The sequence below is a fragment of the Crassostrea angulata genome, chromosome 5, assembly GCF_025612915.1.
Source record: "Crassostrea angulata isolate pt1a10 chromosome 5, ASM2561291v2, whole genome shotgun sequence".
NCBI classification, from domain to species: domain Eukaryota; kingdom Metazoa; phylum Mollusca; class Bivalvia; order Ostreida; family Ostreidae; genus Magallana; species Magallana angulata.
In genome coordinates, this window is record NC_069115.1 from 13,531,980 (window position 1) to 13,604,068 (window position 72,089).

The 72,089-nt window shown below is 32.7% G+C and overlaps 2 protein-coding genes across 2 annotated transcripts; one reads left to right on the forward strand and one right to left on the reverse strand.

The window, feature by feature from the left end:
* Positions 1-19,058: 19,058 nt before the first annotated feature.
* Positions 19,059-32,454, reverse strand: LOC128183341 (probable ubiquitin carboxyl-terminal hydrolase MINDY-4). Its single transcript, XM_052852308.1, has 16 exons — positions 32,253-32,454; positions 30,684-30,803; positions 28,627-28,846; positions 27,345-27,538; positions 26,800-27,122; positions 26,200-26,380; positions 25,494-25,610; positions 25,087-25,175; positions 24,440-24,538; positions 23,720-23,786; positions 23,364-23,500; positions 21,923-21,986; positions 21,579-21,743; positions 21,027-21,207; positions 20,798-20,876; positions 19,059-20,660 (listed from the first exon to the last, which is right to left on the reverse strand). Exons 1-16 carry the CDS (start codon positions 32,313-32,315, stop codon positions 20,612-20,614), a joined length of 2,148 nt encoding a protein of 715 aa, XP_052708268.1. The 5' UTR covers positions 32,316-32,454; the 3' UTR covers positions 19,059-20,611.
* Positions 32,455-59,029: 26,575 nt separating this feature from the next.
* LOC128183342 (placenta-specific gene 8 protein-like) lies at positions 59,030-61,883 on the forward strand. Its single transcript, XM_052852309.1, has 4 exons — positions 59,030-59,123; positions 60,146-60,308; positions 60,895-61,034; positions 61,328-61,883. The coding sequence occupies exons 2-4, from the start codon at positions 60,167-60,169 to the stop codon at positions 61,421-61,423; spliced, it is 378 nt and encodes a 125-aa protein (XP_052708269.1). The 5' UTR covers positions 59,030-59,123; positions 60,146-60,166; the 3' UTR covers positions 61,424-61,883.
* Positions 61,884-72,089: the final 10,206 nt, after the last annotated feature.

Below are 72,089 nucleotides of genomic sequence, written 5' to 3' on the forward strand. Positions count from 1 at the left end.
GGAAGACCTCCTCGTTGCTCGCAACGAGATCGTGTCTAGTTATTAAGGTCTTCCGTTTCCAACGGAAGACCTTATAGTGATTGTAAGGTTTTTTATTATTAGGGTCTTCCGTTTTCAACGGAAGACCCTCTTGTTATTCTTCGGTTTCTTTTTATTATTATATTTTTTCTTTTTTTTTCTGACTTCTTTTCGGCTTCATAACTCAAAAAGTTTTTGAGTGATTTTTATGAAACTTTCAGAGATAATGTGAAATGATAATGGCTCAAAGATGTTAAAGTTTCTATAGCAACGTCACTTCCGTTTTTACGTTACGTCATTGTTAAAAATTTCAAAAAGTCATTTTGTCCGCGGCTTTTTTCAAAAACGATTCAAGATAGAAAGTTGAAATTTTTCGAGCTTATATATTGATCGTTTTGCCTCTGTAATAAGGCTGGAAATGAAAATCCGTCACTTCCGGTTGAAACCGGAAGTAAATCAAATTTTTCGAAAATTTGAATTTTTTTATCAAATAAAAAACGTATTTGTATCTTCTTGAGCTAAATAAGCTGAATCTAACACTGAAAACCGTTTTTAAATCGGATGATTCATTACAGAGATATTGGGGTTTAAAAATTGATTTTTCCGGAAATTTTGATTCCACGTTATTGGTTTAAAAAATAGCATAAAGTTAAAAGTTAAATTAACTCGTACCAAAAATAATTGTTAAGTCGTACTTGAACACATTCGAATTTTTTTGTTAAGTCGTTCTTGAAATCGAAAAGTTTTTTGTTAATTCGTACTTAAAATCATTCGGGTTTTGTTAAGTCGTACCAGGAATAATTCGATTTTTTTCATCTTTTTATTTAATTTACTCTTGTTATTTGTTTAAGAACTCTGCTTCTTACAGGAACTTCAAGCTTTGCTTCCTACATTAACGGAAGACCCACTCGTTGCTTTGCAACGAGCTTTGCTCTAGTTATTATTATTTTTTTTCCCCTTTTTTGTCCACAAGTTTTCTCAGAGATGGCTGGATAGATTTTCTTGAAATTTTCAGGACTAATAGAAAGTTGTAATATCTCTAGGCGTTTTTTTCATTTTGTCAAAAATCATTTCCGGTCGTCCGTTTCCTGTCCCGCGTTGAAAAAGCTTGTACATTCGAGATCTCAAAAACGGTAGAGACTTAAACATCCAAACTTTGTGGGATGATAGACCTATAGTTGTAGATGTGTTTAAACTATTTTGTTTTGTTCGTCGTAACTTCCGGTCGTCACCGGAAGTACTTCAAAATTAACAACTTTTACGCATTAAATTCCTTTTCAATAGAATAAATATTTTAGCATAAATATACACAAAAGTAATCTTTGCGATGTTATATCAACAACAAAATTCCACTTCCGGTGAGATATCTCAAATATCTCAGGAAGCTTTTTTGAAACACATTTTGTACACACGAGATATCAGTGACTATAAGAGATCAAAGGACAAGACTTTTATGGATGATAGACATTGGATTGAGGATGTGTTTAACCGGTTTCATTTTGTCTTCCGTCACTTCCGGTCCACACAGGAAGAGTTCAAACAAATCGAGCTGTTTATCAGTTTAACTTTTTGTTTTTGATATCTGTAGTGTGCTCGATGAACAATAAAATGCAAAGGGCAAGTATACAAAAAATAACTAATAAAATTTACATTAAGCACTTCCGTTTGTCCGTTTCCTGTCCCGAGACAAAATACCTTATTTCGATGAGATCTCAAAAACGGTGACAACTTGAACAATCAAACTTTGTGGGATGATAAACCTATGTATGTACATGTGTTTACACTATTTTGTTTTGCTCGGCGTAACTTCCGGTCGTCACCGGAAGCTCTTCAAAAATAACTATTTTTACGCATTAGATTATTTTGCCATAGAATTTATATATAAGTATAAATCTATACATACGTTATCAATGCAATGCTATATCAACAAAAAAATTCTACTTCCGGTGAGATATCTAAAATATCTCAGGTAGCTTTTTTGAAACACATTTTGTACAAACGAGTTCTCAGAAACTATAAGTGATCATAGCGCAAAACGTTCATAGATGATAGACATTTTATTGAAGATATGTTTAACCGGTTTCATTTTGTCTTCCGTCACTTCCGGTCCACACAAGAGGAGTTCAAACAAATCGAACTTTTTATCAGTTTAACTGTTTTTCTTTGATATTTGTAGTGAGCTCGATGAACAATAATGTACAAAAGACAAGTATACAAGAAATCTTTAATACAATTTACATTGAACACTTCCGTTTGTCTGTTTCCTGTCCAGAGACAAACAACTTTATTTCGACGAGATCTCATAAACGATGTCGACTTGAACAATCCAACTTTGTGGGATGATAGACCTATATATGTACATGTTTTTAAACTATTTTATTTTGTTCGGCGTAATTTCCGGTTGTCACCGGAAGCACTACAAATGATATGTTTTTTCTTTATTTATTTCTTTTACATGGAATGAATATATCAGTATACAATCTTAGATGTGTTATCTTTATAATGTTAAATTTTCAAATAACTGTTCCTTCCGGTGAGATATCTCAAATATCTCTATGTAGCTTTCCCTTTTACAAATTTGATGCCCGCAAGATTTTTGTCACTGTAAGTGAATGAGACACAAAGCTTTCATGAATGATAGACATTTGATTGATGATATGTTTAGTGGGTTTTATTTTGTCAACTGCCACTTCCGGTTTTCACCGGAAGGATTAAAAAAAATCATATTTTTAACAACCAAACTTTGTAACCTGTTTTGTTTAGTTCGGCATTACTTCCGGTCGTCACATAAAGTACTTCAAAAATTGATTTATTTTTCAATCTCGTTGTTTTACATGGAAGTAACGTCTGGATATATCATTTACAATACTTATCATATTAACTATTTTCTCTATGTAAGAGAAGCAATGTCTACGGTTAAATTGATTCCTGTATATCAAAACGGAAGACCTTTTTGTTGCTTTTGCAACAAGAGTCTAGTTAAGGTCTTCCGTTTCCAACGGAAGACCTTATTGTTATTGCTTTGTTTCTTTTTCACTATTATTTTTATTGTTTTTTTTTTTCTGTCACGTTTTCTCAAAAATGCTTCAGCCAATTTTCATGAAATTTTCAGATCTTATTTATGACAAAATTTGTAAGAAAAGCACACGGGCTATTTTTGATCGTCACTTTCGGTACCGAGATATTAAAGATTTTACGTTTTTGCTTGTTCACGATTTTTCTCAAAAAGTATTTACGATCAAAACTTCAAATTTTCAGAGAAGGTAGAGAGTGAACGGCCGCAGTGCCCTTCGCATATCCGAACGTTCGCCGTCACTTCCGGTCGTCACCGGAAGGAAATGAAAAACCTTAATTTTTCAAATTTTTAGATTTGAATTTTATTTATGTTTTTATTCGATAGAGACGCTTAAAAAACTTCAGAATATGAAATTCGTGTTAAAATCGATCCAGGCATTCCCGAGATTTTGAGTTCAAAAGTTCTGAAGCGAGAGTCCGCGTAGCTCAGTCGTTAGAGTGTTGGACTTGTGCCCAGGCGACCCGGGTTCCATCCCCGAGTGCCGATTATTTGTTCTTCCCTAATTTTCTTTTGTTTAACGATTTTACCTTTAAAATGATGGTTTTTATTGTTGTCCGTTTTATTTTTATCATAAATAAAAATAATAACAGCTTTTTTAGTACAAATATAGAGCTCGTTTTTGTCAGCAGTTCGCATCGCCGCCATCGAAGACATGCCGCCGAAGCGCCCCTGCAGTACGACCGCATTAGAGTTCACTGGGTCGCTTTGCCGGCATCAAAGAAATGCCGCCATCTCAATGACTGTATGCATACAACATTTAGCAATGCACCAACGTTATTTTACATGACCTTAAAAGGAGGACTGATTAGTATTTGTTCACATATATAGATACACGCTTGCATGTATGCATGCGTTTATTGACATTCGTTGCTGATATACTGATTCCCTAAACACTATAAAAACCTAGAAAATCTCTCTCTCTCTCTCTCTCTCTCTCTCTCTCTCTCTCTCTCTCTCTCTCTCTCTCTAAAGTACTTGTACAGGTAACATGCAGTAAATTGGACAGAGGCTAAATGTACATTGGCGTCCAAAAAGTATACATGTATTTATTTCAAGTTACGGGATAATGTCTATGGATTCAAATAATTTGAAATTCATTGCTTAATGATTGTCTTCATACTGATTGGAAGTCAACGCTAAAATTAAAGATGGTGGACTTTTTCCTTTTTTTGTGCATGTCTATATACTGATACAAATCTGTTGCCTGTCTGGGATTAAGAAAAACCTCCAAAGTTTATACACGTTACTATACAAACGAACGGGTGACTGCGACATGGTTTGAAAACTGACCAGCCGTTTATGAGTGTTTGAGCCTAAGATAAACAGATGTTAAAAAATCAATAGTTACATCTTTCAAACAACGCTTATACATTGTTCTAACATATGTATATTGTTTAGAAATTGTGTGATTTGTGATATTTAGAATTTAATAGTCTACGTTTAATATAGAAGTCACCGACCGACCCCCCCCCCCCCATTCATAAAATCATTTAGTTTTTCTGGCCCGATTTTCCTTGATCTTTGATCTTGGGCCTTTAACTTCAACTAATTACCATTCTAGATTACTGTACTAATTACCAGACCAATTCGTTCATTATTAACAGAGTTATGAAGTTTTTGGCATTTGAGTTTCAATTGTCGTGATTGACATGTACTGTAAAAAAAATCATAACTCCCAAGCCCTTCACTCAATCCTAATGAAAATTCGTGAAAATGAACCTCGGACACCATTCTTATTGTCTGCCAAATATGCAGTGGATTGAACAATCAAGTCGAAATTCCTGAGATTAAACGGCGCTTATTGCCTATACCGGAAAATTAAATTTACACAGTACACGCACCGACCCCCCCCCCCCCTCCTATTCAGAAAATCATTTAGTTTTTCTGGCCTGATTTTACTGGATCTTTCATCTTGAACCTTTATTTTCAATCTAGTTCAATTATAGATTACTGTACTACATGTAATGACTGAATCCGAGATCCACACCTCAAAATTCTATTTTCGATTTATTTACGACGAAAATCAAGCTCAGGTTTTTTCACCCCCCCCCCCTCCAGACACCCCTGCGAATGTTATTGTCATTCAAATTTTAGACCACGTGGTTTTATTTCACCCTTTCAGTTTCGCAGTAAAAATCGTACCTCGTGTATAAAGTCTATTTCACAGTACATGTATCTAGGTTCTTAATATAGTAGTCAAATATAAAAACTAGAGGTTTATTGATTTTAAACTTTATCTTCATTAATTGGTGAATAAAATGTGTTCTAGAAATAAATGTGACTATACAAAAATTAGTTTTTGTTTGCTGTTGCAACAACTAACATGTTTAAAAGAGATCCCTCCTGAGGATTAATTTTTGATCCGCGCCTGACCTAGTAATAACATCAATAGTGAAACAGACTATACCATTTTATGCAGAATGTTCCTTGAAAATGGCTCGATATACTAAGTTTTAATGCAAAACAGACACCCACTATTTTTTTTTAAAACATGGTATTGCACACCACAAGCATCAAACATGGCTATGATTTTATTAAGCAACCCAATGGTTATATTTTCAACCACTCTACACGTGTTTGAACACGAACGATAACTCTGTTCTGAATATTATCGTTTAATATAAATAACTGCTATATGGTAAAATAAGACATACATCTTGAAAGCTTTTCCTGTTTTAACATAAATCATAGTAGGATGTGATATGAAAAACGACCAGTACTTACGTATTTTGAGAATATTATCCGAACACTTATACTTCCGCTCGAAATTTCACAGGAAGTGAACAAATATCGGTGAAGTCTCGTGAAGTTTCATTCGAGCACCTCTGGATTTATTACTTACTTAGCAACGATAAAGGGGTGCAGACACAAACACGCATAAATATTTCAAATGACCTCGCACTGTTACCAAACCTGAATAGTCAGACATCTTACACGTTGTTTTTCATCTCATACAAAAACTCAGCTCTTCTCCCGGGCGGAAACGCCCCAAATTCAAAGACAAATTCGGGAATTATTTCGCGTCAGCCATGTTTTGAGACATCTGCAAAGGCTGTGTGTTCTAATCTCGCCGGAGCCAAGATTTGTTCTTTCTCTCTATTTCTTTCTCTCCTTTTTATTTAATTTCTAACTAAAATATTCAACATAAAAGGGTTGTTGGACTAAAGTTCAAGTTGAAAAACACTCTTCAATTTAGATTCAGACAAAAACAGTCTTTTATTATTAGGGTCTTCCGTCTTCAGCGGAAGACCCTTCTATTCTTATTGTTATTAGGGTCTTCCGTTTACAAAGGAAGACCCTCTTTTTTTTCTTCGGTTTCTTTTTATTACAGGTTATTAGACGTGTTATTAGGTCAAAAGACCTCTTATTTAATATGAAATATATGGGGCTGGTCCTTCAAATTAGGGATCCAACGGGGTGTATAATCCTTCATCCATCGCTCTTTAAGATCACATCTGCATTTCCTGATATGTTTCGTTGATGAAGATAAAAGTCAAGGTCATTTCCTCTTCTAAAAATCGGACGGAAGACCTCCTCGTTGCTTGCAACGAGATCGTGTCTAGTTCTTATTATTATTCTTATTTTTTTCCCCCATTTTCTCAGAGATGACTGGATATATTTCCTTGAAATTTTCAGGAATACTAGGAAATGATAAACGCTAGGGATATTTTTTTCATTTTTTCAAAATTCATATCCGTTCGTCCGTTTCCTGTCCCGCAACAAAAAACCTTGTCACCTCGAGATCTCAAAAATTGTAAAGACTTGAACAACGAAACTTTGTACGATAATAGACCTGTGTATGTAAATGTGTTTAAACACTTTTGTTTTGTTCGTCGTAACTTCCGGTCGTCACCGGAAGCTCTTCAAAAATAGTTATTTCACGCAATAAATTCATTTTCCACAAATTAAATATATAAGTATAAATTTATGCATAGGTTATCTATGCAATGTTAACTCAACAAAAAAATCTACTTCCGGTGAGATATCTCAAATATCTCAGGTAGCTTTTTTGAAACACATTTTGTACAAACGAGATCTCAGAAAGTATAAGTGATCAAAGCACAAAACTTTCATGGATGATAGACATTTGATTGAAGATGTGTTTAACCGGTTTTATTTTGTCTTCCGTCACTTCCGGTCCACACAGGAAGAGTTCACACAAATCGAGCTGTTTATCAGTTTAACTTTTTTCCATTGATATTTGTAGTGTGCTGGATGAGAAATGAAGTACAAAGGGCAAGTATACAAGAAATATTAAATACAATTTAGATTAAGCACTTCCGTTTGCCCGTTTCCTGTCCCGCGATGAAAAAGCTTGTATCAACGAGATCTCAGAAACGGTAAAGACTTGAACATCCAAACTTTGTGGGATGATAGACCCATAGCTGTAGATGTGTTTAAACTATTTTGTTTTGTTTGTCGTTACTTCCGGTCGTCACCGGAAGCTCTTCAAAAATAACTACTTTTTCGGCATAAAATTCCTTTTCCATAAAATAAATATTTAAGTATAAAACTATGCATAGGTTGTCTATGCGATGTTAACTCAACAAAAAAAATTTACTTCCGGTGAGATATCTCAAATATCTCAGGTAGCTTTTTTGAAACACATTTTGTACAAACGAGATCTCAGAAACTATAAGAGATCAAAGCACAAAACTTTCATGGATGATAGACATTTAATTGAAGATATGTTTAACCGGTCTCATTTTGTCTTCCGTCACTTCCGGTCCACACAGAAAAGAGTTCAAACAAATAAAGCTGTTTATCAGTTTAACTGTTTTCCTTTGAAATTTGTAGTGAAGTCGATAAAAAATTAAGTAGAAAGGGCAAGTACAAAAAAAATATTAATTACAATTTACATTGAGCACTTCCGTTTGTCCGTTTCCTGTCCCGAGACAAAAAACCTTGATTCCTGGAGATCTCAAAAACGGTAACGACTTGAACGATCAAACTTTTTGGGATGATAGACCTATGTATGTACATGTGTATACACTATTTTGTTTTGTTCGACGTAACTTCCGGTCGTCACTGGAAGCACTTCAAAAATTTGTTTTATTCATTTTACATAAAATGAAAATAACACTATACAATCTTACACATGTCATCTATATAATGTTAAATTGGCAAATAAATTTTACTTCCGGTGAGATATCTCAAATATCTCTACGTAGCTTTCCTTTTAACAAATTTGATGTCCGCGAGATTTTCGTCATTGTAACTGTTTGAGACACGAATCTTTCATGATTGATAGAATTTGGATTTGGGATGTGTTTAACGGTTTTAATTTTGTCAACTGTCACTTCCGGTTCTTACCGGAAGGGTTCAAACAAATCCTGTTTTTTACAAGTTTAACTGACTTTCTTGGAATTTCATCTAGCCTGATAAACAGTGATGTTCATTAAGCAAATGTACGAGAAATACCAGCTTTTGTTTTTATTAATCACTTTCGTTCGTCCGTTTCGGTCCCGAGACAAAAAATATTGTTTCAAAGAGATCTCAAATTTTGCAGAGACGTGAACAACAAAACTTTGAGGAAAGATTGACATATGATTGTACAAATGGTTAACATTTTTGTTTAGTTCGGCGTTACTTCCGGTCGTCACAGAATGTACCTCAAAAATTGATTTCTTTTTCATTCTCGTTGTTTTACATGTAAGTACCGTCTGGATATATCATTCACAATAATTATCATATCCACTTTTTTTTCTATGTGAGAGAAGCAATGTCTTAAAGTTAAATTGATACATGTATATCAAAACGGAAGACCTTTTTGTTGCTTTTGCAACAAGAGTCTAGTATTATATTTCCTTTTTAAACTGAAAATTGCAATTTGATCTTAGTATGTCAACACTTAATTACTATTTATTTAAATAAATAGTAAGTTTAAACATCGACCAGAATCTTAAGAAGAGGGTAATCATATTTAAGTCATAGGTTGCAATATTTTTAAAACGCTATGACAATTGATTTGACAGATTCGTGATCATAGTAATTCTCCATATTTTACTTAAACAGTAAGATAGATATGTTTTAAACTTTAGACTAGAAAAAAAATGGAAGTATGCATATGTAACTTGGTATGAGAAAAGAAACATATTATTAAATTCATGAGATAACACATTTTGAAAAGAAAAATCATATCACGATATCTTACAAAATAATGCAACCATGCAAACTCGTATTCTGTTTTTCTTGTATCAAAGTAAAGACACCACACAAAGCGCTTAGTCACGTTTGCATATTCATGTGACAAAACTTATGCTAAAATATATCATTAAGCTCTCAAATATATTATGCATTCATCTGATTGTAACCAAATCAGAAAACTGTAGATGTTAAGACGGAAAACGCAAGGTAATATCGCACTCCGTAAGTTTACGACCATCGTAACAATATCTCCTGAGAAATGTAACATTATATATCTCTTTTGTCTGAAGAAAATGAGAGAGAGAGAGAGAGAGAGAGAGAGAGAGAGAGAGAGAGAGAGAGAATGCGCCGAGGAATTTATATCACCACGAATATAAAATATGATCATTGTTGTACTGGCCACGTTTATTGCTAATGGCAGGCTTCCTTTTAAAAGAGCACGGGTATTAATATCGTATGAATTTTGATAAGATTGTATACTCTGAGAAGACGCAACAATGAATTAAGTATTATACCCCTTGCAAACAAAGTTTTGTTTTGTGTTTGTTCATTTTTAAAGGGGTGGTAAATAGGAGTCCCTTTCCGCGTTTCTCCACATGTCCGTTAGTTTGTGAAATCGTATATGTTAATATATTTCTTATAGAGGAACATTAGAATTTCTTACTTCACTTCAAATATTTTTTTTTTTTTTATTAAATTTTTATTGTCATTTTCATAATTATTACAAGGAATTCAAAAAGACAAGCTTTAAATATTGCTTAGAATTAAGGGTGTTCCATGATTTGAATCAATGTCATTTAGGTAAATTCAAGGTCACTAGAAGAAAAATTGCAAAATTCATTCCGGGTTCATATCTTTCTAATGAAAAAAAAACATTGACAGAATTTACTTCAAATAAAGATTGATTATGACACAAGGATGTCTCATAATTTAAAAAAAGTCATTTGGGAAAGTTCAAGGTCATTTCAAAAAGCATATTAATTATCGTGTGTTCTAACGTTTATCTTTCTTACGAAGAAACACTTTGCACCTACGTCTGCATGAAATTAAAAAAAGAAGATGCGCAAAGTCATGGTCACTCGAGCTGTAATCGGCCTAGTTTTAAGGGGAACAGGACTTTGCGGTGTAAAATTATTTGTCAATGATTTTTTTTTTTTGGATTTTTTTTTTTTTTTTTTTTTTGCTTTTTTAACACATCAACATTAAGTTATTCGGATCCTCACAGTGATTATATTATGTAGTAGAATTTATTTACAAATTATATTCATTAGTTTTAAGAATAAATTTCAATATTATTTACAACATTGGCTTTTAGATAGTAATATCATAATTTTATCAAAATATTGCTAAAATCAGCACTTCAGACTTTTAAGTTTTTTTATTCAAAATGGAGCATAGAAAATTCTTAATATTTTTTTTTCTTATTTCATAAACAAACTTAAGCATTTGCTTTATAACTTATACAACTTTTATGGCAACTTTATTGGCATTCAAGGGAGATATTTCAATAAGAATCACCCCTACCCCTTACTCTGGAATTATGACCTTTCGTGAAAATTTTTCTTTTTAACCATCAAAAAAGTAACGCATTCTTTAGATATATTGATTAACATGAACAGAATAATAATCAGAATATATATTTGATTATATGAACTGCTTATGATTTTGTACATTTGCACTTCTAAAATTAAATTATTTTTTTCCCAAACTCATTAATTGTGACGATGAATACTTTAGACCCGTTTAGTTAGGAAAAGGGATCTATCAAATTCTGTTTGACGTCATAAGATAAAGAAAGAAGATGGAAGTGGGGAGATTTACATAGGATCAAATTTAAGTAATAAAAGTAAAGGGGTGCTTCGGTAGAGCAGAAGGCAGCCCTCAAGGAAACCTTTCAATAGTAGGCCTGCCCTCTATTCTACCCTAGCTATCTCTCTTCTTTTTATCGTCTAATATCGTCTAGGCTTGGCTACGTCACTGTAGGTACCAAATCAAATATCATTGAGGGGGATGTGTGGCCATGTTGAACGTTTGAGAATTAAAATTTATTAATTTCTTGAACTGGTTTGATTTTGCTAAAAACTGACCAAAACTGTTGTCAAAAGATAAAATAGCAATAAATATCAGGTTTTCAATGTTGTATTACCACAGGTGCCAGAGGACAGGACCATCCCCCCAAAATGTGTCACAAAATATTATAATTTCCGAATATAATAGATTAAAAAAGCTGTAACCTACGCAGCTGTAGCCTTATTTCACAAGATTTAAAAATCTGAAAATAATCTGAAAATGGTTTATTAGTCTCCTCTTTAAACCATTTGTTGAGAAAAAGGTTTTATCTTGTACAATTATGCTGTAACTTGGCCTCAAAACAGGGTACCCTATTTTTATCAGTTTGCAAGGGATTTTTCAACTAGAAAAAAATCTGTCTATATGATATCTATGGAGGTAAAAAAAACTGTAAGAATAAATGTTTGTGGTTTTTTTGGCCGTTTGAGATTGATAAATTCAGTTACATTGTATTGGAAATGTCTCAAGTGGTGAAAAAGTACCCTTTATTGGCGCTGAAACTTAACATGGAATCGATGACATTTCCGATCATAACATACTATAAAGTTGCATCAATACTTCTTTAAAATTTGAACATAATGACGTAGATATTTATTTATTTTAAAAAATTAAAAACAAAGAAAATAAACCATAGGGGAAGAATGTATAAAATATATTTCGGCTAGTTACATAAGAGTTCAATGTGTACATACATGCACACGATAAGTTAAAGGTAGTTTTAAACGAAGTATATCAAGTGAATTGTGTTGGATAAAGTGTTTCATGTCCCAAATTTCAAAGTTATGAATATAGAGCTTTAGAAATTTGCTAAAAGATAGGGTTATATATAAAAATTATCTAGTTCATGGTTGTTAAGGTGAAGTTGAAAAGTCAGCGACTGTAAGACGAAGCTGTAAGACGAAACTGTAAGACGAAACTGTAAGACGAAATTTATCAAACAATGAAAAGGTATTTTTATGTGGCAGTGATTTAGCACGTAAACACGGTTCTCTTCATAATTTAAATAGGTAACTGAAAACACGCACACTAAAAAATTCAAACTAGGTCGTATATGTAATTGACACAGTTAACCGAAACATCAACAGGTTAAGAATGTAGTAAAGAAAAATTCAAATAAAAACAAATATTTAAACTTAGCAATGCTTTTCTTTTCTAAAAAATGGATGATAATTTATTTTCCTGTTGATTTGATTAACATTTTAATTATTTTATTATTAAAGGGGGTGCAACTTTGGACTTTATTGGAATGCTTATGCGCATGAATAATGCCTATGAAACATAGTAAATGTGGACAAAATCTTATTCTTTTATGTTGTAAACTCTTCGGTTAAATCACTTTAGCAAGACTTTATTTCGTTTTTCTGAATAAGTCAATTTTGGTACTTATTTATAAATGAAAATATGCATATCGAACGGTGCATGTTATATTCCATGATAAACAGTGCATCCTACACTATAGTGGCATACTCCTGTCTCTTGTTAAGGAGGCTTAATGGTCAACAAATTAACTATTAGATCTACCTAAAATTCTAAGATATTAATTGTGAAGCTATACACTATAATTTAGTAATGAAAAAATCCATATAATTTACCTTTTAAATTTGGGTATTTTACCTATATTTTTATGTGGAGCTCTTTATTCAAAGATAATCAGATGCAGTCTTAAAATGGCAACGGCCATCGAGTCCTTTAAAGTTATTTTTATCAAATATGTTAACATGCAAAATAAATACATTGACATGCATTCATAGTTTTATTTTTAATCATAAAGAAATCTAATACCGCCAACATGTGACTTTCAGCATGCAATATACTACTTATGAATATTAATTAGAACTAACTTATATTTAATTTTGAGATAAATATGTTGACTTGCAACTTGTTATCATATACAAAGTAGACATGTAAGCTGCATGTCAACATAGATAAGTTGCAGGTCAATATATTTATCTAGCATGTCGATATAGAGAAGTAGCAATATTGTATATTTAACTCGCATTTTAACATGTCAACATAAATATGTTGCGTGTCGACATAAATAAGTTGCATCATGATCATGTCAACTTATCCATGTTGCATATTTACATCGACGAGTTTATTGTAACAAGAGGCCCAGGGGCCACATCGCTCACCTGAGCAACAATTGCCTTCATTCTGATCAAATTAGCATTACAGTATCAAAATATCTTGACAACTGAGTACAGTAGATCTTGCTAAAAAAAAATTGAAAATCTGCCAATTTTTATCCACCTCTTATTTTTTGGTAAATACCAAGCCCCTTTTGTTGTTGTACCTGTAAGAAGATTTTTCTCTATTCCTATATACCCCCCCCCCCCCCATTTCATGGCCCCAATTTTCTCTAGGGAATCATGGTTTCATCAAACTTAAATCTGCATAACCTGTGCTTTCACACTAAGTACTGAGTTTTGAACCGAAAACTTCCCCAGAATACTTTTAAAGATTTTCTCTTTATATTCCTATGTAAAAATTCAAACCGCTATCACGGTCCCGCCCTACCACTAGGGACTGTGATTTTGCAAACTTGAATTTACACTACCGGAGGATGCCTCTATACAATTTTAAACCTTTTCTGGCCAAATAGTCTTTAAAAAGAAGATTTTTAAAGATTTTCTCTATATATTCCTAAGTAAAAATTCATCCCCCATTGTGGCCTCACCATACCACTGGACTATTATTTAAACAAACTTGAATCTATATGATCTGGGGATGCTTCCACTCAAATTTGGGCTTTCCTGGCCTAATAGTTTTGAGATAAAGACTTTTAAAGATTTTCTCTATCTATAAAAATTTATCCCCCATTGTGACCCCGCCCTACCCCCAGGGACAATGATTTGAACAAACTTGAATCTACACTTCCTAAGGATGGTTACATGCCAATTTGAGCTTTCTTGGCCAAATAGTTTTGAGAAGAAGATTTTTAAAAGATTTCCTCTATATATTCCTATATAAAACCTGATCCCCCAATTGTGGCCCCACCCTACCCCCGGGGACCATGATTTGAACAAACGTGAATCTACACTATCTGAGGATGCTGCCACTCAAATTTGAGCTTTCCTGGCCTAATAGTTTTTGAGAAGAAGATTTTTAAAGATTTTCTCTATATATTCCTATGTAAAACATGACCCCCTATTGTGGCCCCACCCTACCCCCGGGGACCATGATTTGCTCAAACTTGAATCTACACTACCTAATGATGCCTCCACACAAGTTTAAGCTTTCAGGCCGAATAGTTTTTGAGAAGAAGATTTTTAAAAAATACCAACAAATTTTCAATAATTCTCAATTATCTCCCCTTTAAAGAGGGCGTGGCACTTCATTTGAACAAACTTGAATTCCCTTCACCTAGTGGTGCTTTGTGCCAAATTTAGTTGAAATCTGTTTAGTGGTTCTTGAGAAGAAGATGAAAATGTGAAAAGTTTACAACAACGACAACAACGACGACGACGGACAACGGAGAAATTGTGATCAGAAAAGCTCACTTGAGCCTTTGGCTCAGGTGAGCTAGAAAAGGTTAAGTTTACAATACAATAAGTTGTTAAAGTTTGTTTCTGGAAGAACAGACTTTGAAAATTTTCTTAATAAATTTTGACAATTTTTTTTACTTTTTTAATCTTTAGTTTTTAAGATCTGTGTACAAACATAGAATTGTGAGCAAATCTCTGTATCTTGCTTATAATTCGAAGCTTAACACTCAAATATGGTTAGTAAATAGAAATTGTAAACAATTAAACACAAGAAACATGCACTATAACAAATAAAGAACACAATTTATTTTTTCGAAATGAATCATATATAAACATGTACATATACCTACATATTTCCGAACGATATCAAACTCTATTTAAACTGAATAAACTCGAGAAAATGCCAAGCATCTCAACAAAACCTATTGCATTAATCTACCATTACGCAAAAGATAATGCCGAATTACCGATAGAATGAATTGTATTTCAGTACTTTTTTGATACATCAGATTTTGCTTAATTTGCGCAGGTAAACGGTTAACTGTTTGATTTACCGAAGTCTCTGTTTGATTTGATACGTAAAAATCACGAAATAAAGACGATAGTTCCCAGGTTACAAAGCATAAATAATGAAAACGAAACGAAAATCAGAACAAGCTAACACCAATTAACGTCATGTGTGAAAACTGTCAACGCATTGAAATATTTAGCCTCAATTTACTTCACAAAATCGGCACCAATATATTTTGCATGTTTCAAAAATTTCCCTTCATTCGCAAACTGTTGCACAACAAGCAAATTCATCATAGTCAGATCGACCCTTTTTCGTATAATGTCATGGCTGCTTTAAACAAAGAACCTCGTTTTAGAAGTATGGAATACGAGTCTTGGTAAAATGGGTACGCAAACCCGGGCCGTGGCAAAATAAAAGCCGGGGCAGATCGGCAATCGTCAATGCCAAATACGCATTATTTTGCAGCAATATTTACAGCAAATACAAATATACTTGTCCATCAAATATCCTGAAATTTTAATGAGATTGGCAGATTAGTAACTGCCAATCTTTTGTTTTGCCCAGGCCAAGTCTTGTCTACCCATTTTACCGGATGCCGAATCCGAAGCTATTAAACTGATTGAATCACGCCTTTCCTTTATTATTATTTTCGTAATAACTCAGATTTGAAACAGAATTAGACCTTAATTTTTGCAATTAACATTTTCCTTCAAATAAGGATAATTTATGCTAAACTACGTTGAATTGGAATCAGTAGTTCTTGAGAAGAAGATTTTTAAAAATGCACCCCCCTTTTTCTACAGTTTCAAGGTTTTCTCCGCTTTGAATACAGATCGGACTTTTATTTCTGCAATTTATATTCGCCCTCCCACAAGGATGCTTTGTGCCAAATTTGATTGAAATTGGATAAGCGGTTTTAGAGAAGAAGTTCAAAATGTAAAAAGTTTACAGACGGACAGACGGACGGACGGACGGACGGACGGACGACGGACAAAAAGTGATCAGAATAGCTCACTTGAGCTTTCAGCTCAGGTGAGCTAAATATATATATATATATATATATATATATATATATATATATATATATATATATATATATATATATATATATATATATATGTTTTATTTATTTTTTTAGATTTTTTTGGTGGCATACTTCTGTCCCTGTGTGAAAATTATTTTTTCAATCAATTATGTCGACCTCCAAAAGAATGATACTAGCATGCAGGATAACTTTGTTGATATGCAAGAAAATTGCAATCAAATATGAATTATAGGAAATCTCAAAATATATCAAATACCGCCAACATGAGACTTCCAGCATGCTAGACGTTACTCTTTATTTTGACATGCAACTTATGTTGACATGCAACTAAATGATGTTGACATGCAGATAAATATATTGATATTCAACATACATTTAACTTCGTTTTTGCATATCAATGTAAATAGTTGGCTAATAGACTTTACAAAACACTATCTAACACCTGTCATACACTTGAAAATCCCTCTTCCGTTAACGAGTTATTCCCCGTAGAAAATATTTTAGGGCCTTAAGTTACCGGACAATGGCAACGAGACTATAAAAGCAGGGAATGGGAATCCAATGAATTTGAAAAGCAGAGACACTGAAGTAGTGCACATAGGTTTTTGTTTTTGGATAAGTTTTCTTCTCGAACAAAATACATTTTAACTTTATGTGTGAGTTTTACAATTTTGGGCGTTTGAAATTAATTATGAGCAGTTCAGTTACTGTAAACGTCTCTCGTAGGTTAAAAGTACTCTTTATTGGTGCTGAAACTTAACATGGAGTCGATGACATTCCCAATAATTTTAAACAATGAAATCGCATCAATACACCTTTAAAATTTAAATAGAATGAAGTAGATTTTTTTTAAAACTTAAAAACAAAGAATATAAACCATATGTCAAGAATGCATACAATATATTTGGGCTAGTTACAAAAGAGTTTGGTTTGTACACACATACAATAAGTTAAAAATACTTTCATACGACGTACATCAAGTGAAACATTTACACATTCTCTTAAGGATAAGTTGAAAAGTCAGCGACTGTAAGACGAAACTGTAAAACAATTTAATCTATCAATCAATGAAAAGGTATTTGTCGTTCTTGTGGCAGAAATTTAGGACGTAAACACGGTTCTCTCCTTACTTTAAATTGAAAACACGCGCACTGTAATTTAAAAATTCAAACTAGGTCGTATATGTAATTGATCAGTCAGCTGAAACATCAACAGGTTAAGAACGTAGTAAAGAAAAATTCCAAATAAAAACAAATATTTAATCTTAGCAACGCTTCTCTTTTCTGACATATGCAGTCTTAATATGGCAATGACCACCGAGTCCTTTAATGTTATTTTTATCAAATATGTTAACATGCAAAAAAAAAAATACATTAACATGCATTCATAGTTTTTTTTAATCATAAAGAAAACTAATACCGCCAACACAGCAAGCAATATACTACTTATGAATATTAATTACAACTAAGTAATATTTAATTTCGCAATAAATATGTTGACATGCAACTTGTTAGCATAAAGACATGTAAGTTGCATGTCAACATAGATAAGTTGCAGGTCAACATATTTATCTAGTATGTCGACATAAAGAAGTAGCATTATTGTTTATTAAACTTGCATTTCAACATGTTAACACAAATAAGTTGCATGTCGACATAAATAAGTTGCGAATCGACAAAAATAAGTTGAATGTCAACATATTAATGTTGCATATTTACATCAAGGAGTTTATTGTAATAGTTTTTTAAATCTTTTTTTTTTAAATAGATTTTTATGCTGGCATGCGTCTGTCGCTGTATGAAAATTATTTTTTCTACCAATTATGTCGACATCTAAAAGAATGATATTAACATGCAGGATAACTTTGTTGACATGCAAGAAAACTGCAATCAAGTATGAGTAATTAAAAATCTCAAAATATATCAAATATCGCCCACATCTGACTTCCAGCATGCTAGATGTTACTTTTTATGTCGACATGCAACTAAATTATGTTGACATGCAGATAAGTATGTTGACATGCAACATACATTTAACTTCGTTATTACATGTCAATGTAAAAAGTAGCGTGGAAACTTTTATCTCGCGTGTTATTGCATGTCAACATAGACTGTCACAGATAAGTAGTATGTTAACATTTATCTCGCTTGTAATTTGCTGACAGCCCAACCTCCTTAATTGATTTCAATCTTTCAATTTATAAGTGTGTATATATATATATATATATATATATATATATATATATATATATATATATATATATATATTCTTTTAAAGAAGGTCAATAATTAAAAGTCAAAAAATGACGATCCGGGCCTCTGAATAAAAAAAAAAAAACCTCTCCATTTCATTTTTAAAAAAGTAGTCGCCAGTAGATTTTGCTTGGAAGCGGGAGAAGACTGACATTTGTTACCATGTTAGTATTGTAAAACATCTGAAGAAAATGAAAGCGCTTATGTTAAACTTGATCTTTGTGTTTTCATTCATTTCAGTTTTTTATATATATATATATATATATATATATATATATATATATATATATATATATATATATATATATATATATACACTTGTTTTCATAAATATGATTTTAAGTGTGGTTGTTGGATTAGTTAAGTACTTAACAGAAGTAAATATATTGCTTTAAAAGCTACAAACTTTTTTTCTGAGAGATTTTTTGAGAGATTTTAATATTTTCAATTCAAATACTATGTTCATACAATTATAAAAAAAAATGTTATTATTTTTCAAGTCATGTACAGATCTTTTTCCTAACCTGCATGATCTGATGTCATACTTGTGAATAAAAAGTTTGACACTATAAAGTATGGTACATTGCCTAAAAGCCAACATCAAGTAGCTAAATACTAATAAATAACATTTCCAACATGAAAGCAAGTGAATTATTAACAATGCCAAAAATGAACATGGTTACTGTAATAATTAGCTGCAGTGTTGTACAAAATCAATAAACTAAATATTTGGCACAACTTATAAAGTTAACTTGGGTTTTGTAGATAATAAATAATGTATTATATATTGTAAAAATATTATACAATTCACAACATTTTCAAGGCAAAAAAAAAAAAGTCCACATATCTCATTCGCACATTCTAATTTGACACGAAAGAACAATCTTAAAGTTTATTACCGCAATGAAGCTACTTGAATGTACAGTAAAAATTTAAAGTACACTTTGCAACTGAACAGTGTCCATAATGTGCCTGCAATATATTTGGTGACTTTTCTATATTTTAATTGTGCAATATCATTGTAACCTTCGACATGTGAATAGAGTTCAGTCTAAAAATTGTACACATTTGCTAATTCATCTAGGAATGGGGTTAAATACAAGTTTCATTTGCAAAAACAAAAGAACAATATTTCCATCTGAAGTTATGTCTTAAATAAACTACGAAAATCTATTACAATTTGCAGTTTAGTTTTATGGTGTGTCTAACTGAGGAATAGTCAAAGCAAGATAACTGCTTCTGAGTAACAATGTCGTATATTATTCACCAAGAGTTTTTCCTCTTGACTATAACAATGAACAGTAGCAAATGTTTTAAAATGCCTGCCTTTTTATTATCAATTTGATAATTTTACTGACAATAACATGAATTGATTAGTTTCTTTTTTTTTTTTGATTGGACAAAAAAAAAATTCAAAAAAAAAAATTATTTCTAGATTAAAGTTAGTGGCATTATATGGCATCTATAAACATTTGTGCCGTGTGAATAAGGATATCAGTCAGATCACAGTTCATTTTGCATGGATTCATTATTCAAAATTATTGTACTTAATCAATTCTTCAGTAAAACACTTGATAATTTACTGAAAAAAATAATATTGCAAGAATCAGCAGTTAATTACATGTAAAAAATAAAAATGTAATAAACTAAAATATATGACAACTGATATACTATAGCAAATAGCAACAACATGGTTATATTACCAAAATATAACTTAAATGTAGCCTAAATCCTAGTTTGTGGTTTTTATATCAAATCATATTATATATTGTATTTCTTCCAATGATATTTTGTGCTTAGTCCACAATATATCACAACGATTTCTGATAAGCTGCAGCAGGAGAAAAAAAATAAAAACTGGTTGATCAATCACATTTGTATTTAACAAGCAACTGAAACATTCTTCTATATCTATACTCTATGAAGGTAGAAATGTAGATGTTGGTTCTGTTAAGGTTTTTTCAAGGCTTGAATCCAAATTACGCTGACCAATCAAATCCTGTGTTATAGAAGAGGTTCAGTCCCATTCCAGTCAACATTAGCTCCAGACCATCTGAAAAGAAAAAAATTGCAAATACTCGTTTTTGTTCAAATCTTCATGTTGATATGGTAAAAGAAAAATAGTGATATCTATTTTTGTACAAATCACCATGTTTACATGGTAATGGTATGCGGACAAGAGAGACTTACTTGGTTCTGATACAGTGTTCCAGTGGAGGAACTAGGTCCTCTTCAGAAGATGGCGTCTTGAATCCCATATCTACCGTATCTGTTATAAAAAATAAATCAATGCCATATATCTGTTATAATATATTTCTATAATGACAAATGACATTTCTTTATGCCAGAACATGAACATGGTTCATGATATAAATCAATAACGAGCGAATCCTAACAAACATAATGTATTTCACTGTACCTATGGTGAGTTTGATTTCCTCCTGCTGCCGAGCTAAGCCGTCGTAGTAATACAGATCAAATCGCCTCTCCGCCTTCCAGTCACTGATAAGCTCCTTCTTGATGGAGAATAAAACGCTGAAGTGACTCTCACTGCACACCACCCAGATTGGGTACTTTGGTGTTTTTAGATAAGTCCCCACCTAGAGCAAATTAAAGTAATCTCATAAAATAAGACATTTTCACATTGTCATAGAAGAGATAAATGAAAATCAACTGTCATTTCTTGATAATACTCAATTTATCAAAATCTTTAAAAATAAAGTTAAGGGTCATATTATTGCATGCAACAATTATCCAAACATTAATTAAACAACATTATTAAACAAATTAAATTTATCTAAAAATTAAATTTCTGACTTGAAAACCCCTAAGCATGCATAACTTATATGATAAGTAGATGATAGGTTATATAATATATTAAAAATTTACCATTGATTTGGTCATAGTTTGATGCTATACATATGCTATAAATAATCTAAGATTTATCCAAAAGAAAACCATAGTTAAGTACCTGACAGGATTTGTAATGTTCAAACAGTGAAAGCAGTCCTATATTTGACCTCCCTGTAACCCCCTTAAGGATTGTGACATCACTTCCTGTACCTGAGTCCAGCTCGATTTTGTCATTGAACACATTAGAATTGGCTTTCCCAGTTAAGTACAAATTGACCGTATCCTGGTACAGAAAAACACAACTGGTCATGAATTAGGCATGTCAAAAGAAAAGCAATTATCTAATGAGAAATTACAACATGTATTTCATTTCAATTTTTAAAAAAAAATTCCAAGATATTGCTAACATTTAGTACCTATAGATGGTTAGTCATTATGTAAGTAGATAGTAAGTGGCATTACCTGAGTACAGTACCCATGAGCTCCCATCAGCTTTCCTGTTGGTTCGTCCATATCCTCCCTCACCCTGCCAAACAAAATAAAGACTTTAGTTATTTTTGTATACATAGTACATGTAACTTTACAGCGATTTTACATTGTTTTTATACATTTTTATTTGCTGTTGGCAAGCATTTGAAAAACATGAAATGTAAATTTAGTAAAAGCTAAGATGCAAAGATAAACCAAGAATCGTCAATTAATCACCCTAAAGAGAAAATATATTTTTTAGAAGTTTTAACAATTGGGATTTCAAACTTAATTAACATTTTATATGCTGATTATTTCAGTAGCAGTTAATCCAAATACTGATCAATGTACATGATTATGAGAACATTGGTTGACCAAATCATCAATGGTCAATGCATCATGAGATTATTGTTAACTTATTGATAGCTATTAAAGTTTCTCTCAGTATGTCATGATAATGATTCGTACCAATATATCACAATGTGATTAAAGGGGCATGGTCACGATTTTGGTCAAATTTTATTTTTCTGTTTTTATTATTTGCAATGCTTTAGGAATGCATTTCTAATGATTAAATGAAATTTGGGTGCAAGTCGTTGAGTTTTAGGCAAGATACAGGGCTCACAATTCTTCGTCATGTAAACAAGGCTCGTGCCCTGTTTTTGTTTACATAGGTTCAATATACCAGTAAAAAATCTTTTTAAAGCTGGTTTGTCTATCTTATTATTGATTTCATTTAAAACATAAAAAAACGGTCTTAACGATTAACACATTTATTTTAGGTCTTAAACTGGAATTTTCACTTCAACATTCGAAATGTAAACAGACGCTTTGTTTTCATAGCGAAGAATTGTAAGCTCTGTAAATCGCTGACACTCAAATTTTGGTTGCCTATTAAAAATGACTTACTGAAGCATTGTAAACATCAAAATCGAAAAATTAATTTTTGACCAAAATCGTGACCATGCCCCTTTAAGGATATACCGGTAAGTAAAATATAATTATCGTAAAGTACAACGCACATACAAATTATATTGGCAAAAACTTAATTTTAATAATAATTCATAAAATTTTCATACGTTATAAGACTTGGGTAATAAAAAGAAAGAAACATGACTGCTCTATGCTGAAATTCTGGGTATGCAGTGACTGTTTTACTGAGTGAGCTCATCACCAAGACACTACAAACTTACCTACATGTACTTATACAACCATTGTCCATTTTTCTTTCATTTGACCTACCTTAATTTTTTTTACCAGAGTCTATTCTGCTCTGTTTTTGCTAATTACGTACATGTAACCATACTCAATATATAGTAAACCCTGATTTGATTATCATTGAGTAACTAATTGATAGCCAAGTTTCACAATTGAATAGAATTAAAAATGATAGAGGTACTTGTTAAAGCATATAAATCAGAGACAACCGACTCACTGGTCAATGTATCGGGAGAAGATGACGGAGTACAGCGTCAATATGACGCCCCCCGTCCCATCCGTCATAAAATGATGTACATTCTGTTTCAGAAAGCCCAGCAGATTGTCATAGGACTTGAAGTGATTCAGCATCAGCTGCCAAGAAAATTAACATTGTACAACAATAGTCTCTCTTATAATTTATAACATCCCAGTATAAAAAATGTTTTCACATGAATGTTCAAAATAGCATCCACTCTCATGATCAACAAAACAACTTTCATAAACATCATGTAAATGAAATCAATGATTAATATGTAAATTAATGTCAGTTCAAAATAAAGTTAATGAGCTACGTCAAGTTAATTTACTTACTGTCTCTGTCAGGTCATCTGCCCGGTACTTTGGTGCCCCTCCCTGAAACACGGCTTTCCCTGAACCTCTGTAAGACAAACACAGAGAAATGTCAGATGAGAGGCAATAAAAGCTTGTTTTCTTTTCTAAGCAAAGGAAATTCTACGAAAATTCTGTCAAATTTTTGTGCCTAATATATACAGTATAAATTTTACCCTCCAGGAATGCACATGTATTTTTAGTTTTTGTTTTTTCAAGTTGTTAAAATACCATTGGTTTATGAACCATTAGTTGTTCTTAAGTCTACAAATTTCTTTGAATATATATTCATTATAAAATGTAGCTTATTCACATTATTCTGGTTTCTATACAAACTAATTTTTATTTTGGCTTTAATTGTGTATACCTTTGCAAATCAAAAAATTTAAAAAAAATTAATAACTATCATACTTTATTCAGCAAATGCCCTTTTAAGCATTGCTGTTACAAAGATGCCAACATAAAGTAGATAAGTACACATTTTAATATAACATTGTACAGGTATTCAAGAGCATCAGTCGGTAATTGTGTTATTTCCCTTTACATAGTTCGTAGTTTAATTATGATGAAGCAATCTTAAAGATGCGGCACTTTTCACAGTCTACGTATCAAATACATATGCATCAAAATATTGCCCAGCCTAGAGTTCATATAGCACAGGATACATGTGTATACAGTTGTAATACAAAAGTTCTTACTTACATGGTGACTACTGCTGTTTTATTCTCTCCTGCTCGCCAGAAGATTTTGGCCAAAGCTGTAGCTAGGGCTTGACTTCTCTCTTCATGCGTTGGATCCCCGCTACAAGAACAAACAAATAATAGGAATAAACATGTACCATCTCGTTCCATGTGACAGTAACAATTTTTTTCTTCAAAAAGGCCTGATAGTTTCCGTGGTACTTTACACTAAGCCTTACAATCTTTTTAATTGTATCAAACACTTACAATCGTTACAGTAACTTTGGTACTTTACATTTACAATTATTTCAATGGTAACTTAACAATAACAATTACTTTAGTGTTACTTTACATTTATAATCATTTCAGTGGTACTTTATACTTGCAATCTTTTCAGCACCATTTTACACTAGTCAAACAAATGCATCAGTGTTACTTATATACACTTTCAATGGTTTCAGTGGTACTTCAGACTTTCTATTTTTTATACATATTACTAAAAATGTTTTATGCTTGTTTCAGTGACTAACGTACTTATAAACATTTAGTAGGAGCAGTTACTGTAACACAATCATTTCAAAGTTTCTTTCTGTTTACAATTGTTTCAGTCAGTCTGTGGTAATTTACACTTACATCCATCTCATTAATATTTTGGTATTTAACACTTACAATCGTTTCAATGGTATTTTGCAATCCCCAAACAACAGTTCCTGTAGAACACAAGCCTGTATAGCAGCCAGCACACCACAGGGACCTCCCTGTAACAAAAACATTATTATTTACTGGAATACTGTATACCTACACATCATAAACATGTATGGGTTCAATGTAGAAAAACTCAAACAAGCCTCAAACATTAAACTCATATAAAATGTACAAACATTAAACTCATATTACATGTAAATGTTAGAACATCTTTTTCTCGGACTATTTATCTTAAAAATCTGTTCTTAATATCAGTATCTCTTATTCTTTCTGTATATTTCGCTTGTATCTATCTTCTTTCTCTTTCTATTCTTCACCCCCCCTCTCTCTCTCTCTCTCTCTCTCTCTCTCTCTCTCTCTCTCTCTCTCACCTTTTTCTGGACTATTCCATACTGAAGCTTTGGGAGATCACAGAACACCAGACTTTGGTACCTCCACTCATCATTGAAACACTGGGTAGCCGACCCAAATATCAGGGTCTTCAAATTCTAAAGAAATACAGAGGAATTGATTTAATAATAAGTAATCATTCAAATTTTTATTTTACTCAATTTTTGATGAAGCCTCATCATCACAACTATTTCTCGAGGTGAACCAGCTAATAAAATTATCTGGTATATTATTATCCAGACAATCTTGATTGCAAAAATTAGTTGCCACAAAACAGTTTATCTCAGGTAAATCATGAATGAAAAGGTCACATTAGAAAGTTGGTTTTCAGTATTAATTGGTTTTGCATGCATGTCTCCACTTTCCAGATTTTCTCAATATTCTTATAGCTTGTCTTCCCAGGTTATTTAACAAGATCAAATAGCACATTTTAACTAATGATACAAAGTGTCTACATAAATTATCCTGTTTCCAGTTTGATAAGAGAAGTCTTTTACAAGAATTATTACATGAACAAAATGAATTTACATCAATTCCTTGAAAAAAAGAGAATTAAATTTCTTCACATTTGTATAATGCTTCTCTCTTAATAAATCTTTTCAATAACATAGACACTATAAATATTTGCTACATGTAAATGGATTTCCCTGCTTTTGATCATGTGTTATTCTACATTGAATGACTTACTATGGCAGTTTGTAGTGTTATTGGGCGGGCATCAATCAGGTTCTGTACTGGACGGTTCACAGATAACTTTGGTCCCAGGTCAAGGTCAGCTAAATCTGAGTCAAGGTCGTCACAATCACCAAACTCCAGGTCACCTACTTTCGTGGAAAGTTTTGATGCCACTGAATGGTTGGAGGATGGTCTGAAAAAAGATAAATGTTTATTTTTAACTGACAGTGTTTTGCTAAATAGGGTATGGTGCTATGGTTATATATTACTTGCACCGTCACATTCATAACAGATTGAAATACGTTCAGGTTAATTATGGTCCCCAGTATATGCCTCAGATTAATCCACTCTAAAATCAAGCCTCTATGAAAATATGATGTTAATTACTCAATAAAATATGTTTAAATTGCAAAAATATGATGTGTGTAAAATCTTTATGATATATACTTCTTGTTTAAAATTACTTGGAGTCAAATACTCACTGACAATATCTTATCCACATTTCATAAACAACTCTTCCACATTTATTCCTTAAAAATCTTTCTATAACAACAATACAACTTACAAATGATATTCCATTGATTGGACGATTTACTACTGTGGTGTACTGACCTCTGGCTCCCCCTAGTGGGGGGTCTGTTTGCTATACTCGATTTGTCTACACTGTATTCTGGGAAATCCTCCTCCAAGGATGCCTGGCGTCTCCCTGACGCTGATTTTGGTTTTGAAGGTTTGGTGTCTTCCACAGCCAGCACGTCCTGAATGGACGGCTTCCTTTCACGGCCCGCTACACTTCCTGTTGTGCCAGAAAGTCTGTCCTCATTCACTGAACTGCGTCTAGGTTCAGAGGTCAATTCGGGGCTGTCTAGAATTATTTTGCGGGACCCTGAGGTCAAAGGTCTAGGTTTGTTTAGTTTGCGGTTTCTTCCAGTGTCCTAAAAACAAATGCTACATATTAAGTTTAATCAGTTTTAAATTATCAAATACCATAAAGATGCTTTAAAAACAAGCAAATTAGGTTGGGGTTAAAGTTTGCGTTTAATTCATTGTTTCTCTTATCATCAGAATAAACATGAAAATTACACAAATCCAACTTAAGCTACGATAAACTTTCTCTAATCTGTGTGCTGTTTGACCTTTAACCTCTTGACACTGACCTCCAGATTACTTGTGATGGGTCCAGACATTCCTTTCTTCTTGGCACTGATGGGTCTGCCTTGGAGTCTCTGTGGGGTAGGGAATGAGTCCTTGGGGTCCTCCCTGTCCATCAGGCCAGCCTTGCCTGACCCCAAGAGTGTCTCCCCCTCCACATTGTCATCTATGACCAGATCCTGCGACCCATTCCGTACACCTGAAGAGTCAATATTGAGGTACATGTATGGCTTAGGAGTAAGGGGGAGTAACTAATTGTTTTATGCACTTAAGTTTTTATGGACACAACAGCAAAAATATGTTTTCATGTGTTTGTAGCAGCTTAAATTTGCAGATTAATTACATGTTAATCACCGTATGATCAAGAATGTGAACTATAATAAAATCTTTTTTAAAAATTACCTCTTGTACACTAGAAATATCTCATTTATCTATATATTATTGATACATGTACAACTAATTATAAAGAAATCTTAATAATCATAGCAAGCAAATGTCTTAGGGGTTTTAAGTGTTGGCCAGTAACCGATAGGTTGCTAGTTCTAGCCCCACTGTGGTCACTTGATGTTGTGTTGTGTCCACAGATAAGGCACTTTTTCATTCTACACTGTCTTAGGCCACCAAGCTGCAATTTGGTATTGGCTTACACTGGAGTTTAATCTGCCATGTACAAGTGTTTCATGGGAGTCAATTCAATGAACCACCACAGAAATCAAACATAAAAACAGCAGCCCTATGTGATGTAATGGTTTGGGGAATGATTGACTTAACTTTTAAATTATTATTAGGATTGGTTATTTTCCCTCTTAGTTCAGGAAATGTAACTTTTTACAATATTTACCTATTTACTGGCTTTAAGGACAATACCAAGTTTAATGTCCCCAAGACAGCAACTATTTATTGAGGCCAAGCTTAGGAAAATAGTAACCTCTCAGGGGAATAATTAACTTTCTATTGTCCAAAGAATCAGTAAAATGGTGTTTTATCATGTTTATTGTACCAATGAAAACTTTTTTGTCAGTGATGCAGAGTTTCTTACAGTGGACAAGTTAGACTTATCTGAGTACTTTGAATCTAATGTAAAGACTATGATAACACCAGAGGAAGTCTGAAATTAAATGTGAGGGAAATCAGACGCTGCCTGAGAATTGTTTTAATGACTAATTACCATGGGCAAATAGCACAAAAAATATTCCACGTTAAATGATCTATATAGAGATAATTACATAGCAAAGATATACAGAGGTGTGATAAAAATTATTATGAGATAATGTTTCCTAATATTACCTGTTCTCGACTTTCCTCCTGAGCCATAACTAGAAGAGGTAGGTCTATCAACAGCTGGGTTTATTAAATTAGATGCTTCGTTATTGTGGGTTGGCTGAGAGGAAGACATAGAGTCAGAATCCTGGGGCTGGGGCACCAAAATCAAATCACCTGGTTTTGTCAGCTCTAAGAAGTATTTGGTTATTATTTCTAGCATTGTTCTTAATGGTTCCACCATCTCCTGCAATAAGCAAATTTTGCTTTTGAAAAAACATTGGTAATTAAGACTTAAACTACTACAGCATTGGAGAGTGAATTAACTCGGCCCTTAAAGCTGAACACCAATCGTAAATAGGCACCGTCACACAGATACCTGGTATATAAACCCTTCAATTTCGTTACACCTGATTGCACACCTGAATCTCGTGGTCAATTTAATTCTTATTCTTATTTGATGTGCATATTCTCATTATTCTGTTTGTAAATTATATTTTGACCGTTTATTTGATTTTAGTATTCTCCTGGCTTGAAAAAATTGTGTAAAACTTGATAATTTCATCAGGACCAATTAACAGGGTGAGGCAAGATGTACAGTCGCGTGCCATAAATGAGTTCGCAAAATGGCCGCCGTAACATACTTTTTTTCTGTGAGGTAGATTTAAAGAAGAATATAAAGCCTATTTTCTACGATAACCATAATCAAAAATTGTCCGGTGATTCTCCGACTTTTTACTGCTTTTGCCGATGTTATTTTTTTAGTTATCCCCCTTTGGTAAACAATTATCGTCTGCAAACCGACATGGCACCCAACCGAGAAAAAATAGGGGAAGGCAGAAACAAATCGTCATACAAATGTCAGATGTTGGATTTTTTATTGCCTTAAACTGGAAGGATGATCGGAATATACAGCAAAAACTGTGAGGTAAAGTTTTAAAATACTAAAGACCGGAGTAAGGCTAAAATTGTAACTCGAAGTAAAAGTTGTAGAAAAAGGGCACCGTTAGATGACATATGACCGAATGCCGTTTTAGAGTCCCAAGAAATAACAAAAAATATGCTTTTAAGAACTGAAAAGCTTGATTTACTGCAAGATAAGAGTCTATGGTGTTGAATCATATGTGAATAAAACCGTAATCAGACTGCTTCTCACCAGTCGTTGTTCGGCACTTTACAAATCGCCGATAGTTTGTCAAAAAAGATAACACGAATTCAATGTCCAATTATATCGTAAAGGAACACAATATCAATACAATTTTGGGCATACATAACGTTCAGACATTAATATCATTAAACCATAGGAAACATATTGATTACACAAGTACAAAGGTCAAAAAATGAAACCCGAATTTTTCGTGATTTATGAAGAGTTGTTGTTTACATTTCGAGTAGTCTCCCGTTTTATTCAATACAAAGCCTGTACATCGCTATACCTAGAAAATTCTATGATTATTTCACTCCCAGGGATATAATACACAGTAATTTATATGTCTGCTAAGTCATTTTTACTTTGTTGTTATAAATAATTGGTTCAAAAAATTCAGGTGATGACGAGACCTACGTAAACGTCGGCCATGTTGCGAACTCATTTATGGCCAACTACTGTACGTCCACACAGGTTAGACCTCTACAGCGAAATACTTTAAACTGCTCAGAGGTCTGCAGCTTATATAGGGGTTGTAGGAATAGCAATGGTAAGAGAGATCGATCGAAATATGGCGGACAGTGCCTATTTACGAGCGGTGTTCAGCTTTTATAAGTTAATGCACATTATGAATACTATAACTAATTTGAAAGATTCAAACTAGTAGAACAAAGTTTTAATTAAAACATCCCTATATAAACCTACAGTTTTTACTTTATAATACATAAAATACAATTATGGACTCCATTGAAGGTCAATGTGTGGTAATATGGACCAATGTCCAGTTATATCGACCAAAGACACAGAAAGTGATATCGACCGAGCTTGCAAGAAACTGACAATTTAGTGACAAATGTCACATGATATAATTTCAGCCAATGAGAAAAAGGAAAATTATAGTTTTACATATCACTGATCTCTCTGTGCATGGTCAGACCTTGTTTCTCTTCATCAGTTTCTCAATATGTAGCTCTCTCATCAGCAGTTGTCTGTTACTAATGGCATTGTCTCCCCTTGGCATTTCATGGTCCATCATCTGTAGTGTTCCCTTCAGACCCTGAAATCAGAAGATGATTTTAGAAAATGTTTTCTATATTTCAGACATATTATTGCATAACTAAAGTATTTTTTTCTTTGTAACTCTGCACCCTCCGTGTAAACCTACCATTGACTCAAAGAATGGCAAACTCCTACTTGTAAACTTATGAGTTACTACATTTACCTTAAGGAATTTTTATTAGTTTCCCAATATGATGTACACTCTGATGCTGCATGTATTCTCTTTTGAGAAGTGGACAAGCATAGCTATATAGGCTATGCCTGTTCACTTCTCAAAGAGAATAGCGCTGTGGGAACATGATGTACATCATAGGAAAGTCCATATGCACGTAGTGCTTAGTGCATTATTAACAGAGAGTTTGTTTTGCATTATAACATTACATGTGTCAATCACAATATTCGAACAATCGATATTTCACCAATCACTCAGGTTATTAACTTGATAAGTTGCAAGATGGTTACTTTTGAAGATACTTTCAGTGAAAATAAATTAGCACATGTTTAGATAATTTGAGCAGTATCGACCCTGTAACCAGAGACAAATACAAATACAAATACAAATACAAATATTTTATTGGCACAAACACAATTACAATAATTGGCAAAGGCCCAATGAATATATAAGAACATCATTGTATGTTTACAATAGTTGCATGTACAGTATATATATTTTTACTGATCTATATAGATCAGTTTAACATTTCCTTAGACTAATTGACATCTGTGTTCAAAGCAGTCATTAATGAATTTAACAGTAATATTTAAAATAGTATGTATTTCACTATTTAAACATACATGTAAAATGTATCTTTCTTTGTCCAAGTTATTGGCAATATTTATTTTACTTATCTTATAAAAATTACTAAAATAGCTGTTCCTTAGATGAGAATAGGCTTTACATTGAAAAAGAAAATGAGTTTCATCTTCAATTGCACCAGGTTTACAAGCATTACAATATCTTTCATTCCTAATTGTGGCATTATATCTACCACTTTCTATTGCAAGTTTATGTGCACTTAATCTTATTCTACTAATAGAGGATCTCTCAGATCTTTTCCTGAGTATATCAACATAAGGACTTCTTTTTCTCATATATAATTTTTGAAAAAATGAAAGTTTTTCTGAACTAAAAATTTTTGATGATTGCTCTTGGATACATTGGTCAATGATTCTTTGCTTTATGTTTGGTAAAAAGTGTTGGATTGTGCTTTTATAATTACTAATGTTTGAGAATCCCAAATTGTCTAGGATGGTGTAACCAGAGACATAAATAACATTATTTATGTCTCTGATGTAACCAACGTTATTTTTTTAATGATTATGTGAACTGAATGTTTATCAATCAGCATGATCAACAAAACACGTTTTTAGAATGTATAAAACTATTTTTAACATGGAGCACAAACTCCGAACCGAATTATCTCGCAGAAAAAAGTCATTGTGTTACCTTTCTGCTGAGGAATTCTCGTACAAGAGATGCTGCGATAACTTCAGTGTATGAAGGATCCATTTTTGCATCTCAGACATTTAATTCTTGAAGACGACAACAGGCTCCCGCGATGTCTATGTAATTTTTTGTTTTTAAACCATAAACTCGTTGGTGCCCGCCATATTGAAACATTCCAAAGTAGCAACACCACTCTCGCGAGATTTTCCGATCCGAGGCGGTGCCCATCTTATTCGTTACCCTACCAATTTCCAAGCAAGTGCGATTCGGATTCGCAAATGCGTTGATGGGGTGGGAGGAGGTATTATTTGGGCGATGGACATTTCTAGCGTATATATAGGAAAAAGAAGAAATTTATTAAGATTTCCACTTTATTAAAAGGAGATGACAGTGATGCAGATGCATTACGTTATATGAGCATTTTTTTTTCAAAACGGGCATCGCCGCATATGTAGTTTTTGGCACCCCAAGGAAAGAAAAATGTTCATATAGGTTACAATGAATGTAATTTTTCTTTATTGAAAAACTACCCTTTAAAAATTGTCTAATTCATTTTCAGTAGATATTAATCGCATTCATTTCTCTTACTCTATAAAGAGATATAATGTTTCTGCTCTATACAATTTAAAAAAAAAAATTAAAAAAATAAATAAAAAAAAAATCCTTTTAGATTCTTTTTTTTGCGAATTACGAATGAATCAAACACATACGCACATGAAAAAACTGTCTGTAAATCTATTGAATTTCTTCATAAAATAGTTCCTTTAATTGAAAGGTGTTGCACAGGCGAGTAATTCAAAGCAGTAAATTAAATGTTGCAAGTAGCAACACGCATATTCATGGTTCTCTTCCCATAATGACGTCATACACATTTCAACTGCATGCTGCGCACATCGTATATTCTAAGTTCATAGCTAATGTACAATGCCAGTGTTAAATATATATTTTATTTATGTTTAATTTCTCAGCTATCCTTAACCCCTTTAGCATAGCCACAATTCTATCGGTTTTTCACGCACCATCTTCGATAGCTCGATATATCGAGCTACAACTCAAATATATGGATGAATATACACACAAGAGTTTTGTATCATCTATTACACGCGCGGATTAAAAATTCAAACTGTTTTGAATATACACATCAAATTACCATAATTGGGCCTCGGACATGCATCCCCTCCCCGACAGACAAAAATAATCCCTCGCCTAACCCTTCCTGAAAAATACTCTAGCTGGATCCGCGCACGTATTACTTGACGTTCAATTCTTTTTTTGCAACATACTTAGATTTTGGTATACTCGCTAGATACGGCCAAAGGTGACGGACCGGATGCATATTGATTTTTTTTGTTACTGGCGGAGAACATGTGATTCTGTGATCCGCCGCCACCCCTTTTACATCAGCAGTAGTAATTACGATACAGTCATTACAGCAATCAGCAGGTCTCCGTCTAAGGCCATTTCAACTGATTGCACTCCACGATAGTGCACGTAATTTGATTAAAAGCTACCAATGTCCGATACAAACGCGAGATTTAGTCGATCCTCGCGTGTTTAATGAACTAATTCATAATTAGTCTCTCATACAAACCCCGAGTATTTGGTCAGTGTAAACACATGTATATACACGCTGCAACCGATATTTTTTTCAGTTTGTTGTCAGTCACCAAACTGCGGCACTTCCATGCAAGGATGTTAGACTCTTTTGTGACATTTGCCAATGTTTGCAAAATGATCATTATTGTTTTAATTTTCATTCAATGTGAAGCGTTAGAGAACTCAAATTTGATGAAGTACGGGGATAAGAGTACTTTTGATGAGAATGGTTCATTCACAGCTGTAGAGTATAATTCTTCAACGACAGATCAAAATAGGAACATGTTTGATGCAAAAGACGAACTCATCGATGGCCCAACTATTGGAAACTACAGTGAAAGAATAGTCAGGAATCACAGCATAATCGATGTGGAATACATTCAAATGGACACTGAATCCAATATGACGTATGTACATGGAACGTTGATGACGTCAGATGATGACGTATCGCAAAGGAGCGCTATGTTTACAGCCACACCACCAACACACGATTTTCTTGCTTTAGGGGAGTCAAAAACGTACATTTGTCAGGCGGAGGAGAATTCCAAAATAATCACCACCCATTGGGTCATACCAATGTCTGTTGAAACATACAATAGCGTCCAAAAATCGTACACGGGTATTAAGGGATACGTTTCAATGAATGCAAGTGTAATGGAAATATTCAACATGCAAGCAGATTTCGCGGGAACGTACATGTGTGTCGGTTATGGAGAAAATGGCACGATTTCACGCCAAATGGAACTGGAGACAACTAAGCTATCTAAGTTAGGTTTTTCTTTGCGAATTACTATTGGACTGTCTGCCTTTGGTAGTGTAATTTCGATACTCTTATTAACCGTTCTCGTTTGCAAAATCAAACATTTGATGATTTCAAAGATCCAAAGAGGGAGGGTCAAACCTAACAGTAAAAAGACTGTTCATTTCAATATGGACGAGTTAAACTTGATCACGAAAAAAATATCTCAGTCAGATTACAGCTCGGCCTCTAAGAATACATTTTTGATTGACAAAGTTTCGATGAATTCAAGCGATAATGATTCGGTTTCAACCAAGAAAGACGATGGCGATTTCGATACGCTGCCTCGTTCTGAGAACGGGGATTGTCGAATGAACGAAAATCATATCACAAGCGTACCTATATTAATGGTGAACGGAACAACTGCCGATGTAGACATGGATTCCAGAGGCGACAAAATAGACAGTCCAAAGACGGAGAGATCTCCACCAAGGTTTCAGGTGATCGGGCCAACAAAGACAACGCAGGATGAAAAAGAAACAAGGTTTTAAAGTATACAGTCATACTACGTGCTGGTATTAATCATATGCCGGACTGTATTGCATGTAAGTGACAATGAGGGATATCAGAACGGCCATATGTTTAAAAAGTTGGGTGTTTTTTGTTTTTGTTTTTTTATTGTTGTATTCTTTTTACAAATACATGAGAGAGAGAGAGAGAGAGAGAGAGAGAGAGAGAGAGAGAGAGAGAGAGTGAGAGTAGTTCACACTTGACTTGCATTGCTACCATAACTTTTATGAATATCATAATGATGATTAAACTGGATTGCCCAAGTTAGACTAAGTCTTTTTATTCTATTTTATTTAGCCCCAAAAACTTAGTTTCATGCAAATACTTTCTATTTAAAAGATCTGTTATAAACTGACTGGACATTAATAAAAAGAAAATGATCTAATTGTAACGAGGAATTTCATTATTATTTTTTTACCAAAAGGGTTAAAGATAATTTTCGCAGACTGTAAAAAAGATAGATTTTACCTTGCAGTGTATGTTTATATGTATGTGGATAGTAATATATCGGAAACTCACCATACTTTTAGATATAAGCATCTCGGTATCGGCTTACCTGGAAATATTTCATTTTTTTTTTTTTTACAAATCTTACACCGATCAGTTATTCTAGATGAACACAATTTGATATTATGTATATATGTGGAAATCCAAAAGCACACTGCTACGCAAATTTGATAGTGTCGTGGAACTTGTGAAATCAATTAAAAAATGGATTTCCAAAAAAATTTAACGTTTTATATAGAATACATGGGTGTCATGCAGATGTTGCATGCTTACACTTGCGAACACAGGACAAATTATTTAACATCACACAATGGCAGCGTAACAGCATATAAATGCAAACTATCAGCAATTAATGAGGACTTAATCAGCTTATAATCATTATGTATCAGCAATAGTAATATAAAGCATCAGCAAATTATAAAGTAGCACATGACTAAGACATCATGTATTTAAGAGGTGTGGTTATATAATGGAAATTAGCATCTTTTACAAAGTATTTATTTATATTTACACCCACTAAGTATAATTCCCTCTATTTGTTTTTACAAAAATTAAACTGACAGGACTGAATTCTACACGTGCCATTTATCGATCGGTCGAAACTAGATTCAGCAACCAACAAAAAATCGTTATCGCACACGAACTCGTATATTATGAATGATGATTTTTCTGGCATTAATTTACATTAAAATGACGTCTGACAACTTTCTGATATGACGATCAAAAAATTACTTAAGTTTATCCTTCCGCGTGATTCAGGTAGTGCAAGTCGAAATGAGCGCTAGAGCACACGACAACTTTTTGAATACAAATATGATAAATTGTAATTCATTAAGCATCCACAGCAGGCAAATTTTGTTGACGTTTTAAAGCTGCGTAGTAATACACAGTCGATGCCAGAAAAATCTCACAATGCTGTCTCACAATGCTGGACAAACCGATCTTTACCAGTTGGTGAAGGAGCGGAGATCGTAAAATTGGGTCAAATGTGGAAACTCTTGGGTTTTTTACGACACCTCGGCTACGAGGAATACATGTATATGAGATCATGTATATACCTTTCCTGGAAAATATAAAAAAAGGTATGCAGAGTAATTTTGCGACTGATACGCCGAGAAATCAGGTGAATTAAAATACAGATTAAATCTGCATTATCAGAAATTTGTAGAGAACACAGTTAGAGCAAACCGGATACAACATATATACAGACTTGTATTGTAACATCAATTTGTCTCCTTTTCCCATTTCTAATGTATTTCAATTTTTTCTTCGAAATAATCAAACTATTCCAAATGTAACTGATGCTTGTTCCACATATAAATACTTTAACACTTCAAATGCTGTTTTAACGCATGCAATATTCAGGGAAAAAAGGTTTCTAAAAGGTAAGGTTATGTCAAACTTTTAAAAATTGTTACACAAAAACATAAATATTTTGTCATTCCTTTGTTTATTAAAATGACAGCAATCAAAAAAGAAATACTCGATTAAAGCTATCATAAAGTATTGCAGTAAAATTTAAATCAGAGTAACTGTTGTGTTCAAAATAAGAGCATTTTGATTAACAAAATTCAAAGCTTTCCAGAACAGTTTGTATTCATCGTTCGTCTTAATTTTTAAGAAGAGCAACAAATTCATTGGAGTGTTTAATTTTTGTGACTTTTTTTTTTTTAGCAGATCAGAATTTCTTATTTTCATTATAATTTTGTTTTTAAAAGTTGTTTGGAAATATTGTGTGTAAGGAAAAGAGAAAGTTTTTAAATTCTCTCTGTATAAGATTGCCGGTCATTTTATGTGTTTTTTTGTTTTATTTGTTTCATTTTAGACAATTAGAGTATACTGTGGTTTCATCAATATTCGTGGGATCAGTTTTCATGGAAAAATAATACAAATGACCGTGAGGTCCAAAAACACAAATTCATAACCAATGGACTTATCAAGTAAATGTAGTATGCTATCATAATTGCACTCCAATGAATATTTGATTCCGTCGATCAACTCAACAATGAAATCAACCAAAACTGAGAGAAAACTGATAAACCACAGTATAGGCGATCTTTCTACGCATGTCATAACCAAAAAAAAAAATCCCGAAAAAACAGTAAAGAACCCATATTTCCTATTAAATTTCTTTCGAAAACTAAATGAATGCATCGTTTGGGAATAGAAGTCAGACAAGAACTTAATAATTACTTCTGACGAAGATGATTAAAAAAGTACATGTCTAATTGTAATCGTATAACCAAAGAATATAAATAGAATACTATGTTTATCATTTGTCGCAAATTATATTACAAAGAACACAATCCAAATCAAAAAGGGAAAATCAAAATTCCTTTTTCTTGACCCTGTTTTTCATATCTGCATCCATATACACCCCTTTTTGCCAAAAATAAGCCTTTACAAGTCAAAGTTGATGGAATTTTCCTGAGTCATTGACATTTAAATGCATTACACAGACATTTAAAATGAGTAACGTTCCTCTTATTCTTATAAAAACTTATGAAGCATCAGAGGAACGTTCCTCTTTTCACTTCAACAGAAATCTTCACAAAGAATCTGAGGAACGTTCCTCTTTTCACTTCAACAGAAATCTTCACAAAGAATCTGAGGAACGTTCCTCTTTTGACTTCAACAGAAATCTTCACAAAAAATCTGAGGAACGTTCCTCTTTTCACTTCAACAGAAATCTTCACAAAGAATCTGAGGAACGTTCCTCTTTTGACTTCAACAGAAATCTTCACAAAGAATCTGAGGAACGTTCCTCTTTTCACTTCAACAGAAATCTTTATTAGAACATTTTACTCTGCATTTGTGTTTTACGACATTAAAACTATTTCCTTTAAGTATTGTGCAATACCCTGTGCAGAGGGCGCAAAATTGTAAACCCGCGACTGACCTTAAGTTTATTGTTTCTATACCCCCCGCAAACAAAGTTTGGGGGGTATATAAGAATCACCTTGTCCGTCCGTCTGTCCGTCCGAATATCCGTCTGTTCGTCTTCTGTGCAATTGGACTTAAAAATGTTTTGCTTAAATTAATTGTAAATAATTGATGTGCGATTGTCAACATTTTACTGGAAAATCCTGATTATATTTTTAATATCTATCATGATGCAAATTGATTTGTTATACTTTCATGTTAAATACTGAAATCTGATTGGTTAAGACGCAGTTCATAATCTGTTCTATTACCTTCAGCGTTAGCAACGCACTTAGCAACGGGTAACATTAAAAATGTTACATGCGCGAAAATCATGCGCGTACGGTTCGCCGTAGAATTCACGTTATTACTATCTAAAAGCAGTGATGTTTTCTTTAAAATTAAGACATTCATGATTATTATTGCAGGGATGATTTTCACCCCTATTGCACATGTAGCTAATAAGCACAATTGAAATTTAGAAGACATGCTAATTATGTCACTTATTAAATAACTTGTTTAACAAGTGTGCAAAATTACTCCTGATGATAGCGGGTTTGCAGCCCATAATTTAACAATTTTAAATATAAAATCAAAAACTTTGTGTCAAGCCGCTGAAACAACAATATGATGTTGGTTAAGTAATATAAGGACTGATGAAAAAGGGTGCACACACACACACACACACACCGTAAACTCGAGGTCACAACTCTAAGCACATTATGAGCACTCAGTTGGAGCGCAGTCATTTGTTAGTCAAAGTTTGTAGGAATGCAGTTACACGCCGCAGGAGCTGAGTAGAAATCCCTTGGTCAACTGTCACATTTTCACCTTGTAAAAATTTAAAATACAACTGTACAATGTTTTTGAATTTCCCAGCGAACCCACAGCAATTCCAGAAATATAACAGTATCGTGAAACTCTGGGGGAATGCAATCTGGTGTGACAGGACCTAAGCTTTGAGAAAACAATCAGGTTACCAGAAATTTGCATTTGTCAAATTCTTTGAGCTGGATGATAGTAACAAACATTAGTAAAAGGATGTAAAATTTGAATTACAGTTCTCATATGAAATGCAATCATTATATTAATATATATGTAAATTATATCTTACACTAGCTAACAATTACCCCCACCCCCTTCCTAATAAAATCACAACATACACAAGCTATAATTCAATAGTGTACTCGTAGTTTAGATAAATCTACAAATCTACCTCTGGTATTAGTAGGATATTTTAGGTAAAAAAAAACCAACTCACTTTTTGGCTTTCTTGAAGTACCTCATGTTTATCAACTAGAAAATATCTAATATCAAAATACTCCAGTATATTCTGTAAATAACTTCTCAGCATGCATGGTCAATAGAAATGTCATGACCTAAAGCCCATATTCCTCTGCTACATTTGGTTTGCTAATGTCACCGCCGGCTATTCATGCACATGCTAAGGTCCTCTATCAGATGTCAATCACTAACTGGATGCTGATAAGATGTTCGGGGTGTGCTAATAATAGTAACTGTGTGAAATTTGAGAGCTTTCAACAGCAGATCACTGCTTTAGGAACAGATGCAAAATGTGGTCGCAAATTTAATTTAAGATCAACGCTGCATGTGTACTTTATGAAGGTGAACAGAAATATTGTTTGGAAATTGCAGTTGCAAACTTCGCAGGATGCTTGCATCAAGGTAATAAATACTTTTATTATATCCAAACGTTTAAAATACATAACTGAGTTTCTTTTGCTCTTCTGCTTATTTACTACAATCAAGGTAGTTGCAAATCTAAAGCATTTAGATTAAATTGATACAAAATTCTTGATTATCTGATATTTAAGAAAATTATTGTAATCATCAAATTTTGAAAATGATGTGCAAAATTAAAATATAATCATAATACAATGTAATGTTATAGGTGATGATGATTGGCAGTGACAAACTATTTTGCCTTGTGGATTTTGGTTTGAAATCACTGCATTTGAATTGTTTGCTGGTCTGGTGGATGGGTGGCATTAATTTGGACAGAGCTTGATCGAGATGAAAGATGCTTGAAGATTAAGGTTTGTTATTCTTAATTTAAAATTAATCTCACACTATAGCTGTCCTTCTGGGACTAATACTCCCACAAGGCTCTTTTGAAACAGAGTAATCGGCTAGCCACTTCTCATTTTACAGGTTATCAATTTCCCCTACAAATGCTTATCAACACCATTGCTAGGAAAATGGCCCTCTTGGGACAAATGAATTCAGTAACACTATAAACTCCATTTACATGATGTGAGTTTTAAATCTTTCAAATCAGACTTTGTAAATAGGAAAATCATAAACAGATATTAGGTCATATGGAATAGGAACATGCTCTATTTAAGAAAAAGTTAAATATTAAATATATGATTAATCTGCCGAAATGAATTATCACACAATTGTAACCTGTACAAATGTGAAAGGATTAATCTAATGAGTGCACAGGGGCCCATTTCACAAAGCAAAATTAATTAAGACTTAAAGTTATATCTTAGGAAAGAACTTTTTCCTTAAAGTTCATTACTTATTATGAATTTTAACTTTAAGACAGGTAAATTGATGTTTTAGGAACAAACTTAACATGGTGACTGTTTATATTATATTGAAATGAATTATATGCACATTTAAGTTGAACAAAAATACTAGATAACTGGTATCATTAAGACTTTTTCACTTTACTTCTAATTTATTTAAACATGTTTTATTGAAAAAATTCAATAGGATTGGACAACAGGCATAGCTAGCCTATGTATGTCCTCTCCTTGTAATATATCCACTTTACTTCTAAACTGAAAACATTAGAACTATTAAATTATACATATATTTCTTCAATTAATTTCTTTGGTGTAGACTTTTAATTTTTACAATTGTTTTAGATTATCTGGTTGCACGCGCAGATGGATAGCGGGTATAAAGCTATAGCTAGTGCACTGATGATAATTAAGTTATTCATGCCTGAGAATTACTGATATCTTAAAAAGGAATAAATACTACATAAATACTCAATTAAAGAATGACTGGATGATTTGTCCTATCCCTCCACAAAATTAACTTTTCTTTTAGGGGAGAAATGTTAGGTGTTTCTTCATCTTATTTTTTTTTGTCGGGAAAGGGGGTAGGGGGTAGGAGTTACCGCAAATTAAGTGATTTGGGAATATTGATGCTAAATCATCAATGAGAATGCTGTTTCATTCAGAAATTTTTGCCTTTTATCCTCACTTCTTCTATCAGTCAATATGCATTTATTTGCAGCGTTTTCTTTTTAAAAAAAAACACCCTATTTTTAAATCAACCCTGTTAAGCAGGCACGTAGCATCAGGATGTAAAGAGTGGGGGGGACCCCCCCCCCCCCCCTTAACTTTTTCTCACAGAAAACAATTTTCTTAAATTTACATATCAAAAAGTGAATAAACATGGAATCCCCCCCCCCCCCATTTTTTTTGGAGCATGTAAAAAATTGAAGAGAATTTTGATGAAACAAACATCAAGTCCTTAGTATAACAAGTCAGAATTTATGATGAGCAAATATTCTGAATAATTTATGCTTCTAAATTTCAAACAAAAATAAGTTTGATTAAGCTCATCAAGCTTATTTACAGAATCTAGTATTCCCTTGCTGCAACATTAAATTGATAGGATGAACAGAATCTGAATTATACAGCTTTCTTGTTTGACGTGGTTAATAATTCCTGCTTTATTTAAGTGATGCAAATTCCATCTGCTCAGCTGTCTGGCTTAAAACCAATAATTTAGAGCTGTGAACCATTCTCATACTCACAAGAATGACGGGCCCCGATAACAATAGCTTTGGGATTTGATGTGAAGTGTTAAGATCTGTTGCCATCCAAAAAAAAATAATGCAATAATACCAATGTGTTTTAAGATTAGAGCAGAAATTCAAGAGTATATTGATGTTTGGTAGATTCAAATCAAATTCATGCTTAAGTTAGCTGCAGGACTGTAGCTCCCGGTCTGAAAAAATTCAGATGGACGACCTGGGAGCTACAGTGCCTCCCATAGTAAAAAACTGCAATTTACGGCGCACAAAAAAATGCGCTAGGTTTGGACTGATTAACCTTATTTTCACACAAATTCTGTAAAAATAATTAGTACCATTAAATTCTTTAGTAAATTTACTACTGACGTCGTCACTTAACTTGTCTCAGATTTTCTCTTAACATGATAACCGACCTCGGAAAATGAAGTATGTTAATTTACGTCGAGATCGAGAGTCGCCATTTTTAAATGTAAACAAACTTGCACCACTTCAATTTACAAAGCTGGTGATGGTGTTTAAAAGACTATCAGAAGTAAGTGAAGTGACGATATCTGTAGTAAAATGTCCGAGGAATTTTTTGGGATCAAATATTTGTACAGAATGTGTTCATAAATGAGATTAATAAGTCCAAAACTAGCGCATTTTTTTGTGCGCCGTAAATTGCAGTTTTTTACTATGGGAGGCACTGTAGCTCCCAGGTCGTCCATCCGAATTTTTTCAGACCGGGAGCTACAGTCCTGCAGCTATGCTTAAGTATCCTGCTTGGATTCTGTAAATGTTTAAACGTATTTAGGTATATAGGTATTTATATCTGGAGAGAAATATTTGTTGTACAAATATCTCTCTCTCTCTCTCTTGTGCTACATCTCTCTAATTTCTCTCTCTCTTTCAAGTTAAGCAGTGAAAAACTTATGTGACCTTTAATATACTGGGTATTTCTTCTTAAAGAATGTCAATACCTAAATGTATGTTTGAGAATTTGTGTGTTATCAACAAAAATAAGCATTACCACCAGATCTTCATTATGAAATGAAATAACAGGAAGTTATTTAGCGATGATGAGTTTTAATGCAAATATGTATTATACATAGATTCTATAGAAGATCTGGACATCCCCCCTGGGAGGAAATCAATGAGGCCACAGAAAAGTTCAAAAGCCATCCAGCCAGTCACACAGTATGAACAGAAGATAAACAGAACAGAAGATAAACCTTGACTCATGTCAACCATGTATCGAAGACCGAATTAAGTGAAAGTGCTTTCTGGAAAATGCAGCTCTACTTGGGAACTCCATCCTGAATTTGATGGATGCGAGCTTTATGTTTTTAGTAATTATAAAATCATATGCACTGAGACAATTATTAATATAGTTAAATTTTTAATTATATAAACATCTAATCCAATTACAAACTAAACTTGATATTTAATATAAAAAGAAATATTAATAAATTGGTATTCTTAATTACATGCCTATGTATGTCTAAGCTGTTATTTTGAATTGTAACCCAAAAATGCAGCGATAAAAAATATTAAAAATTCAAACTCTTTTTTACTTTATATCGAGTAATCAACTTAGAAAATTTTAGCTGATCATCATCAGGACTGAGCGATAGTCAAGTACTCGAGTACTTGTTAACATCCTTAATATTTACGTAAAGTATAACATGTTTAAATGCTTATTTGATTTAAGATTACCGGTATTTTGCTTATTGCTGTTTTTACTTTCAATTGGAACATTCTTCAAGTACCATGTAAAGGTTTCAGTTAAAGAGAAAAGAGGAACGTTCCTCAAGATTCCTCGTGAAGATTTCAGTTGTAGTGAAAAGAGGAACGTTCCTCAGATGACTTGTCAAGATTTCTGTTGAAGTGTAAAGAGGAACGTTCCTCAGATGACTTGTCAAGATTTCAGTTGTAGTGAAAAGAGGAACGTTCCTCAGATGACTTGTCAAGATTTCTGTTGAAGTGAAAAGAGGAACGTTCCTCATATTCTTTGTGAAGATTTCTGTTGAAGTGAAAAGAGGAACGTTCCTCAGATGAAGTGTAGAGATTTTAGTTTAGGTAAAGAGGAACGTTCCTCTGATGCTTCATAAGTTTTTATAAGAATAAGAGGAACGTTACTCATTTTAAATGCCTGTGTAATGCATTTAAATGTCAATGATTCAGGAAAATTCCAGAACTTTGACTTGTAAAGGCTTAATTTTGGCAAAAAGGGGTGTATATGGATGCAGATATGAAAAACGGGGTCAAAAAAAAGGAATTTTGATTTTCCCTTTTTGATTTGGATTGTGTTAAAGACAAAATACTCTACAATCTACAATGCCTACATCCTCATTAAAACGGCTTTTAGAATGTTATTGACATGTTTTAAAGAAATGATTTTAAATTATAAATAGGTATTGAGAATACTTTAAAAAAAAATCAAAACGAATGTAAAGAAAATGGTTCATTTTCTACGTAATTCCCTTATATTTATAAAGTTCGAATAGAAAAATATTTTAAATGAATTATGACGTCATTTTTGTAAAAGGACAAGGCTAAGACAATCAGTATGAGTGACCAAAGGGGAGTATACGATGTTTCAAGCAACTCGGGAATGGACCAGAGCAACTGTATCAGAAACTGTACTGTACCATACACATGCTGCGGCGACTGCTCTTCGAGTGAGTCTCAATTAGGGGGTGCTCCCATTTTGTCTTAAATGTGGAATATATGTATAAAAAGTAGGACAAAAGATGGAAATCTGAATTTTTGAGTTAAGGCAACATTTGAAAAAAAAACCTCAATTATGTGTATTCAACACAGTCAACGAGTCAACGGAACACCTGATATGCTTTTTTTTAATTCTACAGCAACTGCTCAAACGTATCTTAATGGTCCTTCTTTTTAAAATAACAAGAAAACGCAATTGCTAAAAATAGATGAGAAATGTTTATTATAATGACATATCCCTATTAAATTACAGTAAAAAAAATAACGTGCTGTTACCAAGCAGCTTGGGAAGCGAACAAATTGGTCTTGACACTCATTTTCTTAAATCAACTTTACTTACCACAGATCATGTTAAGAGACAGTAAAAAATTAATTACGTGTCTTCTTCTTGTTTACTTTACATCAAATGTATATGTAGTTGACCTCCATCTGGTCTATCCAGTGGCAGAGTTTTAAATATTCGTTCTAGCTTTAATATGGTTTGTATTTGTAGGCTACAGTGGATGCTGCTGCTTTCCCTGTGTGCTTAGTGATATTACAGATAGACTCGGGAAGTGGATATGCTTTCTGTGTTTACCGTGCGAGGCATTATGCGAGGCATTAGGGTACTAGTTGAGTTTAGTTTCATTAAACAAGATTTTATTTTGTCGAAGGCCCTTGGTGTAGTCCCCTAAACAAAGCTACCATAATGTAAGCGATTAACTTTATTTTGAGATTTAACATTATGCATGATTTAAATGCAGAAAGAATTGGAAAAGATACTTTATTACAGACCTTCCCATATACCAGCAATATACATGAACAGTAATTAAAAAGTAATAAATCAAGATGATTTTATTTTACAATATGTTGTATTATGATATATTTCAGGGATCAGATTGTGTAGACTGCATGACAATGTGCTGCCCCTGCACATGCACTGCATGGCAGATGGATAAAGAATTGGACGACATGAATCCCTTAATCTTATAACATTATTTATATGGAAGGACATATAAAAAGACGTTGTCTATAGTACCAGTATTTTTTTAATTGAGGCCTATGGAATTTGTTTGATAATAATCTTTTGAGTGCAAAATTCAGTCCTTTGAGAGAAATGAAAAACAGTCAGGAATTTTACGAAAATAATGTATAAATCTGACCTAGCAATGCATTTTAAAAGATTTGCAACTTATTGATCTACATGTACCTTTTGGTTAAAAAAGACCCGTTTATACTGATTTACAATTAAAATATCTAGCTTAATAATTTACTGTTAAAGTATTTATTGCCATTAGAATTTTTACAGGTTTTTTTGTTTGTTTGTTTTTTGTTGATTTAAATAGAATTCTTTATACTGGTAACAAATGATGATAAATCATATTTTTTATTACAGTGATGATCATTTTTATTAATTTGGCATGCATTTATGAGCTACGTACGTAAAGGCATAAGATTTGTTAGGATAATTTAACAAAGTATAATATAAATCTTTAAAATCCTAATGCATATTGATATTTAATGAAATAATTACGTGTTTTTAAGTTTCTGGATTTCTCAGGAAATGGAATCGGTCTGTTTTGTTTTAATTAATCAATTGGTCATACTTTTTACGATTTATAAGTAGAAAATAGAAATTGATAAAAAAAAAAAAAAACAAAAACATGTTTTTATCGTAGCAAGTGTGAAACTGTCATGTTTTTTCTAGGCATCATATGTAGCAAATACTGTCCGCATATATTTAGAACAATGATTGCACACTAATTTCTAATCATTTTTACAACGATTTAGTTTTCTTTTTATGAAGTATTGCTGTCATATTTTGAACTTTCAGTTATAAATCATGTTTGATTCAAAACTTTAAACAAGAGTATTTACAACGTGTTTTAATTGACGCTAAGCGTTTTCCTGTCTTGCTTATCACACTACAAGAGCAATGGTTTTAACATTTTCACAAGGTCCGCAGTGTGTTTGTTTGGTGATAGTGATTCAATTTCAATCAAGAAAGACGACGACGATTTCGATACGCTGCCTCGTTCTGAGAACGAAAAGCCTATCACAAGTTTATCGATATTAATGGTGAACGGAACATCTGCCAACTAGAGATGGAATCTAGAGGCGACAAAATAGACAGTCCAAAGACTGTGAGATCTCCACGAAGGTTTTAGGTGATGGGACCAACAACGCCAACCCAGGACGAAAAAGAAACAAGAGCAAATTTAGTACATGATGGTATTAATCAAATACTGGACTGAATTGCCTGAGGTGACATTGAGGGATAATAGAACGGCAAATTTGTTTCCAAAGTTTTTTTCTCCATCTAAGAGAGAGAGAGAGGAGAGAGAGAGAGAGGAGAGAGAGAGAGAGAGATTACTTGACTTTCATTCAACAAAAACTTTTATTAACACCATAATGATGATTAAACTGGATTACTTAAGTTCGTCTTTTTTATTCTATTTTATTTAGTCTCAAATACTTATTTTCATGCAAGTAATTTTAATTCGTAAGATCTACATGTATGTAACCGAACTTGACACTATAAAACAGAAAATTATCAAGACAAAAACATGTAACTAGGAGTTATAAAATAAAATTGTTACCAGAAGACTTAAAAACGATTTGCACAATCTGTAAAAAATATACAGATTTCATCTTGCAATACATCTACATACGCCTATGGATAGTAATATATCAGAAACCTTACCATACTTACACTTTGAAGCATCTCAGTATCTGCTAACCAACAAATATTTTTTAAAAAATGCACATCGTACACAAATCAGTAATTCTAGATGAATTTATTCGAACACAGCTTATTATGTTTTTTAGTGGAAATCCAAGAGCATCCTGCTTGTCTTGGTGGTGTCGTGGAAGAAGATTGGGAATAAGATAGCGCAAATGCCCATTTGGTTTAGTCGTAAAATACAAATTTAATTTTTTCTAGCTAAATATAAATGATGTTATAATACAAGTTTACAAAAGGACATTTTCTAGCTATATTCAGTTTTGAATATTTTAACAAACGATGAGAAAAAAAATAACTTTAACCATTATTTAATGAGAAATGCGACGTCGACCAGAAATTCACGAACTTGTATTATTTTTCCAAACGTTCAGTTGTTGGGATACAAAATGACATTTTAAAATTATAGTGGGTCATTTCTCTACGTTTTTGTTAATTGAAATTAATTTGATTCCTTTTAATCGTTAGATACTGTGGTATCATCATTGTTCGTGGAGACCAATGTTCGCAGCTTTCGTGGATATCCCTTGCCCACGAATTTATATTCCCACGAACTAATACACAATCATTTGTTTAATATTAATTAAATCACCCAGATTATACTGCCAACGAAATATCGTCCCAACGCGCCAGACAATTTTTGGCTACCCCCGAACACAGACCCCCACGAATAAAAATTATTCCACAGTAGGCAGCATGACAAAAATATGAAGCTTAGACCCACTCTATAAAAGAAAAGGCATTTCTTGGTGTAAACATTACACTATTTGGAGATTTTGAAACGCAAACGCAAGTTTAAATCAACCCATTAAAAGTATTTGATGTATTTAAGGGTTAAAAATCAATGTTTTGATAAATGTACAATGTTTTCAATTATTTGAAAAAAAGTCAGACATTTTGATTTTATAGTACATGTATCTTATCTTTCCTCATGCAGACATTTTACAAGCCTTATTCACCCATCTTCTTTGTGAATTAAGGAAATGGATTTCGTAGAAATTAAATGTTTGATATAGAAAACATGAATGTTATAGCAATGTTGCATGATTCCAGTTGCGACAAATTATCATCACACGATGGCAACGTATCAGCAAATACAAATATCACCAATTTATGACGACTAATCAGCACATAGTTATGATATATCAGCATGAAAATTATAGAGCATCAGCGGTGTGGTTAAATTATGAAAATTAGCATCCTTTACCTTTATATGTATTATCATACATATAAACATTCCCAAGTATGGTTCCCTCTATATCGAGCACGTACCATTGAAAGGGGGGGGGGGGCGGAGGAAATAAATAGTGAAATTGAAGTTAAAGGTGTACTTCCTCCCCCCTCCCCACCCCCACGGATTAAGATTTTCAGGATTTTGGAAAGTAACCTTTTTCGGCTTTTTTTTTCTTTTGCTTGTTAAGATTTTTCGGATGAGTCTGCCCCCCCCCCCCAACTTTCAAAAACGATGCAGCGTGCCTGATATCTTACGAAATGTAGTATTATTTCACAGGTCTCTAGACAATTTTATCGATCGGGCGAAACCTTCAGAAACTTACGAAACATCACGGACTGCACGAAATAATCATGTGGATAGCAGACTCAAATTCCCATAGAAGAGTACTTAGCTTCTTCTTCCTCTAACTTACTGATGTAATTTAACAATTATTTAGTTAATTGTATTTATTCTTTATAACCAATGCATTAATTTATGAAAAGAAAGGTGTAAATATAAATAATAAAATGATTTCTTTGTTGATTCATGTTGGTTGCGAAGGGAGCAAACATTGCAGAAATGCGGGTTATTTTCTTTTCACTGCTAAGTCGCTACCTGCATACTCACATGAATCACCAAAGAAAACATTTAATTGTTTGAATATTACAACGTATCACGATTCAAGCAAAAATATTTCTTTTAGACTGTCTTGTTTCAATCAACTTTATTGTTAACAAAGCGTTATCAGTGTATTTGTGTCGTCAATGTCAGCATGAAAGTTACAAGTGAGATACAGATTTTACTTTTTTTAAATATAGCTGACACAGGTTGAAGCTCTGGCATTCACACAACTGAATGGACAATAAATGGTCTGTAAAAGTGATTGAATGACACAGATATGCATTTTAGCCACTTTTCAGTTAAATTTCAGTCACCTTTCAATAGACTGAATGGCAGAAATTCATTTCATCCTGTGTGATTTTTTTTTTACATGACTTAGGCTAAATTATGGTAATACATATAGAAAAGCAGTATTTCTTTTGGATGTTGATTATGCTTTAACAAAATATTTTCTAGTTTGTGTCTTGTTATTTTTGTTAATCAAAAAGTATTTAAAGGTATTTTTTAAAGTACAAATAAACAATGTAATAGAAAAAATATTAACTCATGCAAGATGAGGATTTACTCCGATGTAATATCTAACATAACAAGATTTCACTGGAGCAATTTAATCTTCTTTGCACTTTAAAATTTAGGACAGAAATAGCTCTTTTCCAATTAGTGAAAGAGGCAAAGGTCCCGCTCTATTGATTTAGAAAATCGGTCAGATGTTTATAAAAATCTTAGTTTTTTTACGATACATTGGCTACGAGGGAATATATGAGGTCATGTACATATCTGATCTTTAAAATGTCAAAAAGGTATGCAGAGTGTTTTTGCGATCAATACGTCCAAAAATGAGGTGAATTAAAACGATGGGATTTTTTTGTGTGAAAATGATATTATCGCAATTAAGTAATACCACTATAAACCTTCCCATAATTCGGAGAAACCTCTGAACAGATATAAAACTAGAGACGAGCTCGTTGCAAGCAACGATTAGGTCTTCCGTCGTAGCTGCGTCATACTTGTGACTAGCTGCAATAATGTAGCCCTCTCCGATTTTTTATATCTGATGTTTACTGGAGAGGGCTACAATTCCATAGGATCTCCGTAATGGTGCAAAATTAAATTTTTAATGCGACTGACTTCGGTCTGAAAAGATCGATTTTATAATTGACTTCCTTTAGATAAAATGATTTTTTAATTCAGGTTGAACAAACTAACCGCATATAAATCAAAACCAGATAAAACACATCAGCATGTTTACCAGTCGTCTTTTTCAGCAGCCATGACAGTTCTCGCGTGATATTATGGGATTTACGCTTGGAGTTTTGATGGGCTTGATAACGTGAATGTCACTATAAATAATTTATCTAACCTCGTTCTATCACTAAAACATCATTTAAGGAACTGGTATGTAATGAAAAATTCATATTTACCGCGTTAATTATGTTTAAAATCGGGGAATTCCTATATTCAGTTCAAGATCCGCTCCTAAATTCTCATTGGCTGTCTCAAAATAAAACCGGTCAAGGTCAGTAAACATGGCGGACAAATTCAACTTGCGTTGTTGACATACACGAAAAATAACCGATATATGGACTATACCTGATATTTTTGGATTAATTTATGCCATAGACATCTACAATATTTGAGTTCAGGTAAGAAATGCAGATGTTATCGTCATTTATATACGATTTGAGACGAAATCGTTGCGGGAGTGAATCACTCCCGCACTTGCACCATTACGGAGATCCTATGGAGTTGTAGCCCTCTCCCAAAAAAAAAAAAAAAAATCGGGAGAGGGCTACATTATTGCAGCTAACTTGTGACGTAATATAAAAATTGATACCTGACCATGGTGCAATATTAGATGTATAAACACTGTGTAAAAGAAACAAAATACATGTATATAAGCAAATACAGATCTTTAAAAGTTGTCTGAAGTTTGATTCGCCGCATGTTGTTTTTTTGCATGTGCATTTTATTTTGAGAAACTTATCGAATCATCATAATTGACTCAATATACACAGAATATGGACGACGATTATAATCACACAGTGGGTATGCCCGGTATGAACGTAAAAAGACCAAACATTTTACTCGCATTTTTTATCGAAAGCAAGGGCCAATGAATCTTTTAGAATGTATGCGGAGATCCTGGAAATTTTACAGGGGGTTCTGAAGAATAATTTTGTTTTTTGAGGGGGGGGGGGGAGGGGGCATGCGCGGATAAGAAAAATTTTCCTGGGGTGGGGGTTGAGTGTCTGACGGTTATTTGAGTTTGCCTGGGGATGTCCGAGGCATATTTTTGTAATTTTATATTGTACATGTAATGGAAAGAAATTTTGCGGGGGTTGGGGTGGGGTCTGGAACCCTCACCCTACTCTTCTAGATTCGCGCATGGGGAAGGCCGATGCCGGTAATTTAACGGTAATTTTAACCATTTTTATTTAATTAATCATTTTCAAAATTATCGGAATTCCAATATTACCTTTAAACGCAGTTAAAACTTAAAATACGAACCATTTAGTCTCGGTGAGTATTCGGCCAACATGCGTCCGCGTACGAAAGAAATGGCAATATTCAAGAAATTTGGATGGACGATCTGGGTCCTAGGTCGTCCATCCGATTCTATTTCAGACTAAGAGCTACAGAACTGCACTTAGAGAATGTCAAACTGATTATGTCAATTTATTTTGTCTCAAAGAATCAGTTTTTTTAACAAAGTTTTATCTTAAAAAAAAAGAAATCGGGCACAATTTTCAATGTTAGCATTTTACAATTTAAAGGTCTAATCAAATTTTGAATGAAGTTTCAAGATACTACTCTTCGTTGTTTTATACGAAATATTGCGTGGAAAAAAGATTTACATCGCATATATATTATAGAACTAATTTCTTCTCTTTTTTATTTACATCAAAATAAATCCAAGAAAAAATCTAAATATTTTTTTTTCTTTTATATGTGTTAATGAAAACGTTGATCAGCAAGGGCCGGTTCTATGTCGTGCAAGCACCTACTTAATAGATTGTTACACGGATCTACCACGATGACAAATATCGAAAAGGCAATATTGTGGGTGAAGGATGAAAGTGTAGTTTGTTATTTAGGTTTATTTTTGGTAATTATATTTATCTGGATCAATTTGGTCTGTTGGTTTGTTTTGTTTATTGAAAAGGGGAATAAAGAAAATGAGTAATTTCCGATATGAAGTCAAGCATATATTTTCATATTATCATTGACTTAAAACATATTGGAAAAAAGAAATATTGCATCAAGCAGTTAGTTATTATGCGCAGATCATGCATTCCTCTATGGTTTTCACAATTGCATGTATCAGTTACTACACGTATTTGCTTACGGAGAAATACATTTCCAAAGAGATGATATAGTTATCAGTTAAGTTCCAGATTGTCTTCTGCACATGCAAGCACGTGTGTAATCCTGATTTAAAAATAGGTATAATGTCCGGGGAGGGGGGGGGGGGGCATCGCAACAAAATTGTGTATAAGCGTACTAGAGTGTACATTGTTAATTAATAATTGATGTTGAATTGTTATTAACAAACAAAATCATAAATTTATAATAACAAACACTAAAATGCCAGGGAGTTCTGCTGGACGCGATTTCATTTGTCTTCAATTAATAGAGTGTAGGGATGCCCGCCTACTTAATACATACATGTATGCTCACGCGTCAACAGATTAAAAATGACTGTATTTTGGATTTATAAATCGTTCTAAAACATTCGATCTGATATATCGTTGTTAACAATTCAAAAGTTTGAACGATTAAATTTGTTTTTATACCTAGTACCCCGACCCTCACGGAAAAATCCATTCAGATCAATGGAAATTTCATTTACAAGACTCCGCGCCAGAATCAGCTAGAATGTCTCATTCATTAATTTTTTCGTAGTTATAGTGGACGAGTCCAAAATAGGAATTTTGAGACACATCATACAATGTGAACATATGCCATGAATGCAGTTTACTTTGCGTCTATTTTCTTATTTTAAGAGTCCTTTTTATCATGTTTATCATGGCTTGAAAATGACGGAAGGCCCTTGAATGTTGTTATCTTTATGCAGGCACGTAGCATCCTTTTTGAAAGTGGGGGGGGGGGGGGGGGGCAGACTCATCCAAAAAGTCTTGACAAGCATAAAAAAAAAAAAAAAAAAAAAAAAAAAAAAAGACTCCCAAAATCTTCAAAATCCTAATCCGGGGGAGGGGGGGGTCTGGCATAGTATGTATATAACTTCAATTTCAATCCTAATTTCCTTATTTTTATATAAATTTTTTACATCCTTGATAATTCAATTTTTTATAAGTAAATTTTAAAAAAATTAGTTGCTGTGAGAAAAAGTGGGGGGGGGGGCACCCACAAGCTTGAATTAATAATTGCCTGAGGATGCATCTTTAATGTGTCAACATTTATATTCATAATTGATGAAAACGTTATATGGGATGTAATAAGCACAATGAGCAAGAGTGTTCAATTAAAAGGGCATTTCACATTGCACGTGTGTAATCCTGATTTAAAAATAGATTGCCATATTTGAAAGGTCAAAAAAAAAAAAAAGAGGGAGGTGTCATCGCAACAAGATGATACACATTGTCTAAGTAGTACAATGTAAGTAATAGTTGGTGTTGGATTATCATCATTAACAAAGAATGATCAGTTTGGATTAATTAAAACAAATATAAATTCATATAATTGGAATATTTACTGGAGGGGCTACGTACAAGTAATTCGCCGAAGTGGGGTACGTGTGACCCGATTTTCGATCAATTGGGCGATTTCATTCATCTGGAAAAGGGTTTCACTCGCGTGTACAAATGTAAATGTACATCTAACAATTGCTAGTCAATTAAGTGTGTATGTTAATTCGATAGATTTCTTCTAAAACATTCAATCCAAAGTATGATATATGTAGTTATTAGTTGACACCCTCTCAGTGGATCTATGCCGATGGATCTATCTGAGATCTCAGCTGTTGCGTGAATGGTAAAGAAAGACTTCGCGCCATAATACGTCTCATTCATAATTTTGGCTCGCCGATTAGTGGGCGAGTCCAAGTTAGGCCAGAGCACATGATGTGTAGATGGTCTTACCCACTCTATTTTCTTAACTGGTCATATAATAAATAGAGATATCATGGATCTTTCACTTTTGTCGGAGCATGTAATAAATGGAACCAAAAAATAAAGTAATTCTAATTGAATTAAATTGAAGTTAAAATGTAAATACCCCCTCCCACCTACGGATTAGGATTTTCAAAATTCCCCATTTTTTAAATTCCTTGTCAAGATTTTTTTTTGATGAAGCTGCCCACCTAACCCCCCCCCCCCCCACACACACACACACACTTTCAAATAACGATGCTACATGTACGTGTTTGAATATCCTTTCCTATATGGTTAGAAATAACAAAATGTCTTTGATTTTGCATCTAATATATAACAAATTCAATTTTCAATTTGGCTGTTTGAGATTATTCGATACATGTACATTCCTAAAATGATTTAAAATAATGAAATGATTTAATTTCCAGTGATATACAGGTACATGCACTCGATCGAAGAAAAAGATTGAAATTGCTTCTAAACTCTGCGCGTTCAGTTTAATAATTTATGATCCGCAGCGAAAATTAAATTTCATTTCTTATAAGATAGCCTAATTGATACATGCATGCTTCCATTGAATAAATTTGGGTAGTCAGGCAAGCTTTTTGGAAAGCTATTGCTTGTATAATATTAAGGTCAAACGCGACCTTCATGTGTCTTCCATTTTTTCCTATCTCCACAATGTGAATTAAGATTTCCACTTTGTTATTTCATAATTAAATTTTTATGTAATATGATTTTTTTGGTTTGAATATAATGTGTTCAAATTAAAATATATAGTATGACTTTACTTATAAGCATTCAAATGCATTTTGCGTGCTATTTTAAGGGAAGTTCGAAATATTCTAGCTCCAAAACGAGCCTGGTAATGTACTCTAATTTTTTTGGAATTAACAGGTTTAAATGTTAATAAATAAGGAATGAAATATCAAGGAAAATTATATAAAATTGAGGAACGTTTCGTCTGTCCTTAATTAAAATAATATAAATAGACATCATAAATCCCATATCAAACGACATATAACCACTTGAATCTGCGCGTCTTTTAATGAAATTATGAACAGCGGCAATTCTAAGTTAATGTTAGCTGCAAGTCTGTATAGCACTTGTATGCAAAATTTCGGATGGTACTTAATTTTTCCAGACGGAGAGCTACATATATGCAGCTAAGGTTACTAATAATGCTTCCGATGAAATACTTTGTTTAGTAATGCAAGGTTTTAAGAGAGCAATACTTATTTGTTTAAAAATAACACCCTAATACTTCGCATTTCATTCGCTGTTTGTAGAACAAGCAGAACCAGTATCAGTTCGATCCCTACCGTATGTACATTGTTCGAATTTAATAGCCCTTGCATTGGATTGCTTTGCATGTACAAAATATCTTTTAAAAATTCAACACTGAAAGTGTTTATCTATATGGCTATTAATCTATATGTACATGTACACATAGCGTACACATGTGATTCAAAATACCCCAAACGGAAAAATTCACTTACTGAGTCTACATTTTATAGAATTTGCAAAAAATACATTGCGGGTCTGAATGTTTGTTAATGTGTCAATCTATCAATATACAGTTTGTTAATTATTTTCGATTGCTAAGGCTACATCATTTTTGATGAACATTGAACAACATTTTTTCCATGCCATTATTTCCACGGAAGATAGCGAGTACAATTATAAAGCACAATTTATTTAATTATCTCTTTAATATTGTGTACTAGTATGTAATAAATTATTTATAAATTGCTGCCGAAGGTTGTTTGGTATTTTCGTTTGTAGATGCATTGCAAGTAAAAAACGTGAAACGCGGGGCAAGTCATAATTAATATCCCTAATAACCGTTACTTAAAAATAGCGGCTTTGGATTCAAATATTATCGTATACGAATATTAAGTTCACTTTTTAACATCATCTCCACGATGATAATATTATATCCATCGGAAATCAGTATTTTGTTTTGCTTTAAAAGAAATGTTCTATCGGGAGCAATCCCGCGTTCGTTTAAATTGCCAGCGTACATTTGTCATGTCAGTAATACACATTGTGCTTTATATGACGGCCGTGTATACGTACTGTAGAAAAGTTGAGTTTAATTACCATGCATTCGAACCATTTAATTAACACATCTCCCAGTACTGAAACAATTCAAAATGTCTCTGTTACAGTAACACAGCGGGGCGTTAAACATGTGTACGTCCAGCTCTACAAGCATATGCACTGTCGTCAAGGCGACGGCCTGAATACAGCTAGCGACTCTTCTATCGATCGGTTACCTAAGTCTCGTAATGCATCTAAATATAGAAAGGGGCACAGTTATGAAACAAACAACAAAAATAAGGTCAAAGACGTTCATCTTTATGAAATGAATATGTACATATGAATAAAAACATTTGGGAATTTTATGTAGAATTATTTTTGCGCGCTGCATGTATCAGTTAGTGCATTACAAAAAGCCCTTTCATAACCTCCTAAACGTGCGCACCCCCACAAAAATCGACCGAACTGACAACAATTGTTTCTGCAAATACTGGCTATAAATTACGAAAACATTAAATTGAATACCACGGAAGGATTCAAAATTAATTTCTTTACAACTTTGCTTCAATAATGCATTAGAAATTTTTATTCCTTTACAAGTTATTGACAAGAAACTTTTGACGCATCTAACTCCTTAATTATAGGGGCCAGCCCCTTTTTCTGTATACCGAATGAAAGGTCTTGGTAAGACCAAGATCTTTTAAAATACATGTTATAACAAATTTTTATCAGGTTGGAAACTAACACGGAAAATACGCGAATTTTTTTGAATTTTTTTCTTGCCTTTGTTTCAACATCTATACCACCCCTTTTATTTGCATTTAAATAATAAATAAAATATATCTCGCACAAATTCAATGTATTAGCTTCCAAACCAGCCCATCTTTGAGACTCTGCCAGTCATCGTTATAGCTAAACCCCCCTGGACAAAAGAAGTCGTTAAATTTTACTAAAAGGGGAATAACTCAAAACCGAATGGGGATTTTCCTCAACTAAAATATGCAACGACAACATCACGCGGCATGTTATCAGTCCTGAAAATTTCAAAACAATCGGTGAACAAACGAGCGAGATATTAAGGATCAAAGTTGGCGTCTAGAAGAAAAAAAAAAATAATAAGAAATTTGAAAATTTTTCAGAATAATAGTAAGGTCTTCCGTTGGAAACGGAAGACCTTAAAAAGAAACAAATACGAAAGTATAAACGGAGAATCCTTGGAAAGGTGTAGCAAAAAGAATCAATCAAAATCAAAATTTACATAAATGATGACCCGAAGTTTTACATTATATTTTATATTTATATATATTATAATTTACGACACCATTAGATTCAAATATTTCTTGATGTACATGGCTATACAATTGTCATTGCAATCTCGATGTTTAAGAAATACACAGAAAAACCAATTGGTTGGAGGTGCTCGCAATCTTTATTTTTTCTAAACTTACAATTTATTTAAAATTTGATAAAATATGATTTATAAAAACGTTTAGATACATTTTTAAACAAACTGCAACTTCCCAATGAAGTAAATATTTATTTTTTTTCTATTCACATCTCTTCCCGAATAATTTCATTTCATTGTATATAACACTTTAAATTCATATATTTTTTTAACTTACATATATTACACATATTGTAATGATTTAAAAAGCGGAATATCTTAAATGAAAGATAGATATTGCATACGTATATATGAATCATTAACTAGCAACACTATCATTCTAAAAAAATGATAACAAAGCAGTGTGGGCAGTATTTTGTAGAAATGTTTTCTGTAAATTGTTATTTAAGTAAAGCAGGTGACTTAAAATTTGAAGATAAAAAATAACCTGGGAAATTCTGAAGACATTTTTGTGCACTATGAAAAATTTATAATTTGTTGTTTAGTATGAAGTAGATATCTCCAATTAAATCATATTCCAACGGTTTGATGGTTGTCGCCTTCTATATACATTTTGACCTCATTATTGATAAGAACTTTGAATAATTATAGGAAATTTTTAAAGCTAAAATATATGGCATTTTCTTCAATAAATAAAAGTTTAAGGTAGATCTGATCGGAAATTTGTAGATTAGTGTAAATAATTGATTCAAAGAACCCGGTTGGAGCAATCCGGATACATCATGTACATACTTGTAGTACTGGTTTTGCACCATACTCCCCTGCCTCCACCCCCCTCAAATGTTTTTAATGTATTCAATTTTCGTTTCTTAGAAATAATAAAACTGTTTCGGAAATCCATCGTACCTACCCCATGTATAAATACTTAAACTCGCCAGCAGAAGGCAATATTCAGGAAAGAAGGTTTCCAATAGGTAAGAATAATCCATACTTCTATGCAATTATTTTTAAAAAACCATAAATGCTTGATCATTGGTTTATGATAAATAATAGCAATTCAAAATAACCGATTAATTGTACATGTATTGTTTGAAATTGTAAAATGGATAGCATTATCAAAATTAGAATAAAAAAAAATCAAAATAAGAGCACTTTTGTAAAATGAAAACCTTTTCAGAACAATATGTGTTTCTGGTTTATCTTAATTTAAAAAAGCAAAAATTCATTGAAGTGTTCAAGTTTTGTGACTTATTATTTATTTATTTATTTTGCACAATGTTATACGAATACTTAAAAATCCTCAGGAAAGATGATCCTTCTATGCTTGTGAAAACCGAACCGATACATGTTAATACAGAAAAGAATCCAGATTTTTATTTTTTTTAATTTTTTTAAAATCAAATTTAATGATCAAATATTTTTTTCTCATGTTTAAAATGTATACAGATAATGAAAATCGTAAGAAATAAATATAAAATATTTTATACATGTAATTAAATCATTCCATTATTATGTGGGGCAAATCATATTATTCTCATGCTAAAAATTACAAAACGCATAAATGTTTTATGTGCAAATTATATCATTTACATTTCATACCACTCTCATATTTGAATGATTGGAAAAATGTAAATTTCCATGTATGCATCATATGAAGCTATTACGGTCAAAATCTACTAATTGAAAACAAAATACAAATTTCTGATATGCGAGATATAAATTTCCTTAATCGTCTTTTCAACGCAATATGAAGGAAACCAGCATCAAATCCCTTTTTGGACGAATGAAATATATCCAGAATGCCTTCAGTCTCTTTCGGAATATAGAATGTCCTTAACCTCTTTAAAGAAATTATATTTCATATGAAAGCATTTAGACTACGTTTTAAGAAATTATAAAAACGAATGTTTAAAAAATGTTCATTTTGTATAGAATTCCCTCAAAAAGTACGGGACAATGATATTTTAAATGAATTATGACGATTCTTTTTACAAAGTACAAGGCTAAGATATTGAGTATGAGTGACCCAAGGGGAGTATACGTTGTTTCGAGTAACTCAGGAATGGATCGGTCAAGACGTAAGCCTATGGGTAACACTGTGGATGGAACCAGGAACTGGAGTACTGTACCGTGCGCCTGCTGCGCTGACTGCTCTTCGTGTAAGTTCTCATTATAAGTACATTCTTTTTTATATCAACACAGTCAACGAGTCAACGTAACATGCTTTTATGCTCCTATAGCAACTGCTCAAATGTATCATATTGGCCCATCTTTAAAATTAATACGAAAGACATATTGCTATAAAAATTAATAAGAATAGCTCATGCTAATATGTCACCAACAAATTAAAAATTACTGAGAGTCAAAAATCACATGTAGATATTATGCAGTTTGAGTGACGACCAAATTGGTCGAAACATTTATCATTGAGTTTTAAAGAAACTTTATTTACCACAATTACCATTAAAAGACAATACAAAATTAGTTCTTATTCATATTAATTTCACATCAAATATAAAGTAAAACAAGCTTATAACGAAGTGCCAGGGACGGACAATTTTGTTATGCTCTAAGTGTAATTCGTTATATATGTAAAGTATTCATTATATATATATTTTGAGCTAGAGAGAAGGAATATTTCCTCTCTATGAATGTGTCTTACTGTAGTTAAACTTCATTCCGCATATACAATGACAGAGTTTCGAATTTTCATTCTAGTTCCAAAAGTTTTTTTTCTGTGTGTAGGTTGCAGGGGCTGCTGCTGTATTCCCTGTATGCTGTGTGATATCGCGGAGAGGCTCGGGGAGTGGATGTGTTTCCCATTCTGTGTACCGTGCGGTGGCAACGTCCTCAGGACTCGACTCAGAACACTGGGAGGAATTAGGGTACTGGACTTTATAATACATGTATTTGGAAACAAGGACAAAAAGAATTATACAAATAATGTTATTAAATGTCATTTGTTTCATACCTTTAATAATATATAAATGGAATATCTCTTCCAAATGGGGGCCGTTAGAATGTAATGATTTAACATTATGCATGATTAATAATTTATGCATGAGTTGGAAACAAAAATGAAAAAAGGTAATCTATTACAGCCATGTCCAAATACCAGTAATATATATAAAGAGTAATTAAAAGTTATTTCCTTTCAAAATGTGATGTACATTTTCAGGGAACAGCTTGCGATGACTGCATGACGATGTGCTGCTGCTGCGCATGCGCGGTATGGCAGATGGATAAAGAATTGGACGAAATGGGAATCCCTTAAGTTTATAACAATATGTATATGAATACGTGTATGGAAAGGCAGATTTAAAGATATTGTTCATAGTTTTTTAACAAATGAAGCTAATGCAATGTGTTATGATTTTTTGGTGTGCTAAATTCGTTCTTTGGGAGAAATAAAAGACTGTCCAAATTAGTAAGTTAATGATATGTCATTCTGAGCTAGCAATGAATAAGGATGTGTGACTCATTAAGTTACCCTTCGTTAAAGATACCCGTTAACATTGCTTAAGAATTAAAATGTCCGTTGATGATTTTATCAGTTGCTTAAAGACTTAAGATTTCCAATGATATATACGTACATAGTAGTTGTAAAAATAATTAAAGAAACTTCATTGTAACCAATGTAGTGTACTTTGTTGTTAGGTTGGGTCTGATCGGTACTGTATACTTTGCATATATCCATCAACTTTTATTTTAATTAAACCTTTGCGTTAAAAATGTTCTTTTTTATGTACACTAATTGCAGGATTCACTTATTCTAGGTACATGTAAATGTATTTGTATTCAAATACAATTATATGTACTTGTTAAATTATTGATGATTAGAATTTGAAATTCTATAAATTTGACTGAAATTAAAAACTGGGTAAGGGTATAAGACTGCTTAAGAATATCCGATAATGTCTTAAATCCTCAAAACTAAAATACATATTCACATTCGAATGAAATAAATTAGCGTTGTTGTTTTGTTTTAGCTGGAGTGTTTAAGAAAGACAATTAATTATTATTTTTTAGTTGATAAGTTATATATATATATTTTTTAATTTTTTTTAAAGAAAAGTAGTAAATTAAAAAAAACCCTGTTAAGTAGCGATTAAGGGACTGTATCGTTATCATTTAGCCTCATTTAAAACAAAGAATATCTGTAGCATGATAAAGGAGATCAAAACACCCCAAAAATGGTCACGACCATCACACATTCTTTATCCATCCTTTTATTTGAGTTTAATTTTAAGCAGAAGCAGATGAACAAACACGAAATACATGTATACCTAGAAACGTTTGGTTCTCTATTTATTTAACAAAAACGTATAAAGCTTATTCAATAAATGCCAGTTATTGAGTTTCTACACTATTATCTAGCCCTTAAAGTTCTTTGCAATGGCATTCAAACCCGTGATGTGTTTTCGTTTACTAAAGCTAAATATGGATAAAAGTTTACAATTTCAAGTTAACTATGAACACAACTATAGTCTGTCCCAAGATATTTATGATGCATATTTGAACGATTTTTAATAAAAATACACATACCTGTGACAGAAGTGCAATTAAAATCGATGAAAGGAAAAAATTCCAATATAACTTCATTCACACATTATCATTTTTCCCTCGTCCTACGGAGATTTATAATGGGGAATGTTGACATCTTTTCTCCATTCGAAAGTCCTCGGGACACCTCGCGCAATTTTTCAACGTTATCATCCGGGCGTCTTTATCTCCTTGGCAATGGAAAAACCCCGTAGACTTTTTATTTTTAGCCGTGTATTGATACCCGACAAGCTAGAGGGGGCGTTTCAAAGGGGAAATCTTGGGATTTTTTCATACTATTGATAGAAAATCGACTGAACCAAGAGGTATTTATGAATATCGAATAATTTAAGGAAATATGTGGCAAAAATATCTTGCGACAGACTATTAGTACATGTAGTGTTTAGTGGTAGATATATCTTGTAATAGCATTTTCTGTTAGGCAATCTACATAAAGACACACATGAATTCTGATTATTTTAGCTTGATGCAAGACTGTGACATATTGGTTTGCATAAAAAAAAAAAATTAACGTACCTCTATCCCTATAAAGAATTGTTCCAAACCTACATGTATTCATTTAACCCACTTGTGAATTGATCAGACCTGAAATTAACCTGAGGTTAATCGAAACATTCAATTCTGTCTGGTGGTTTTTTTCCCGCACTTTCTGGAGAAAAAAAAAACTTGTTACTTCCATGTATTTATTCTTTAAACGATAAATTACAATCACATACAGTAAAATGTTTAACATTCCATTATAACTTAAGATGGAAGTCCAAGCCCTGCAGATCATCAAAACTTGTTGCGCCTACTCACAAATCATGTTGATTGTGTGTAGAAATTGTTAAACAAAACGATACCTTGAAAATCAACCGGCTTTATTTCGTAAGAGTTAATATGTACCCTTTGTCGGATTTAGCACCATATTTCTCAAAATATCATTTGTAACGTCCCTGTAAGTACTCTAAACAAATCGCTGTGACTCTTTATATTGCCATTGTTTAAAGCACCATAAGAGACAGTGGAATTTAACAGTAACTATTTAATTAGCATACATCGTGCTATATGTAGAAATGTTATTGAAAGCATAAAATGGTTTACAATTAATATTTACATTAAAAAATCGCCAAAATAGAACCTTATTTGGGCTACTGATATTTAAAACTTTAAAATTATTCATAAGCATGCAGGGAAATGGACAGCTTACAAGCATGTGGCCTGCTCAGAGAAAAAAAAATACTAGAATAATCCGATGAATATTGGCGATGGCCGGATATGGAGGAACTGAAATATGCTTTTAACCCGCGCCTCATGTTGGAGGTATTTCGCACCGTTTAGTGGGAACAGATTACACTCTTTTCTAGACGGTGACCTTTGTGTGGACTTTTCGAAGAAAAAATAAAATATTTTGGATTTTCCGACGAAATTAATCTATGCATGCCTAATTTTGTATTTTTTAAACTTTATTTAAGTATTTTACATAAAGGTTCAATTGAATGTTAAAAATGAAATGAGGGCATAAATACAATTTATTTTTCTTTCATCTACGACGATCGGAATGCAAGCTTTTACCTTGTATAAACGCTTAAAGGTAAACAAACGGTATGTATAGATCAGATCACTTATTAAGTCTATTCATGATCCACCGCATTTGAGTATTTTATTCACCTGAACACGTTATCTTAAACGCTTAAGGTATGTAGAAAACAACCAGTGCACTAAAATGGAATATTCAATGAGACACCAAAAACAAATTAGACTAAAAGAAGCCCACATGTTTCGAAGATTCCGTACCCGAACACCGCTTGTCTGTTTTTGTTATAAAGTCGCATATGCGCAACACATTAACTAAAGAAGATCGTGTACAGATTGGGTGTTTATTTGGAGAAACCAAACAAATAATCACGGTTAAAATGTGTGTCCTACTTGACTAATTTGATACTTGGGTATCGTATATTTACAATTCTTAATGGAGCGCGTGAATGTGTAATGATTAAATTGTTATGCACTATATGGGGAAATGTATGTTAAGTAAGACTGTAAAGTAAAACTGTTTGTTATTGACGATGAATAGTGTATTTTGACAATTTCTCATAAATCCTTTTTTTTAATTTATTATTTTTGTTTCTTTATCCCCTTGCCACCATTTAAGGTACATATAATAAACAAGACAACATAATTAAAAAGGCGCTCATTTTGAAATAAGCAATCTTTTCTGCCTTGCTTTGTTAACTGCATACATGTCTTTCAATACCTCCTCGACCTTAAATTTGCTATCTACGATAGTGTACGGTTAACGAATATTCCTTATATATATAATAAACTAAGAAGGAGGGATTGTTTTTAAAAAAAATCTGTATTTAAAATCGAACCTCTGTTTCATGTTTATCTTAAATTTCCAAGAAATTAACCTATTGTGATTAATTTCGAGGAACTGCAGTGTAGCTTTTACCTCGAAATGAAAACAAAAAACTGTTCCCGGAAACGGTAGGATGATCGTTGTGGCCTAAATACCTTAAGATACACGTATCACACCGATTAAACCTTTAATCATTTTAAATACTTGTTAGTTGCAACTTATATCTTTTAGCATTATAAAACTTTTAAATGCACATTAGTTCTACTGTTATTTGAATTTAAATGGCGTCTATGATTCTTCGCGGGAGAATGGAATATAATTCTTTCTTTTTTTTTCCTTTTTTTTTGAGGAATGTAATGATTTGTTAAAAAAACAAGACTGACCTTTAATTTAAATTTGTTGTTAACCATTTATACTTGTTGAGATATGTGGAGGAAAATATTCAATTTCATTTTTGCATTTTCAAACACATGAAAATTATGTGAACCGAAGAAACATAAAAAGCAATCAAAAGAGATTATCAAAATCAAGTACTTTAAATTTCTATTTAAACGTGAAGAATTTAATATATCCGCGTAAAATCGCGAGAACAACCCCTCGTGGATTTTAAAAATCTCGCCATTATTTTGTGAGAGTTGGGAACTATGATAAATGTTTTGCGTTCGCGATTTTATAATCTCTTATAATTTGATGCAAAACAGCGGAATTAAGTACTCGCATAATATAAGGAAATTACAGTACATTGAATTCATTTAACACATCATGTGTAATACTTTTATAAATGTAATCATACAGATTGTTAATAGGCTTTTGGAAGTTTCAAAATAGATTGCAATAATGGTTGTCTTTTAAAACAAATATGGAAAAAATAATGTTCAAATTGTTTTTAAAATCGTCCCCCGTTCCATTTTCTCATTGCTCAAATAGATGTAATAAACTCATCAATTTCAAAACATTGTAAGTTTATATAGGTGTTTGTTTTCTTTTAAACTATATAAATGTCTAAGAAGTCATAATGTACAATATATGACTTTATTTGAATTGAGATATCCCCAATACTCGAATCAAAGAAAACAAGTCATATTGGCATGCCCTGTAAAGTACCACTTCGTCTGTGTAAACAGAATTTTAATACATGAACATCAAATTTATCTGAGAGGTTTTTGAAAACTTAGGTCAACTTAATGTTGATAAACTCTTTTTGGCACGTTTTATATATTGTTTTTTTGCGCATTATGTGTCTGAACAGAAAAAAACAAATTTAATGAACAAAAATTGTTTTACATTGTATGTATATTGATAAGATTCACAAAACGTAACAAAATGTTTTGGAGATCAGTATTAAAATGATAGACATCTTTTAATAAATACATATTGAAAAACAAACACGTAGAACTTATTTTTGTAGTTTATACAATGTATGGACTATATGTCCCGTATCTTTCATTCTTGTTGGAGCTTAGCAAGTGGATATTTCGCAAAGATGCAAACACTGAACCTAAATTCTTAGTATTTATCCAATAATCGTCTCATTATCTTAAAATAAACTAATGATATGTAAAGCTTTCATTAATTAGTTATTATAATGCATGTTTCTAAATATGTTCTGTTAAAATCCCCCCAAGTACCCTATAAAACCTTTAAGTTAATACAAACACCCCCAGATACAGACACATCTTGAGAATAATCATAAAACACTATAAAATTAGTTAGATAAATGACCATCTATCGCTCTAATCTATGCAAGACACGTTAACGTTGCCCATTGACACAGTGTACCTTGGAGTCGTAGATATAGGTTACCCTTTTTGATACAACATTGTTATGCGGATTGTTTTCAATCGTCTTTGTGTCTAACGCTGAGGTAAGGGTCGATGCCTCTGAGTCAGTAATTTTTTAACTGATGATTATGCCAGTGCGACAGTTGCATTAATGCATGCCTCCAGCGTGCATATTTCAAAAAACGCATGTACTCATTACAGATACCACGGCTTGAAGAGTTAATAACATATCCTGTTTTTTTTATGAACATTACCTTTTCCCGTAGGTTAAAAACATTTCATAGAAATTTTAAAATTGCGTTCCAAAATTAAAAAAAAAACTTTCTTTAGAAATTTAAACTGCGATGGGATCTAAACAAAACTTATGTAGGATTTAAAAATCGTACAGAAAAGATAAATTTTTAATGGGAAAACTACCTTTTTAAATTAAACCCCAGTAGTACATTTTCATTTTCTATAGAAAAATATCTTTATGATTTAAATTTCTGAAGGAAAAAATTAACTCCTATGGAAAATATAATTCTTGTAAATTTTCTAGAATTTCCTGCAGGGTTTTTAAAATATCCTGTAGGAATTTTTTCTCCTATGTAAATTATCATTTTCCTAGTGAATAATTTATTAAAGGTAAATATCTTACTTGTCAATATTCAGTATTTCTCTCTCTCTCTCTCTCTCCCTCTCTCTCTCTCTCTCAGTTTGAGATATTACATTGTACATCAATGGATAGTTGTTGTTGTGATTTTCTCATTTCCATATATCTCTCAAGTGAGTAAGGATGATGAGGCAACCTTGACCTTTAGGTTGCGACCCAAGACCTTAAACTTTACTGGAAATCACGAACACTTCCAGTAGTGTGAATTTTGCTTAGAGCTTTCGGATTCTTATCAATTATCTATAAAAATGACCTACCACTTATCAAAACATAATCTGATTTGAATGTTAACAGGCTTTAATTCATAATTAATTTATCTCAACTTTAAACAATTTTAAACCACAACATCAGTCTTTCATAAGATCTAACATCCTATTCATTTTGATATAAAGAGTTCTGAGAAAATAAGATAATAGTTTCTCTTTTTAATCTCAACAAAAACAAAACCGCGTTTCTTGACAATTCTGGTATAACTAGGACAAAATAGTCTTGTGGTATGTTATCTGCTCATCAAATGATGTGTATAGTTTTCCTGGTGAATGCATTTAAAAGATAATGAAAGATAGACGTTGCAAGTTTTAAGTACAAACATTAAAAACTTCCACATAACGAGTCTAAAAGAATTTACAACGCAGAATAACAGGAACAAAAATTTTGTTTTAAATTTTATCGTATAGGTGATATCCATTTTTTTAATAACCTAGTACCATTGTTTTGGAATGTAATACAACAATGTTTGGAAAAAAAATCATTCTTATTAAGGAAAAAGTGTTTTTTTTAATTATTATTATCTAAACTACAAAAGAATGTAAAATTTACTTTGACTTTGATAATTTACTAAATGTATATAGTCTCATATTCATTATATCGTTATCTTCATACAAGCTCTTGTTTTTCGTAATTAAGGTAGCAGCAGAACAATGAGATGAAAGCTCAAGTGAGCTTGTCTTGTCATATTTTGTCTGTCGCCCGTCTGTCCGTAAACATTTCTCATTTTCGACATCCTCTCAAGAACTACTAGACCAATCAGTTTCAACCAAACATGGCACAAAGCATCCTTAGGCAAAGATAATCCTAGGTTGTGCTAATTAAGGACCTAACATTTTTTCAACGGGAGTTAATAAGAAATTATTGAACATTTTTAAGAAATATTCAAAAATCCTTTTCTTAAGAACCATTTGGCCAGGAAATCTGATACTTGAGTACTTGAAGCATCCTCAGGTAATGTTTATTCAAAGTTGTAAAAATAATGACCCCCGGAATACATAGATGGAATCTCTAAAAACCTTCTTCTCAAAAACTAATCAGCCAGAAAAGCTAAAACTTGTGTGGAAGCATCCTCAGGCAGTGTAGATTCAAAGTTGTGAAAATAATGACCTCAGGGTAGGGTAGACCACAATGAGGAGTTGAGCTTTTACACACACACACACACACACACACACACACACACACACACACACACACACACACACACACACGTATATATATATATATATATATATATATATATATATATATATATATATATATATATACAGAAAAGCTGAAACTTGTGTGTACATGAAAGCATTTTCAGGTAGTGTACATTCAAAGTTGTGAAAATTATGACCCTGGGGCCACAATGGGGGGGGGGGTGGTTCTTATTGGAATATATATAGAGTAGTATCTTTTAAAATGTCCTTCTTCGAAACTAATCAGCAATCTTTAAAATTCTTTAGACTGTGGGCCCCTGGACTATTCTTGGCCTCACAAGGGATCAAAGTTTGATGTAGGTTTATACCCCATACTTAAACAATTGTTTAGGATCTTTTTGGGAACTGCAATGATCACTATAAATTACAACAGTAACTATAAAATCATTTTGTTAAAAAAGGACTATATGATAATAAAAGTAAAAATATCCAGGGGTAAAATGGATTTTTATTTATACAGGTTCTACATATATTATACTACATTGTCCAGATAGTTTGTATCATGCTGATTTTATCAAACCTATTGTTCCTCAGGTGAGCGATGTGGCCCATGGGCCTCTTGTTTCATATTTTTAAGATAAAACCAATATCGGTTAGACAACCAAATAAATCTATCCCAGCATATTTTTATTGCAAAAAGTGGAAAATCTCCACGTTGGTACACACAGCATTCAAAAGTATAAGTTAAAGGTTGAGATGCCACTCAAATTCGTCTTACGCGTTTAAGAATAAATTATTTAACACACTATTTTGATTATGTAACCACAAAACTGCCTTAAATGAGCCTTTGATTTCAGACAATATACCGAAACCGAAACTTGTTTTTCATATGGGAATAACTAGGACAAACAAAAATATTCATCACTTCTAGTTGGTTTGACAACAAAAGTAATGTAAAATGCTTTTATAATATTACATGTATATATTCAAGATGTGTCGACCAGAGTTTGTCTAATAAATAGAATGTTTGTGCCCTGTGTTGTTTATTCCTATGACTACGAAAACATACTCATGTTTGAACATATTTAATTGTATATGTTAGAATTTTCACCGCTGTGCAGAACTTTATTCAATATTCAATATACAAAGGGTTTGAACACAAGTTCTTGCAACTTACTAGGTTCTCACCCTAAAATAAGTAATTTTCAAGTGTTATAAAACATGATATATACATATATATCTAAAAAAAATGGTTAAGAACAAAATTGTATACTTATATAAATCTCCGAGAATTGGTTATAATATTCTGCACAGCGGTGAAAATTCTAACATTAGTGTTATAATCTAAGCTGTCATTACCCCATAGTAAAGTATGCGAATCTATAATACCTAAATTTTGTATTTGGAATAGTTAAATAAGGTATTCCTTGCAATAGAAAATAGTTTTTCAACAAATGAAAAATGATATACGGTACCGATCATACCCAACCTAACACTTGAGTAAACCCCAACTAAACCCCGGTTTTACTTTTTGGGTTTACTTGTTTTTTAAACTGGGTTTACTTTTTGAAAATTTGGGTCCACTTGGGGTTTACTTTGGGTTTACTTTGAAATTGCTTTTTGAGGTCAATTGTATGCACTGAAGTGTGAAGCAGACTAGTATTTTATCTAACCATCCTACTGGCTGTAATTCCTGTCTTTTGTATATTCCGAATACACAGTTAGCGTCTGCTTTCAGGGGTATATATGACTGGGCTTACTGTTTGTGTCCACTCTGGGTTTACTTTGGGTTTACTCTAGGTTTACTCTGGGTCCACTCTAGTAAAAACGAAGTAAACCCAGAGTAAACCCAGAAAGTAAACCCAGGGTTTAGTTGGGGTTTACTTTCTGTTAGGTTTGGTCTGATCGGTACTGTACATCTTTCTTTCCACATATTCAATTTGGAGAATCAACAATATTTCTTCTGTATAAATCATAATTTGGTTAACAATTGTGTCCTAATTTTGTATAAATGATGTTAGCTACTCTTTTACCATGAAGAAAATATTTAGGAACTTTTGAGTCAATAGTATTATTAGATATGCTTCTTTGAAACTGGCGGATGGATGTTGATTTGTTGATATCCGAATTTAGTGAGTTCCCATTTGCCTATAGCATCTTAAATAAACGGGTTTTTTTATATGTATCATACTTAACTCTAGAAGGTATACAAGTAATAGCTTTCCAAAAAGCTTGCCTGACTAAACAAAATTATTCAATGGATGCATGCATGTATCAATTAGGCTATCTTATTAGAAATGAATTTTAATTTTCGCTGCTGATCATAAATTTATAAACGGAACGTTCAAATTTAAGACGACATGTCAGTCTTTTCTTCGATCTAGAACATGTACATATATATATCACTTGAAATTCATTTATTTAATTAATTCAATTTTTTAGGAATGTACATATATCATATAACTGCATGTAAGCTTGAAAGCTTGAGTAAATAGTCTTTTTTTTAAACTGTATTTGTTATATTAAGATCCAAAATCTTTAAAAATTTCCAACCATATGAAATATGAAAGGGTATACAAACACGTATTGTTTTTTGATGTGTGGGCAGCTTTATCAAAATCATCTTGACAAGCAATTAAAAAAGGGCGAATTCTCAAATTCATGAAAAAAAACCCTAACTGTAACTTCAATTCAATTAGAATTCCTTATTTGCAGTTTTATTTATTACATGCTCCTACAAAGGTGGAAGGGGGGGGGGGGGGCAATTCCATGATGTTTCCATTTATCATATAAAGTTAAGAAAATACGTGCCAGCTGCAAACAAAAGTTGGGAGGGTGAAGCAGCCTTCCCCCCCCCCCCCCCCCCGATATCGATGCTACGTGTCTGTGATGTAAACACATGGTGTGCTCTGGGGTATTCGCACGATCCCAACGGACTCGTCAACTAATCGGTGCGCAAAAACTATGAATGAGACATTATGGCGCGAAATCCTGCAATTACCGTTCACGCAACGAATGAACTCATCCATCGGCAGAGATCCATGAGGAAAGGGTCAAATGAATTTTTTGACATTTGTGTTGTAACAGCTACATACATGTATATTATACTTTGGATCGGATGTTTTGGAAGAAATCTAACGAATTAACAAACACACTTAATTAGTAATTGTTAAATGTAGTAATGTACATTT

Excerpts from the sequence above, each read along its gene's own strand:
- LOC128183341 (XM_052852308.1), bottom strand. The coding sequence starts at position 32,315 with ATGGATCCTTCATACACTGAAGTTATCGCAGCATCTCTTGTACGAGAA. Across the intron at positions 25,611-26,199 it reads TAACACTACAAACTGCCATA|AATTTGAAGACCCTGATATT; the intron begins GTAAGTCATTCA and ends GTATTTCTTTAG. Across the intron at positions 25,176-25,493 it reads ATGGAATAGTCCAGAAAAAG|GGAGGTCCCTGTGGTGTGCT; the intron begins GTGAGAGAGAGA and ends TTTTTGTTACAG.
- LOC128183342 (XM_052852309.1), top strand. The coding sequence starts at position 60,167 with ATGAGTGACCCAAGGGGAGTATACGTTGTTTCGAGTAACTCAGGAATG. Across the intron at positions 60,309-60,894 it reads CTGCGCTGACTGCTCTTCGT|GTTGCAGGGGCTGCTGCTGT; the intron begins GTAAGTTCTCAT and ends TTCTGTGTGTAG. Across the intron at positions 61,035-61,327 it reads GAACACTGGGAGGAATTAGG|GGAACAGCTTGCGATGACTG; the intron begins GTACTGGACTTT and ends GTACATTTTCAG.